The following is a 72089-nucleotide window of genomic DNA, read 5'->3' as shown; positions in this document are numbered from 1 at the left end:
ATATACAAATAAACTGTGGCTTTTTTCTCTTCCCTAAAAGACAGCTGGATTCACAATGTACCAGAGATACGCTAAAGGCAAGAAATGTATCAAATCTCTGAGATTCTGCCCACCTCTCTATTCTTTGTTTATTCGTCATCTTGGCTTCAGTAATGATTTTATTGTTGTAAGGAAGAAGGTAATGTTGACGGGGGAGCTTATAAATGGAAGGCTGCAACATCCACAGTGGCCAGTAAACCCTGGGGTCCTGCTGCCGACTGGGGACATGGAGGTTTCTCCCTTCCCACGCCAGGTATTGCAGCTACGTGCTTACCCTGCAGCTGAGGGAGGGGGACATGAACCCACCCACTCTTTGCTTTCATTGTGCACAGCCAGGCACATGTGCAAACTCCACACCTTGTTCCTCTCCATGCACTTGGCAGGAGTAAGGGTATGTTACTTAGATGAAGAAGCACACAAGAAGCATTAACTCCTTTTATACTTGCATTATGCAATATTTAGGAAATTTTGCTTCTTAGTTCAGGAATTCAGCTAAACAGATTACTGTGTGGAAAATGCACAACACAACACTCATCTAGACCAGTAGGAGGGCGCAGATTGCATGAATCATAGATGTAGCTTCCCCCCCCCTTCCAAAACAAGACGACATTTTTGTACAACTTTGTGTTATCACAGATGTGAGCTACCAGTTGAAACCTGGGTCCCTAATTAAAGCACATTCTTGCAAACTTGATTTGCTACTGTTACATACTGAACTAAGAGCCTGCATACCTTAAGAAAGGATCTATGATTTTTGTAATGATTCCAGCTCTTGAATAGCTGAAACCCTGTGACTGTATTGGTCATACACACTCCTAACAGCTGATGGTCACTTGACTCACGCTAATTAATAAAGTACTCCATAAATTAAGTTTTGGATTGAACTAAATGTAGCCAGGGAAATTCCTGTCCTAGGCACTTTTAATCACTCTGCCAGATAATACTAGTATGAGCAGGCCTGAAGAGGTGGGTGGCTGGCACAACGCTCTAGAGCGAGTTCCCAAAGGCAAAACCACTGGCATGCCCATAAAGACAGACTCAAACTAGTTTTAATTGCTGATAAATGTAATTAAGTAGCTACCTTTATCCTTGGTTATCAATAGGAGGTTCCCCGGAGGTTTGTAAATGATACTTACAAGCAAGCTTGACAAAATATTTCAGATTCCTTAGGCACCAACATAAAATTTTTAGGAATTAACTTTCCAGAGAACTCAACATGGCATCAAATTCCTGGGCATCAGGTATCTGGGCTTCTTCCAGCTCCACTACAGATCACAAATACGTCAAGACCGTGCAGCATGCTACTTTTTTCTGTTGATGAAAACTCATTTTGTCTGGCAGTAGTGGACAAACAGCAGCAGCCTTAACCAATATGACCTATTACATCAGTTGAACACTGTAAATACAATATATAATATATAGATGTGGTACAACATGCTGTGGCTCACCACTTCCCAACCCCAATATATCCAATATCCTGAAAATCCATGGGCCACAGTCTAGGGAAAGACAAAACTTTCTGTCTCAATGTATTTCCATTTTCTATTCATATATGTGTGACATTGCTGCTTTAATGCTAGATATCAGCACTACATTTATAAGGCTCTCTAAGAGCCAGGTATGTTGCTGTGAGAGCTGCAGAAAAGATGAAGGCGGCAAATTTGGATACTTATTTTTCCAACGCATCCTTGCAGCTCATTGGCTATGGGTGGCTGAAAATATATAAAGCATGTACCAGAAGCAGCTGCTTGCCTAGTTTGGAAAGTATGCATTAGACTGTAAGAGCTCGAGGCACTGAGCATTTCTGAAAGATGACCAATTTCATAAAAATCACCCTACATCTTATGAGTCCATTCCATAGACAAGATTCTCAAGACTTCAGTACCACAGCCTATCAGGTAAGATATAATTTCATAATATTTATATACTGCTTGATTGTAGAACAAAAAAAGCACAAAGCTGTTTACAAAAAAATGGCTTACATCCCATGTCTCTCCATAGTTCTTCTGCACATTGTATTTCCGCTGAAAATGCAAGAAACAGAAGGTGCTCATATGCCCTGTTCCTCCATTCTCCTCCAGGCTGTAATGTATGCAGCCAACCTTAATCAGAATGGACATTTGTGTGAACTGCCCCCACTATAGGTGCCAACTTCTAGGGACCAAGGTCCCTTCACCACCACCACCCCCAAGTTGAGGGGCATTGCCATTCCAATGGTATGCATGTGCTGTGTCTTGTGCTTATGCGGGATGGGGCTATCCAAGTTGGTACCCCTGCTCCCCACATCTGGGACACAGGTATCTTCTCTTGGAGTAGATGTGCAACTTTCTGTGTTATATGGTAAAGAAGCAGAGAGAGAGAGAGAGAGAGAGGGAGAGAGAGAGAGAGAGGGAGGGAGAGAGAGAGAGAGAGAGAGAAGCAAGTCATTCATCATTTTACTACTGCTCCTCCATCCAGAGTACATTGCTAACATGCAAAGATAAGCCAAGTAAGGGCATTATATGCTTGATCCTCTGAAACTATGGGTTCATTTAAAACTCTGTGAGCTGAATAGATAGGAATGTCACTGAGGAACTTAATCTAGTATTCTGCCAAAAAAAGAAAAAGAAAATCTTGCTTTTTAAACTGGTGAAAGCTTCTTGATAGACAAGAGAAAGGTGCTGACTCCAGAAAAGATTACAACAGTAAATAAAACATAGTAAATAAAACAGGAGTGATGACATAAAGGTGTGGTCCAGTGTGAGAACATGGTTGAGCAGCAGTAACTCCAAATCGCAATTGCCAATGACTTTATGAGCCCCAGGCAAACCTTTAACATCTCTGCCAAACTTACCAACCAGGGCAACGTTTCCTTCACAGGATCTTAGAGTCACATCAAGATTCCTTGTGGGAGAGGAGCTAACATTCCCACAGATTTATCCAATACTTGCAATTGATGGGTAGCTTGAAAAGGTTAAGCAACCAACCACAATCCTCCTAGAAGCCATCTCAGAGTCAGGATCATTCCAAGATGCACCCAGTTTAATAACATTAGCAAGCACAGTAATTTATCATTACAACAGATCAGGGAGTACTTTGAGAATTCCTAAAGCATCTTGTGAGTACAGTCCACTTCTCACTTCTAAAAACTTGAGAAATTTCCTTGCGATGCCCCTTAGCTTTCAGTTTACTGTAAGCTAAATTTTCCCCCTTGCAGAATTTAGCAGACATGGTATCATCAAAAACTCCACTTCCCTACCCTCCTCTTAAACCTCACCTGCCTTTTCCCCTTTAGCATTCTGCTTCCTGGGTTCAGAATAATAGTAATATAATAATTTATTACTTATACCCCACTCATCTGACTGGGTTGCCCCAGCCGCTCTGGGCAGTTTCCAACATAACACAGCAAAACATCATACATTAAAAAAACTTCCTGATACAGGACAGCCTTCAGATGTCTTTGGAAAGTTGTGTAATAGTTTATTTCTTAATAACCCCAATGCATAAAGGCAGTAAGCGACAGGTTCCAAAAATTTTGTAAGCTAGATAAATAAAGACTGTCAGTTTTTAAGAAGATTGTTGATAAATATTCTAATCTTGTTAAGGTTACCTAAATAAATATTTAGCTCTCAGCCTATCAATTTTCCAATGGCAACAGAATACGTATATTGACAAGGTAATCCTCATTTGCTGCAGGCATTTTAAAAGCTGACTTGAGTATACAGCAATATCGATATCTAAATGCCTCTCACTGCTAAAAGGAAATCTGTAAATTTGATGCAACTGTGGGAAAAGTGCAGGTTTGAGGTAGATAGTTTTATCTCAAAGCTTGCCTAGGAGACCTTCTTTGTGTATTACTAGAGACTGGTTTCCAGCTATGATTAATAAAACTAGATTCAAATAAATACAAGGATGAACCAGAGACCTGAGGGTTTTTAACTGTTTAGGTTTTCCAGCAGGAGGGGTCAATAAAAGCTGTTCATTAGTGTGATACAGGAGCCCTTTTCTAACAACAAGCTGGGGATATGATCATACACGGGTGGAAAGAGAATGCTGAGAGCAGCATAATGGTGGTAGGCTCCAACCATGACCTATGCACATTTGTTCAAGTTCTGATTAGATTCTGTTTTTCAGCATTCCCAATCATCTGGAGATCATACATGCATTCTGGTACATGCATAGGAGATACCTCACTGTGAGTCCTGCAAGACTGGCTCCTTGCTCCTCTGGCCCATCTCCACGTGGGGCTTTGACTGCCCCCAGTTACAAGGTCTGCTTCTGTTGCTCATGATATCTACAGACCATTGGGGTGGGCTACTGCTCTAGAATTCTTGCTAGGGCAAGTTTTCATTTTGGATTTCATTCTGGTTTTTCTAAATATTTTTTATTAATTTTCATAAACAGTAACCAATCAAAGCCGTAAGAGATAGCCACAGGAAATAAGAGTCAGCAAAAGATTGGTTTGTTTTTGCTGCTAATCTGGGTTACTCTTGAATTGTTTGATTTTATTGTATATTTGTTAATATGAAATGTTTTCATTAGTTCATTGCTTATGTGACTATTTGATTTTTATGTACTGTAAAAGCTACTGATTTATGCGAAACATTTTGATGCTGTGAGACACCTTGAGCATGGTTTACTGTGGAAAGACAGCATATAAATAAATGATGATGATCTTGAATGAACAGGGTCAGGGACAAAACTTGTGATCCCACTCCCTTCCATCTATGTGAATGGATACCCTCAATTTGTTATCTGAAAAGGGCTAACTTCATTTCTAAAGATGACCAGCAACTGCATCCTGCGCAGCACTGAGTCTGTATCAGTTTTGGTGGCTGCTACCATGAAACTATCAATAAAGTCTCCAGAGATATAGTAAAGAAGTAGTGTACAGTAGCAAGGCAATATTAATGCCAAGCCCCCAAATTAGCAGCCACTAAGCAAAGCAAACTCAAATGATGAAAAGTCATGCACATTTTGTATTTTATTGAAATATACAAAACACTCGCTGCCTATTGAATGTTTCCCTCTCAGGCGGATGGTAAAAAAGTTTAGACTTATTCCCATTAACTTCTCATTATTCTATGGCTAGGAAATTATTGATGAAAGGAAAAAATAATAATTCATGTAATTATATGGGGATGCAGAAACAGGAGAATAACATTTCCAATAGCCATTACAATCTGTATGCTTGCTCTCTATAGTCATAGAAAACAGAAGGAGCTCAAGCCAATGAGAAATCCTGAAGACAGGAACAATGGAGGACAGAAAGCTCAAATAGATTCACCACATAAGCAGAACACGGGGGGGGGGGGCATGTGGAAAGGTGTAGAGATATTGACAGAAGCAGAATGTATCACGGGATAAGTTCAATATGTGGGTTGAATTTAGAAGACAGTGTTGAGGCTTTTGGCACGAGCAGTGAAATTTTCCTAACACTGTTAAGAATAATTTTCAAAGATGGTAGAAACAGTATTTGCTGAAAGATGACCTGGTAGGTGTAAGAAATTTCAGCAAGCCCACACAGTATGGGGATGGAGGAGGGAAGAAGATGCCTAGAGATGGAGCATTGCAAGGACTGAAAAAACAGTGATTAAAAAAACAGCTACAAAGAAATTACTGGGAAAATGACATTTGAAGTGAATGAAGCAGAAGGAAGAAGACTAACCCAAGAATAGGAATAATAAAAGGTAGAAGGAGATAAAGGGGGGAAGCAAAAACATTGAGTTGACAGTTGGCTGCAGCATCAAAGAGGCTTGAGAACATGAATTCATAGCCAATGGTGATGTCCCAATTTCAACCTTTCCTCAAGCCAAGCTCAGCAGCACAGTTGCAGTAATAAAGAGGTTAGAATCAATGTGTGGAATTAGTATTTTCCCGAGCTCTCCACTAACAAACACACTGACCAATAGGAACGCAAGAGCAGTTCACACTCTGATAGAAGCCTGCAAGAGAGTGGACTATAGCAACCAGCATAGATTATATTGGAAATCAAAGCACTCTGGATTCCTCTTATGTAAAACTGTAGTAAAACTTAGCATGCTTTGTCTAAAGGGATATTATCAGTGTACTCAAAACTTTTCAAACTGGGCCTCCTTAACTTACTCTGCCTTCAAATTCACCAGTAGCCATCTTTTGGCAGGTGAGCGCACAGATTAGTGTTAGGATCTGGGACACCTCTCTAACCTTGGCATTAGAAGACAGCACTACATCTCAGCCTCCCTATAAAGATAGCTCACAAAAGGAAGAGACAAGGGAGAAAAGGAACTGCTGTGGTCAGAAGGACCCAAATGGCTTCTGCTTCTGCAATCTCCACAGTTAGTGTAAGTTTTGGTAGCTGCAGCACAAAACTGTTTCTGCTCAGTGTACAGTGGCTTTACCTGCTACAGGAACTTCTCTCTCTATGGAATCTGGTGGTTTTTGTTCAGGTGTCTTGTGCTCCCTTTTAAGGGAGACTACTTCACAGTATGCAGGAAATCTTCTACTTCTCCTGTGCTGCAATTAAATGGGCTCTTCAAATGTACTAGAGCTAGCCCAGAAAGGGCAAATAAGAACTTGTTTTGAGGGATCACATTTTGGTCATTGTTGCTGGCACCTCCACTTACATTTGAACATGTTTTCTTCAATGAATGAGTGCAGTAGTTTCCACTGGTGGATCTAAGCATTCACTTTACCAAGAAAGAACTTTGCCATCTTAACTACTTCCTGCCATCTGCTTAGGAAGTTTTACTTCTTCATGAGTAATGTACATCTGTTTACATTCTTACAGGAATGTACTTGTACATTTGCTGTATGCTTTGACATCTAATTCTTTGCTTTCACTTAGTAGACAGACTCCTTTCCAGGAACTAGAAAAAACTTCTTAGTTATGTGCAGGAAATGTACCTTCTGCAGGTGTAAATACAATCCAACCCCTACTGTGAAAGGGTCTGGGCAGGTGGCTGTGGTTTGGCAAGAATGGGATGGTGAGCCAAACTTGGAGGCCTGGCAGCCCTGATTAGGGGATTTGAAGCCTTGTCTCCCTGCTCCTAGTCCAACATTTTAACCACTACACCACATTGGCTTTTATCTTATTCTTATCTGTTTTTGCTGACAACTTTGAAATGATTAGGACTGAGAAGCAACCTGTTTCATACTATGGAAGGCTTAGCCCAGGCAAGACAGACTTGCAGTGCACCTTGTGATTGAGAAGGCATTCTAGAGTATACCAGTACCGTTACAAAGTTCACTTTTCACAGTTGATGTTGGTTTCCTTTAAGATGCTTTGAAAGTGACTCGGCTGACCACATCCACATTCTGAAATACCATTTTTGAGAACTCCCAACGAAGCTCCAGCCAAAAGAACAGGAACTGACTCATTTTACAATGCCTGTTCAACATGTAATCAGTTTAGAGATTTTTGGCCAAAGTTACAGACAGGAATCGTGAGGAGTCAAAGTAGGAGACCCACTTACCACTTAAAACTGGCACACGTACCACTGAAATTTAAGTGCAAGAAAGATGGCCGAAAGCGGTGCAAAACCAAACTGCACACAAGCCACCCCAGATTTATCATTACACAGTTAACTGCACGTGTACCTTCTAATACACAACACACAAACACCGATAAACCACTCCTGAATCACCTAATAATAAATAAACAGAAAAGGATGTAGAAGGAAAAACACGTCACTATTTGACGGCACAAGTGGTAGAAATTACAAGCAGATGGCCTATAGACTCAAAAAATGGAAGGTGTAAAGAGTCAATTAAAACACGGAAAACAGGTATGTGTAGTCCTCTTCAATGTGGTAGCTTTGCACACATAGACAGATCATCATGTGGGGATGCTTTCAAACTACCAATCCTCACATTCACCATGTTCAAAGGAAGGAGAGAGAGAGAGAGAGAGAGAGAGAGAGAGAGAGAGAGAAATGAGGAGAAAGAGCACATCCTACATTCGGGATAGAGCCTACATTACAGCCCATGTGAGAAAGAAGACAGAAGTCTGCTCCACCTTTCTATGGTAGAGACCACCAAGAACCTCCAGGCAAGCAGATCTGAGCATTCCAAAGAAAGAAAGAACAGCAAGTACGGTATATTTGGAACTAGAATCTGAGGAGTCAAAGGCTTCCTATCTCTTGTTCCTTAAGAAGGATGTCTTGACAGGAATGCTACACAGAAAGGGAATCTCAAAAGCAGCAGAAAGTTCATTGCTTATGTACAAGTGGATGGGCAGATCTGAAAGGAAAATGGGAACAAATCTGAGGAAATATTGATAGAATCAACATTTTTTGGAGGATTCAGAAAATGAAAAAGCACTAAGCTGCTGGAGACACCTATACTGTAACCATTCCCAAGGTAAAGCATCTTGGATTCCAAATATAAGCAGCAATATTAGAAAGTAAGATGATAAATGTAGGACTATTAAAAATGAATTCATCCTTGATGCACCTCACACCTGCACTATCCTCCCAGAATACCCATGTTGTGCCATCTCTGTAAACCTTCCTTAAAAACTTTTTTCTTATGTGAAGCTTTTGACTTCACCCCTCCTGTCTTAATTGAGCATCAATTTACAACTGTCGTGTTTGGTATACTGAATAATTCCTCTGAAAAAATCACCACTATACAGCAAGTGTGCTGTTTGTCAAGCCCATTGAACCAATATTTTTTCGTGTTCACTAGAACATAATGTGTTTTCTGCATCCTTAAGAATTTTTTTTTTTTAAATTTTCCAGGCAGTGCAAGAGCTTCTGAAAAACTCAGCTATAAGTGATAGACAATGGTGACTGTCATAAACAGCCAGACTACTATAATATCTTTAAAACTCAAACAGTGTTCTAAAGTGGAGCTATACACACATCTATGCTAGAACTGAGATCCTGGCTGTGTTTGAAGCCAGCGGAAACACAGCTTTAAACTGTTTTTGTTTTAGAAACACAGTGACAACCAATGCCCATTGAATGTTCTTTACCCCTTCTTTAGTAGGCATCTTCAAAGTATGATAGCCCCATATCAAAGAGCTACATATCCTGGGATGAATTTGTCCTTATTACAGTTCAGGAAAAATGACACAAAAACCAGAGGAAATTAAAAGCAACACAACTTGCTTGTCAAACTTAATATGTGACTAGCACTTGCCTGGGGCTACTGAGACTGGCATTAGGAATACAGAATAATTGTCACTGTGCAAAATGTAATCTGGCAATAAAAGATCCCAGAAACACACTAAATTATTGTTGTAATTCCCACTGGATAAAAGATTATAAAATATACAGTATAGCAAATAACTGGCATTTAAAAAGGATCATCAGCATGGATTCCATTTCACTTGCAGCGAATACTAGTAATACAGTTATTTTAGCATGCCAACTGAATGTGTGCTTACTCAGAAGTAATTCTCACTAAGTCCAGTGTGTCTTAATTCTTAATAAACATATTTAGGATTGGATCCTATGGGCTATTAGAGTAACTTTCTCATATATAATACATCTCTAATCAAAACAGCACAAACTACATCTGGGTTAGGGAAGGTCTAGCTCAGGTAAGTTTTGATAAATTATATTTACTGGATAGTTTATTTGTTTAGTCAGTTATTCCAAATATTTTTAATAGAATTGCTACTTAATACCTTTGTACAGTACCTAAAATTAAGGGGCACACACTACACTTTTTGCAGATACTTGTTACAGATGCATCATGAATTCTTTAAATAGAGATACATCTTATGCAAAAAGTTATTGCAGACAAGTATAGTTACTTTTACTGGACATAAAAAGAGAGAACCATACCAATGTAAGTAAAACGATTTTTCCATGCTGCCATACATCTTACCCCTGCTACCATACCTAAGAGCTAAATCTGCCACCACAGAACCAGAGCTTCTCAATTCCTAGCTGGATAAAATAAGGTGCTATGATCTGCATTTCCTGCAAGAGCTATAAATGAATTATTCGAGCCACAGCAGCATTACTGCTACACAACTCTGTGATCCCTAGAATCCACACATAACTGATATTTGCTGGGTCTACAAGTGTACCAGCACAGAGACATCTTGTGCAGCACAACAAAGCTATGGATCAGGACCTAAATATGTAACATGTGAACTCATCCTAAGTAAGATATAGGATACTTAATGGTCAAAACCAATACACAATTATCAACATTCAAGCCCAGTAAAATCAATGAGCTTGGGCACTCCTAACTTCAACAGAAAGCACATAGGTAGTCCCTGGTGTTTTTCCACCCACCCACAGACAAACAGCAGCACCAATGCCTCTCTCAAAATTCCCCTCCTTTTAATGTGGAACTTTGGCATTATCACTTCTGTCATGCCAGGTCACTAACCTAACTTTGGAAAGGCCGAGGGCATGAATGCCCTTGCTACCACTCAGACTATAGCAGGGAAGGGGAATCTTGTAGTAGGGATGCATTTCCTCACATCACTTAGCCTCTGTCCTCTGTCTTTAAACTTGTAAAAAGCAAAAGGCAAGATAATGCATATGGTGTTCCATTCATCGTGGGGAAATGCAATGCCATAATGGAAAGTGGTTAAGCATTTCAGACTATAAGGGAATTGGGGGGGGGGGTCACTATGAGATGCTTCACAGGAAGTGATTCATAAATGAAATAATTTTAAGAAGCAAATAGAAACATTAATCTAGTTGACGTACGGTAACTTGATTTAATTGGGGCACAAGATATTTAGCCTTGCACATGTTGTTGGGTCTAAATCTTAGCGAATGCTTTTGAGAGAGAGAGGACAAAGTTAGTGCAGAAAGTGCTTAAAGGAACGTTATTTTGCCGGCCGATTTCTAAAAAATGCATGTGGGCACAATGGTTCCTGCAGCTGTGCCAGGACTGTACATCTGAGGGTCTTGCCATATGGACAACTCCACCTTAACATATTTGAAGATTATCTGAATTACTTGGGAAATTGTAACACTAAGCCTTAAAAACCCTGTGCTTCTAACCAAAATAGAATAAGAGTATTCTGATAGAACTTACAGGGATGCATGTTTATGACTAATCTTAGGCTTGGATTTACTCAGAAGTAAGGCCCATTCTGTATAAGGTACAAGGCAGATAAGTGTAAATAGGACTGTAGTCTAGTTTACAGCTGATGGCATCTATTTTTATTTCAGTTCAATCAACCAACAGGATGAAAGTGAACGATCTTGGACTATGTCAGCACTTGAGAATAACTCATTCTTTAAAAAGGAACAACCAGCACCATATTAGAAATCCTTAACTACTGTGAAGTCTTTACCTATTAGAATTTAATCAGGAAGGACAATTGCTGAACTACTACAACCACAATACTTATATATTTATCACTTTTCAAAGAATTATCCCAGAAAGCTTAAGGAAGATGGATCCTGTCTGCTCAGGTAGTTAAGAAGAAGATAAATGTGTGATTAATGTGTGGCTTGTTTCAAAATTTGCAAATGTCACACAACTCAGAAGAGCAAAACCATTAGCCATTTTCCCCTACCGCAATATGCATTCTGTAATACTTTGTTTCAAAAAATTTATACACCACTAGGTTGTATAAAAATAAAATCTTTAAGGCAGCTTACAGAAAATGAAAACTATATTGCTAAACCAGTAACTTTACAACTTTAGGAATACATGACTTGCTTACAGAATCAGCAAGTCTGTAGCCACTTCTAACACCTTGCTCCACCTGCTTTGTATGCTACCGCCATACCATGTTAGATGAATGCATTCCCAAGGGTGCTTGGTGCTCCATTAATTTTGTACATCATAGTGCAGAGGTGAGGTCTACATTAAATAGGGTCTACATTTCTCCTGCAGTAGGAAGAAATGGAAACTTGCTCATAGCAGTCATGGCCAACAGTTGGGAGGAGGGACGTTTATGGGCAGAAAATAGATATGGTATATTAATTGGAATGGCACGTGGAATTATGGAAGATGACAGCCAGAAACATTTAATTTTTTTCATTGCATACAAAATTGCCCATTAAGGAATGGGTGAAAAGTAGGCACATTGCTGGTAGACCTCTGAGCTCTATATCTATTTACTGATTGTTATAAGACAGATTTTGCCTACTGATAAGACAACCATTGCCTTTCCTAGTACAGCTAAGGCCATGACTCACTTTGGCCTGCCCTGTTAATTTATTGACACTAAATTGGTTCTTGTGATCCTTTGGTGATTACAAATGAGCCACCAACTGTGTCTTACTATACAGTCCTACACAGTATAGTGTATTTTGTGTGCTGTAAAGCAGATATAAAAAGAATGTGATATTTTGAAGTGATATTCTAAAATCCTGATCCAAATATTATGAAAAATTGTTATGCTATTTCATTCATATAGGTGTAAATGCAGATCAGGTAATCTGAATTTCCAAGGAATCTTTCAAAATCAACTGGCAACCCAGTGGCCCCAAATCCACATGAAGGTACTCATGATAAGGACATTGGTAGAAGATGAGCACCATACACCAACTATATTCATTTTCTAAAGAGATCCTTTCAAGTTATATTGCAGTGGTTTCCCCAGAAGTGAAAAGATGCAAGAGAAGAATCTATATTGCTTGAAACATTCATATTATTATTAGGGAGGGAGGGGTGAGTTAATTGCTCTTGTGAATGAGGACAGGTTCAAACAACATTTGAGTTCAGAACTTCCACAGAGGTACTCAAATAATGTTATCTGACTTTGTTCACATAATAGATTCTCAGCTGTTCCCAGAACACACATATGTGGGTCAAATAAACTGGGCAATCTATTTATGACTACAATTACTGTAATTCTAGCGGCACTTTTTCTAGCAACCACCAACCAGTCAATTTTTAAAAGAATGGCTCTTTTATAAGTTCCTTTTCACTCATTCTCTCCAGCATCCAGATTTTCAGAGGGTCTTCCTGGCAAGCGGAATATGAAAGCACTGCTGTTCATTAATTAAAATCACATTTTAAGTCTTCCTCATTGTCAACTACATCAGAGGTCAAAGTGGGATTTGAAATTCTCTACAGAAATACAATGCTTCAAAGAAAAATTAGGGATCAGAGAAGGCCACTTTTGGAGAGCATTTAACTCTGTCTTCACTTTTAATACTTCAAAACAGGTACATCACACGGAGAGACTTTTCAAAGTGCAGTGATCAAACAAGATAAGGTAATTTTGAGTGACAACATGTCTTGCTTCCTTTAAGTGCAAGAATGTGGAAGGAGAATGGATAAAATTACCTGTTTCTTAGATTGCCAACATAGGAAGTTTTCACTTATAATGCTATCTTTTATGAGTGGCAAATACATTGTGAAGCCTTCCAAACAGTTTGCTTAAGACTAGCAAGCAGCCTTTTCCAGGTGTTCATTGGACACACCTTAACTAGAACAAGAATGATTGCCAAGGTGGGGTTCTCATTCTTCCTGATTTACTAGGGAACAAGGCTGTTAAAATGCATGCTTATCTGAAAGTCCTTTTTTTTATTGCTCCTCTTATTAAGAATTCCCTGCTTATTTTTTACCTTTTAGACAGCAATCTATATTTTCACTGAAAGGACTCTTTATCTGTGAGCATTTAGTAGGAAAAAAGAAGGAACTATTCTGAAAAGTGTTAGAAAAATACAGAACAAAAGCAGGTCCTTTCTACCTTTTGCCATGTGTCTCAAACAATGGAGTACTGAAAACATCACTAAAACAATTAACCCTGGCTATACAAACAAGGGGGGGGGGGAGAGAGAGAAAAGAACCGATTAAGACTAGAGACAGAACATTTTACACAGTCTTTACCTAGACCAGCCTCAATTAAGTCATTTCCTTCAAAAGTATAATTAAAATAAAGGTGAGACATTACTACACAGAAGTCTACTGGATTCTCCCACCCCGCAATTTAAGTAAACCTAATGTTATTGACTAAAAGGTAATTGTTTCCTCTATTTGTTTCAACACAACATGTTCTAAGAAAAATCTGAAAATGAGCTAATTGAAGGAAGTATGACTAACAGAGAAAAATATTTTTCTGTTAGCTCATGACATTTTTATTATACTGGAAACTTCATTCAAAACTTATGAACACTCTTTCAGGTTTGCTATGTCCTGTACTATGTACTTGCTTTTCTCTGCAGCATTAGTGTCAACATATTCAACAAGTTCCACTTTATAAAAAATAAAATAAAATAATTATTATTGAAATGGGGTGCCAATTTGTGCTAACTTTTTTGTATTAGAACATGACAGACTGATATTTCAGGATGTCTTCCTGTCAGTAAGTATGTTGCAAGTAGTCAGTGGAAAGAAAAACTAGCAGTTTAACTAGAGTCTCTTTCATTTCTAAAGACAGCTTATTATGAATTTAGACAGACGGTACAAAATAGTTCTGCATTGGAGGGAGAACATACTATTCAATTTCCAATTAACAATTTCCTGCCTCCCCACAAAAAATCCTGAAAACATTTACCTTTTCAATCAGTTGCATGCCTCTTCCCTAAAACATCACCACAGAAACATCTCAACGTTTTTTTTTAAACATGCTACACCAAAACAGATTAAACAAATCATTTCTATTCTCCATTTCAATTCAGTTATTAGTTAGAAACCTGAAAATCTGGACGTAATTTTAAACACAAAATAACAGACTATCTGTTGCAGAAGGTAGCACCACTTCTCACTTACCCATTCCGAGCAAATAATACTTCCTGGTGAAAAGATTTTACAGCTTCCGTTAACTAAAAAGCGTTCAGCACTACAGCTAGGCAAGACAGATTACAAAATGCTTTTGTCAGAAGGCAGCGTGAAAGTTTCTCCCCCTACAGTTATGTTCCAGAGTAAAGAGTCATCAGCACTCCATTCCTATGATAAAAACAAGGTAACGACAAAGGAAAAGAGGCTCAGACAAGTTCCTGTCAAAGATTCTTAACTGCAGTCTTCTGAAAATAGTAAGCAATCTTAAAGTGACAGTTACCAAACTCCAAGGTGACGCTCATTAATCCAAATTGGCTGCAGCTGGCTTTATTGTCTACCATTTGGCTTGGTCAAGCCCACATGAGTGTTAAACTTTATCACATGTTGCTGAATCACCGCCTAGTCTCATCATTACAAACTACATGTAACTAAGCAATGCGAGCGAGGAAAGCTTCTACTAACTCGAAGGCAGGGAGTTCTTATACACAGCCGCCAATTAGCTCTTGCCCAATCACAGGCTGCAACTAGTTGCCTCAGTCACATGACAGGGCAGTCCTCACTACAGCAGAGAGATTTCTGAATTAGTTGGGGTTACACAAAGGACACTCATTGGGAGGGGGAAGCAGTGAGTACAAAATGAAAACGCCCCGGCTGACTGCTGTTAAGTGCTTTAAAGCAGGAAACTCCCTCGCTTCATGCAGACACACAAATTCAGAACAATGTCTACTACACATGAAAATTAGTCAGAACCCCTAAAATCTTGTTTTATAAATACAAATATACCTATTTATGCTGCCCACTGCCCTGCCAATTTTCCTGCTTTCACTTAATTAGTGATCACTTAAAATTGATCCATTTCATAGAAACAAGCAATCAGGTACGATTAACAACATTATGATCTTAAGGAAAGAAACTTGCACCACCACAAACCACATTATTTACTCTTCATGAACGTAATTAGATGTGTGTGTGTATGTGTGTGTGTGTGTGTGTGTGTGTGTGTATTAGCCTGAATATCAACTTGAACAATTATTTTAAATGCAGATTGGTGACAGTCAAGTATATTCTCATGTTTAGAAAAACAGTTACCCTTAATTCATGCTACTCTGAATTTCATTCCATGCATTTAATTCTATTATTTACTAGCCTCAAACAGTAATAGAATGAAATCACTTTTTCAGTACTGCTACTCCAAATTTTCACAAAACATTGATGCTGTAAAATAGCTATTTCAGTATTGCTCTAATAAAGTCAAAATATATAAGATATGTAATTTAGTTCTGAACCTGAAGATTTGCATATGGTTAAATGCATCATATGGTTACTGCAGCTGCTGTAAAAACTGGAGTACCTTGTAATGTTTCGTCCTCCTGTTATAGTTGGCCAATCCCAATTTATGGGCATGAACCATATGCCAGGACAAACCATAAGAGATGACTCAAGTTGCCTCGCCCCACAGTTCAACAGCCCTCTTTAGCAGGGGAAAGAATAACCCCTTATAGGTATGACTCAAAAAGCCGTATGCTATATTCAGAAAATGCATTAAAATTACTCTAGAGTGCTTTCATATCCTGGGATAGCAATGCAGGAATTTGATATCCCAGACTAAATCAGAACAGCTTGTCCTGGAGTAACTTCTTTTTACATCAGAATTATCTCCAGAGCACAACATGCCACAGAGAAAAATATTCTGTTTGAATTAGCTATAATGTGTGCAAACATCGCATTACAATCTTGGATCACTCTAGACAGCCATGTTGGTACCTGCCTGACTAGAGCAGGAGCCAGACTTAGAAGGCAAATAAATTAATGCATACATATGAACCAGTCTAATAACCTAGTTGTAAATCCTATTAAAACTCAGCTTTATACAAATTACATGAAAAAAATTTAATGCCCCGAGAGAAACACCTATTTATATATTTCAGGATATATTTCCAATCAACCAACTCTGGACTGTCAAATTCCAAATATATTATCTATGATTTCACTTTGCTGCAACCTGCATCTGCATGTCACAGGTGCATTACTGCTTAGTTGTGTCACATGGTTGCAGGAGAATGAAATATACAAGGCATACTTTACAGCCAAGAAAATGTTTGTTTGTTTGTTAAAATATTTTAACACATCACCCTTTTATAGGCTACCCTTTCTAGTTTATATTTTATTGCTTTTGGGGAAAATAATTTCTGGAAATAAAGGCATTTAACTTTTAAGTTATTATGACAGAACACCCTTATAATAAACACTTTATAATAAATACATTTCATATTAGAACCAGCAAATGCCTTTCATAAATGATGATATGGAATTGATTTAAGGCATGTTAGTACTTGGTGGTTCTTGGTAATACCCACAGTATAGCATATAAATAAATATCAAGCTAAGTCTTTACATCAAACAAAAGCTTCGAAAGTTATTTTAAAGCTTCTTTTAAATCTTATCCATTACACTTAAGAAGAAATTCAAGGTAATTTAAATTTGAATAGTGTTTTCTTACAATTCTAAGGATAATCTGTATGAAACTGAACTCACATCAACTTTTAACAGAATCTGCTTACAAGTTCTGAGGACTGTGTATTTATTTAAAACATACGCACCATAAAAGAGCTATTGTCTTGTAAGACACATTGCTCTCACTTTCTTACTGAGATTCTACACACATACACAAATCCATCTACAATAACTACTCCAGGTAAATTCTTAACACATCAGAATGAAAAGGTAAAAACACAGTAAAACAAGAATTAAAGAAATACAAACAAATCCCCCTTAAATTAACCTCACTAGACTTTACATTAGTTTATACATTTTAATAAATATATAATGATGTAAACAACCATCTTTGTCTTGCACCCATATAACCTCTATCACAGGAAAGAGTACTTCATCCAGCAAATTGTAAACAGCAACAAACACAACAATTAGGCAGGTGCCCAAGGCACACAATAAATTTAGGGATTACAGTGCAATTTTGGTCTCAAGATTGCTAGAATCCAGTAAATAGGATGCCCCCCCCCTTTTACACTAAGTAGCATTTGCAAGAAGAATTTATTAAACATGCAAAGAAAGACCGAAGTTTCTCCTCATATATAAATTTAAATTCATAAATACATAAATAGGTGTGGACTATTCTGGTCTAATTTGAATGGGGGTGGGTGGGAGTAGATTAATGGTGAAATAATTCTCAAATGTGGACAATCCCAAAGAAAAAGGACATCGATTTTTTAATGGAGTGCTGTTTTTATAAAACGTGTCTCCTTTTTACAGAATTTCCAACCAAGTAAGATTCTTTGGGAACGCTAAACCAAATTAGAATTTTGCAACCTAAAGCCTTCTCTTGCTTCAAAAGAATGATACAAATTTTATGATGTTCTTAACTAATGTGTTAATAGAATTCTATAAATCATACTCCAGATGAGTATCTTGAAGCCCATCTATATTAACACCCTAGTGGCCCAAATACAGAAATATAAGGATCGTGCACCAAGCTATAACAAGGAACTGCATCTCACTGCAACTTCAGAGGTACTCAGCCAGCAGCTGTGATTCTATGTCACAGAGAGAACTGGCTGCAAAGCTAGGGGGATCAGCAATTTGCTGCATAACATAACACACTGTTATAAACGAAGATTTGGTTGTGATAAAAATCTGTCTCAACCCATCAATATTTCAGATCCAAGTACATTGGTATCTTACAACCAAGAAAGAACCATGTCTACATGTGCACCCTGCTCCAAGAAAACTCTGCATCTTGTTAGGAGCAGAAGACCAAGATCACATTGTGCAGTACACCATCCCATCCCATTTGACTTTCTCAGAATCAAGATTTGTCCATCCCTTTCCTAGCTCCTTTCTTCACAATATTTAGGTAGCTCTGGCTCCAACTCTGTGTACATCTACTTCAACAAAAACACTAGTAAGCAAAGTGTCTTCCCTCTGAATAGACATGCACAAGATAAGCTGTCAGAATCTTTTATCTCCAGTGCTTTGAGAAACTAGGTTTCTTTAACTTGCACACTTGCCCATTCTCAACCTCAACCATTTCCCTCATGATACATAATGTTTTGGTACACATATCAGGAAGAAAGAGGTTGGATGGGCATTTAGCTATTTATAAAAAAACATTTCTACACCACTAATTCATTAAAAATATTATCTATACAGCCATTCAGTAAAAACCATATAAAAATTTAAAATCAGAAATCAGTAACTACTGTGGGAAGATATATTCTTAATTGCCTGCATTAGCATGATCGAATAGAAAACTTTTCAACAGGCATTTAAAAGGTGAAACAGAAGTTTCTGCTGAATCTCTATCAGCAGAGTGTTCCAAAGTAACCCAACCTCAAGGTTACTAACCCATGGGCTACAATGATCAGGGTATCCCTGTCCAAGAATAGCTATAGCTGGCAAACCAGACAAAGCTGGTAAGAGGCACTTGTAGCCACAGAGGATACTTGGGTCTCTAGTGGCAAATGTAGCAAGGAGTACCCCCAAACTACAGACTTGTTCCTTCAGAAGGTGTGCAACGCCATCCAGAACAGGCAATCTACCTATCTCCTAGAAACAGGAATCCACCTGAAGCAGCTCAATTCTCCCAGGATTCATGTAGTTTATTGACCTTCATCCAGACCATCGCTGTGCTCAGACACCAATCCAGAACTTTCACAGCCTCTCCTGATTCGCCCCTGGTCAGGAGTAAGCGCCTTCAGACCATATGGAACAACTCTGCTGGACAGCTCCTCAAGCACTGAGCTCACCATCATGTGGTAAGACCAATTATGAGCCCAAACACATGACTGGTCTGCTTCTGAGCACGATTTACGCCACTTACACTCTAGCCCATGCCTGGTCCATGGTTGGCATGAAGGCCATGAACTATTGAGTAGAACCTTAGACATTTTCAGAATGAATGTTGAAGTCACCCAAAACCACAGTTATGTGCTCCTCCAACACCACACCCAAGACAACCTCAGCTAGTTTACTCAAGGATGAGAAGCAGGGTGGGTTGTGCACCAACAGCATCCCTAACCTGTCTCTTTGGCTCAACACCAGATGCAGGCCCTACAGCCCTGCTCAAAGAGAGATGGGTTTCCTGGTGATGGGAAGTGAACTCCTATGGACTACATTCACACTTTCCTCCACCACTCCCGTCTGGGCTGATGTCATATGGAGTACCAGGGTAGGCAGAGCTGAGTCAGATCTGGTCCACCCAGCTCCCCCACCCAGGTCTTGGTGATACAGATCAGATCTGCATGCTCATCAACAATCACATCATGCATCAGCATGGTTTTATTACAGACTGAACTGGCATTTAGCAATAGAACCACCAGACAGTTGGGAACAGTGGCAGAGCATCCATTAGTACCACGCATAGGAGCAACCTCAATGGGAAGAAGTATCAGGCGGAAGCACCTATCACCACCCCTCCATGAAGTGTTTCCCAATTAATCAAGGAAATTGCTCAAAACATTAACAATGTAATCCCAACCATGTTAACTCAGAATTCTTACTGAATTCAATAGGGCTTTCTCCCAGTAAGTGGCATTAAGATTATAGACTAAATTACTAATCAAGTAGCGACAAGGTAGAGCAGACAATTTTGTTTGTTCGTTTGTTCTTCCCCCCTCCTTTTATTTACTCCTATAGTGCAATCCTATAAATGAAGTACTCCAGATGTTTTGGACCACAAATCCGGACTGGGCCGATGGGATTTTCAGCCCAAGACATTCGGAGGGTACCAGGATGGCAAAAACTGGTCTATTCAAAGTTGAGCCCCACTGAATTCAGCTAAGTGAGCACAGGGTTACAGACTGTCTTTTTATGTAAATATATAAACCAAATATTTACACACTACAAACACACATTGTGTTTTATATACCTTTTTGCTGCTGAATAATTTGTAAATATTTTATATGATTCATGCTCTGGTTATTAGTCACCAGTAATTTTTTATTAACATATTTTAAACTTTCAAAAACATTTCAAGGCTTATATTATGCAATTACATTGATTTTAAATACTTCCATTTTTTCTTGTTATGCTTGTGGGTGCTTTGTTCAAATTGAGTTAGTGAGTACTTTTAGATTAAGTATCCTGAAATATAATTTGTTATCTTGAGGCGCCTCTGAAGAAGGCGTCTTGCTAAAACATGTTGCACTAAATGCTTTCCATTTCTATTATCATGTCAAGGCTTTGCCAAATTTTGGTCAGAAAGACTTAACATATTTACTGTGACATTAGCTTTCATGGAGTAAAAATGCATTTGTCGGGCTACTTGATGCATCTGACCCATGGAAGCTTATGCCACAACAGACTTACACTCTATGCAAGCAAAGAAGTATAACTTGAGTAACCAGGAAACATATTAGCAACATTCAAAACCTAAGTCCCCTCCTAGGTGAATTACATTTTCAATAACATTCTGGGGCTGGGGCTCTGCAAGTAGAGACCAGCATCCAACGAATATATGGAAGATAGAAGAGAAGTTTATATTTGCCTAAATTTGTATACAAAATGCCTGCATGCAACCCCAAGGGGTTTTGCTTTCCTCACTCCTTGCAGGTGTTTGGCTCCTTCCTTGTTCTCTTAAAAGTACTAAGAGAGATGTTTCTTAATATGTATCACATTCCTGTCTCTTGTAGTGATTATGAATTCTTAGCCCTACCCAATTAAGAACCATTAAAAAAAACAACCTGGTACCTGTCTTTCATCTTTGGAGAACCCAACACCTGCAAGGTGAGGAGGGTGGGAGAAGAAAAAGCAAGTGCCCTCTTTACTTCTTCCCGCAGTCTCTTCTTCCTTCATATCTTTGTAAAGGAGCTGCAAAGGGAAGCTACCTCCACTATTTTCTGCACCTTGCATCCAGTAAATTTCAAGTTGTGTGGCTGATGGGACCCCTCTGGGAGGGCTTGTCCATTGTGGCTTTACTGTGAATACTGTGGCTTTACTTTTTTTTTTTTTTTAAAAAGGCGATCCAAATTCTAATAACCTGCATTTGGCAAATCAATAGGTATTATATACCTATAACTCCTCACATGAACCGAATCGGATTTAAAAGGTCAGAAATCTAAAATGATAAACTGATATATTCTTCGTGTAGCAAAAAGTTATTTAAGATTCATTATTAGGGTGACTATAGTAGGAGCTATGCATATCTGTATCATCACATATTTATTTACTGTATGTTTACAAAAAATACAAGAACACCACATTTAGCCTTGTGAACAGAATATCATCATCATCCTTCCTCCCAAATGAGCCATAGGCAGCAGGGAACAAGGCAATAAAAAAAATCCAAAATTTTGAAAAATGTTTCAGACAAACCAAATATCTACACAACTAAAAATTCCAAAGTTGCTAGAAGCAATGTCTTTTGACAATGCTTGGGTAAACAGGAACATTTTAACCTTTTGCCTCAATGCTAATAGTAAGGGGGACAGATGCAGTTCACCAGAGAGGAGTGGACTCCATAAGCTGGGCACTGCTGTGAAGAAGCCCCCATCACAGGGCAGCGCCAGCTGGGCTGCACCAAGCAAAGAATCTCAACATTCATCCTAAAACCAAACAGGTTTCTGTGAAAATGCACCTTAAAAAGACAATGCTGACAACAGACAACTTTTCCAAAAGCCAAGTAGGATTTCCAATAGTAATAGGCAGCTTTTGAACAACATGTCAGGCAGCTGTAGTTATAGAGTTATCTAGTCTTTTATATTATGTTACAGTCATATCTCGGGTTACGAACGTTGCAGGTTATGCGTTTTCGGGTTGTGGACCGTGCCGAACCTGGAAGTGCCAGAATGGGTTACTTCCGGGTTTCAGCGCTCGCGCCTGCGCAGAAACACAAAATAACATCACAAGCATGCGCAGAAGCGGCGCTTCAGGCTACGAATGCTGCGGGCTGCGAACGTGCCTCCCGCATGGATCACGTTTGCAACCGAAGGTATGACTGTATATACATTTAAGTTTATTTTTATGCCACCTTTCAGCCAGAGGAGGCCCCCCCCCCCAAAGTGGCTCAGAAAGGATAGTATAAACAAAACACAACTTTCAAAACTTTAAAACAAAATTTTAACACTTTAAATATTATTTTATGTTATTTCATTTTTAATATTTGTATTCCACCCTTCAGCCATAGATCTCAGGGCAGTTCACAGCATAAAAATACAAGATAAAAACACAAAATACATAAGAAAAACAAGAACAAACCAAACCAATAACACCACCACCCACAGGAAACCCAATGAAAGCAGTAAGAATTGAATTTGTTTTCTCTTCCCCACCCACCCTGATTTGCACAAGCAAGTCCACAGCTGACTTGCATCCTTTTTATCTATGTGATTTACTTACTGTAACAAATAGATTCTTGTTTATTGTTTTTTATGCTATTTTACTGAGATTTCTATTTTCATGCATGTTGTTAGGAACCTTGAAATTTCCATTATGGGATGTAAAATTTTTCTTCCTCCACAAAATGTTTTTACACACACACACACGGATTTTCATTATGAAAGAATCATTGGCAGATTATTCACTGAAAAATTGCATTACTTGAGAAATACAAAGATTCCTTCTTTCATCTCACTGAAATAATTTTTTTGTTTGTATCATTATACTGCGTGTTTAACACTTTTTAACGTCTGTAGACTTAAGTAACATAACTCCTTGGAAACACTGTTGTTTTTTAATCCTCCATTTTAAAAAGCTACTCAATGAGAGTTCTGAAATGAAGTTGTGTAAATATTCAATGACTGAGACAGAGGAGTCATCAGGGTATGAGAAGGAGGAGCTGAAGGGGGCAAGGTTCTGTGCCAATAACTTAATCATAACCACGTGAGTAATTCAGGTTTGGGGATGGTTACCCCCCCCCCTTTTAAAGGGTATGAATCAAGTTAAGTTTGTTTTGCTGTGGGTGAAGGAAAGGAGAACATAATACTATGAATCAGAAAGATGATCAAATATGTGGCAAAGACAGCTCAATTATAGTTGCTGCCTTTCGTCTCAAACTGCCTATCCTAAGAAGTCAGAATTTTGCTTATCAACAGAAATGATAGTTTTCAGTTTCCAAGATTCCCTATAACAGGAATGGACAGAAGGTAGAATATACTGGTCTCTGGTTGATTTGTAGCAGATTGACAAGGTTCTCTGGCTTCCAGCTGTTCAACCAAAACAACAACAATATGACTTTTCCCACCTAAATCAGACTGCTGAAATGAATTGACTTTTCAGGAATTGACTTTTGTGTGAAGAACTGTGAGCTAAGTTTAGGCCCCCTACTGAAAACAGAACATGCTCAGAGGCACTCTTGTTTTTTAATTCTAACTGTATACCTTTTGCACCTGACTCTCATTGGTAGATCTATCAAGACTGAAGTTTTCCCACCCCTTTTATATTCTCCTCCTCCTCTTATTGAATGTTATCACTAATGCATTTTAGCTTCCAGAATATCTTACTGTACTGGGATGCCCTTCTGCCTGGTCGCTGTGGTAATGAAGAGTAAATTATAGGGCTGAATGTCATTCTGCCTACAGCAGTTTGAAATTTGTCCAGCTCTGAAATGGATTTTAAAGTCAAACTACGGCAAGTACAGATTTGGCAATGCTTAGAGGAATAAAATTATCATTCTATCAATGATCTTTTAAAATGACGTACACAAAAATAAAACATTCACTTTGACTTTGACTTGTTTTCCCCCCTCTCTAGTTGATTCTTGGGACTTTTGCGGTTTGTTTTAAAACAGCTTTTAATAGTCTGAAAGGATAACAACTTGTTTTTCATTTGTAATGCAATTAAAATTGTATGCTTCAAAAGGAGAAATAATTATTTCTTTAGTAGCAGTGGGGAACTCATTCTCATAAAACTCACCGAAACTGAAAGACCTGTGAAAGCACAGGGTCACCTCACATCTGTACCTCACAGACAAACTTCCAGAATCCAAATCACAGTAAATTACACTGAATAGAACCGATACAACAAATAATGCAGCAATCTTGCCAAAACATACTTGGCACAATCCAACCCAAGTTCAGTATATTGATGTCTCCTTGATTTTACTGGGATGGCTGAGCACATGCTTAAAATCTCTCCCACTGGGGTGAAAAAGTCCTGAAATACCGGTTGGAATGTGCTCAGACCAAATGAGACACTGCAATAGCAAACATACACACACACACAGAGCGAGAGAGAGAGAGAGAGAGAGAGAAGAAATGGCAGCAATGCCCAAATCCATTCCACCCTCAAATGCGAAGCTCCACTTGGGCTGGTCCTAATCTGTCAATCTAACTGACCTCATAGGTTTGTTATGAGGGGAAACCATATGAGGAAGGGCAGGATAAAAACACACATGCGATAAAACAGAAATTTAGACACCAGTAATGAACAACATGGTACTCTGCAAGCATCAGAAACAAACCCAAAGAGTTCACACAGAAGCAAATAAACACAGGAACAGCTGAAGCTGCCTTATATGGAGTAAGATCTAGCTCAGTACTGTCTACACGGACTGGCAGAAACTCTCCAGGATTTCAGACAAGCTTTTCCCCTGCCCAATTTGAGATGCCAGGGATTTGCAGGTGAAGTAGATACTTTACCACTGACCTTACAGACTGGCAGTGCTATGCCAGCAACAGCCACCATCACTGGATGTAGAATTGCAGCGCAGGGGCATCTCTTAGCACTATAAACTACTTATTCACAATGTGTGCTAAGTCCCCCCCCCCAACATAGAATAAATTATTAGGTACCTAACTAAGAACTGGCAGACACACTTTTCATAATGGAATTGTACCTGGTAGACAGGTCATGGACATAGTGGTGCCATGGTGTCTGTGAGGGCTTGCTTTCCCCCCGCCCTCCCCACCTAGCTCTCCTTGATAGAGAGAAAGAGACATAGAGGCAAAAAAAAAAGCAGCCAGCAATCCTTTCTGTATTTACTTAGGTGGGTGAATGAAGTAGGGTTTAATGAACTCAAATTCTGTCCTCCACCCCCAACCCATCCACTCTCCCCTGCCCCCACCCCACCTCCAGCTAGAAAGAAAAGGAGAGCGAATGCAATCAGACAGCCTTTCAGTATCCCAGTGAGGGACAATATATAGGATTTTCCAGATTCATCTCTCTCTTGAGGTGGGGGAGAAGGAACAGAGTGAGTATATGACTTCTTACATTGAGTGGTCTTTTGCAAACGTAAGTTAAGGAAGGGTAGAGAATATGTTTTCACCCTTCAAAAACATGTTTATAGGTGGAGAGCCTAATCCAGTTAGTGATGAAAGAAAGAAAGAAAGAAAGAGAACTCTTTTCCTTGCCTGTCTTCCCGTCTCTAGTAATATGGGCGAGTTCAATACTCACATGACTTTTTCTGCATGCTGATGTGATGCACTTTATAGTCTTGAGTGGTTACAGAGGACATTTACTTACAGAAAGGCATACACCTCACACAACAGCTCTACTTAAAAGTAATGCCCTCAGTTTATAAAACAAGTCAACACAGAAACAGAAAACCCTTATTTTTGTTTATGCCACCCAGTCTGAATCTGTGGCTTTGCATGGAGGCATTGGGCAAAAGTCAGACCACAAGTATGCAGTACCACTGTGAGTAGAGAGAAAAAAGATAATGTTTGTATTTTGTTTATGTAGTGTGCTAACCATCACAAAGCTTTTAGCAAGGATATCAAAACTAAAACTAAAAAAAGTCTATATTTCTTGAACTAGTTAATCAGTTTAATCAGTTATCACTTTAAAAGAATATCTCTTAGAAAAATAAACACAGTTTACAGCTGTTAATCCTATGTACATGTGTGTGTGTTTGTGTGTGTGTGCTTCATTCAAGGAAAGCTCTGTGGGACACACATGAACACCACAAGCCCTATTTGGGTGTTCAGTTCCTCGATGTGATTAAAATCATGTGAGGGAGAGCAGCAACCTTGGCTAGCCCTGCCACCTCTGCAGTGCCCCTGTCCCATCTCTGCTGCTTCTGACATCTTAACAGGGCTCATGCCTGCAATAGGGTACTTGTGAAAGCTTCTCACTCAACATAAAGCTATACGTAATCAGGGATCTGAATCATCTGTGCAGCCTCTATAGGCAGGTTCTAAAAAGAATTGTACAGAACTGTCTTGTACAGCAATGAGACGATTCTTTTTCAAAGAAGTGAAAATATTCAGACGACAGTATTGATGACAGTGCTCTAGATGCCACTAGATGAAACTGTAGGACTGCCAGCTTTCTATTGTACTGCAGGAACTTATTTTCCTTGCATATTTTGGAGAGCAACTCAGACCTAAACTATATGTGGCATGCAGTCATGTGTATCTTTCTGTTTATGGGGAAAAACCATGACTCAGTGGTAGAGCATGTACTTTGCATTCAAAAAGGGCCCAGATTCAATCCTTCCAGGGAGGACTAGGAAGGACCCCTTTCTGAAACCCTGGAGAGGTGCTGACAGTGACAACACTGAGCAAAGCTGATGGACTCATGGTCTGGCTTGGTCTACACCAGTAATTGGTGGTTCTCCTGACACCCTTTAAAACTGAAGTCGCACGCTACCTCTTACGCTTTCCCACCTGTATGAAAATAGAACTTATTTTCATCTACAATGAAAAAACAGCAGCTGGGGGAGGCAATTTTGAGGAGGAAGACTGATGAAGTTACTCTACCATTCCCCTCTATCCCTCTTCTTAAGCACTTTGTATTCTGCCTTTGTTTGTTTGTTTTTTAATGAACACAGAATAAAAATTTACATAACTGTGGTCATGTCTAGTTTGGGCCCCCACATTGAACTATGACAGACACATGTTTCATTACACTACATCAGGCTGATGGGCTAGCATTTCCATGTATTTTGTGCAGCAGATATACCTAAGATCGCCACCTTTTCCCCAAGCGGGGCCTGACAACAGAAATGACACAGGTGATGCTTTTTTATGGCATGGCGATAATATTACAAAGAAGTCTTCACCTGCTTAATTTCTGCTTTTAAATGTTATTAAAAGGTGCGGGAACTGATCCCAGCACTGCCGCACAGTGAGTCATGGGGCAAGATTCACTTCCTCTCCCCTTCTTTCCTCAGAGGATGCTCTGCACAGGTAAGTTACCTTGCCTCCAGTTGCCAGTGATGTTGCTCAGACGCAGGGAAACGCACCACATGATGGTGTCATAATGCAACTGGGGATGGATGGGAAAGTTATGACTTCATGCAATGCTGAAGTAGCAGATGGGCCATAGAGAAAGAGAAAGAAGATGGCACTGCAAGAGTTACTGAGGCTAAAAAGACTACAAACTGTCTGAGATGCCAGTTACAGGAATTTAAGTGCACTGTACACTGCTGCCTTATGCTACACAAGTGTGCTCACACCGTTTAATAGTACATTTATTTTATATGCGAGAAAAACAGAAATGTTGTAGAATGTGTGTAACATGGCACTAAACTTTCATTTGGTATCTAAAACATTCACAAAAACAATATATTGGCATGTCGAATGTGCAGATTTTCTGTAACCAATAGTAACCAATAGTAACAGTGTGAATTATGACATACTTTCATTTCTTTCAGACTTGAAAAAGAATCCCACCTGGCTTAGAATTTTAACATTTGTTATAATCAAGAATATGAGATTGTATCATTCAGGACCCAAGAAAAAATAATTTATGCAACAACAACAAAATCACACAGGTATTTAAGTCCTGTGACAACTGTTACATTACAGAAAAATGCAAAAATAGAAGGAAAGGTTAGAGAATATAACAGCTTTCCTGCCTTTCCCACACAAGTCTTCATGTATATACTTACATTAAATTCAGATACCAGATCCACACTAGGCTCTTCTCTAACCATTATTTAGATTAGCACCTAAACCATGATCTGAAGCTTACAAATTTAAAAGAGTCAAGCTAATGCATACTTTGAACAAAGATGAAAGAGCATGACTTTATCTACTACTGCATATTGCTGCATATAGTTATGATCAGTTAATATGTGAGGGGAGAGGCATTCACATGGTCTGATTAGTACCTAGGTCATCAACATTTGCCATCCGTTTCCTCCTCCTTTCCTGAACCTTTTAGATATTTCTTTCTAACACAAGAATGCCTAAATTTGGGTTCCATTACTTCCAATTAGTATGAATAGAATATTAAACTGCTTGAATTTTCAACAGGAACTTTGACATATAAATTTAGAGCCCCAAACCCCCACAAAAACCCACAACTCATTGTGTGGTAACCATATAGCTTAAGGGAAATTATTTTCCTATGAAGCTCAAAAGTGAGATCTAATATCCTAATATTGAGTGGCAAGCTGATAAGAAATACTGGATGTGACTGAGCAGAGCCAAATGTAAAAGAGTGAACAATTATGGTAGGGCATATTCGAAGAATAGGGACGATATAATTGTAAGGAACTTGGAAAGAAGTGTATGAGAAAGACTTAATTATATAAATTGAGTTAAAAGGAATGTTGGGACACCCATAGACCTGAAAAGGTTCATACAACACAGAAAAGTTTAGAGAGTTAGCAAAGATCCGTCTACAAACTGAAACATATAAGAAAATCAAACTCTTGAAAGTCTTATTATGCCTTTAAATGGAGAAATGTTATGTGCTTGGGAGGGGGAGAAGCACTAGTACAGACAAGCTGTTCACTATTTTAGAGCCAAAAATTTGGGAATTATATATGACACAGATTACCCATTCAAAACTACACCAGACTTAAGAGTTACAACAACAAAATACATTTTGAAAAGCCTTTTTTAAAGAGATAAATTAATGTCATACCATCCAAAGGGGGAAAAATGCATTTGAAATACTGGTTTGCAAAAAGTATTCATGTGAAAATATGAAGAGCTTGGAGCAAAATGGATGATTGCTTTTGTATTTCTGGAGACGAAACCTAAAACACACAACACCAATCATTTATTTCTGTGTTGTGTGCACGCACATGTGTGTACTGTTGCAACGTCTGGCTTGCTATAGGTTTAAACTTACTACAATCACTCTAAAACTCTCTCTAATTTAAAACCTGCCATCTTCACAACTACTGTGTGAGGAATGCTTTTTCTAACTGGTATTTAATACTGGGGCTTTAAATATAACCTCAAACTCTCTATACTAGAGCAGGGGAAGGGAGGGGTGGGAAACAGAAGCTAACCGGCCCTAATAAAATGCAGCCTGTTTCTTTAAGGAAAAGTGTCACAGGAAAAGCACAAGAAATGCTACAATCTCCACCCACTGTCATATAAGAACGGCTGCCTACACACACCACACACCCTGCATCCTGAAACCCACCCTCCTTTATAAACCCAGTGCATTAGGTGATGGAAATTCAGGATATGCAACCGCAGTACCTCCTAAGTCATCTCTAGAAAGGCTAACACACGGCATTTTTGTGACCTCTGCCCACTTGATCATGCTTCCCTCTTATATCCTGTGAGTGGGCTGTCTAATCGAGTCAGTGCTTCCCACAGCTCTTGCAGACTGCAGCAGCCGCCCTTCTCCTGGAAATAACAAGCCCTGGTCTTTTAAACATTCCATTCTTCTATAACACCAACAATGTTTCCTGCTCCCCTTCCCTTCCAAACACCAGGTCTTTCAATACCACGCTCCCAACTCCTGACACCTTTCTTTAGCTATTTAGTGCTTTTAAAACTGTATGCTTGGGGTCTCGAGTAGTTCTTTACACCTTCTCAGTTCTGAACTGCAGCTATAGAAAACGTATTTTACTTATACCCCTGAAGTTCTCTGTTAAAGAATTAATACACTTATCAGTAATAATGATTAGGTAAGTGTGCAATGGTGGCTGATTAGACTACTGTTAGCCCCTTGCTATATTTATCATTACCCCCCTTGCTTCTTCCCCTCATTTTCAACCCCCTTGTTAATGTATTATTCCTTGTGTTATTTACATTGTATGTAAAACAATAAAAATAATGGTTTTGTAACATTTTTACAGGAAAAAAAATCAGCAAGGCTTTCCCTGCACTACTGTTTTCAGACTAATACCAGCAGTGTTTCATGGCATCAAACGACTATTGGGATATTCCCAAAGGAGTACCAATAAGAAAGAAAACAAATGACACTTCAGCAGGAGGTAACAGCTAGTTTCTCATATGTTAATGGCAGATCCACAAAATACAGTTAAAGCACATTCAATGCACATGAGCACCTCAAAGAATCCTTGGAACTGCACTTTCTCCCTCACAGGGCTATATATCCCAGCACTCTCAACAAACAACACTTCCCAAGATTCTTTGGGGGAATTAATGTGCTTTAAATATGTATTTAATGTGCTTCAAATGTATTGTGTGGATCTGCCCTCATTCATGCTGGTAAACAGCTGCCCATTTTGCGAAGGTTTCAAGTTATAGGTTTTTGTTTTCAAGTTTTCCCATTTGTAAGAGAGATCAGGGATATGAGTACGAATCAGTAAACAAAGCCACCAATATGTCATGTGGCAAAGTCCATTTGATCTATTATGGTTTACCAGTTCTACAATGTAGATGACACACCACTATATTATAATTACAGTATTAAAATTACAGTGCCTAAAACAGCCTGGGCAACAACTCCAGCCACAATGAAAAATAAAACTCAGAAGTAAAGTTTTCCCTCCTTCATATTTATATTCCCTCTTCATATTTATATTCCATCCAACAACTTGTATTACTCTGTAAACTCAGTGGCTTATCATTCTCTTGTGTTGATGTACCAGGCAGTGAGATATCTATCTATCTACCTATCTATCTATCCATCTATCCATCTATCCATCTGTTAGAATGAAAACTTCTTACCCTGATAACTACAAAAAGCCAAGCTGACTGTAAGATGTCAATAGCATCTCTGTGTGGTCTTCAAGTGCTGAATGAGATGCTTACCCCTTAAGTTAACACAGTGAGGCGAAGCATTGTGGCATCTCTTTTGGAGAATAGGAACTGAGGCTGAAAGCTAGCAACACACCCAAGGCCAATCAGGTTCAAATTTCAGTTCTGCTATAAACTCACCAACCCCAGCATTCTGTCTTCCTAGAGTCTATTAAAATTCACTTTGAGCAGGTCGGCATAGGCAGCAGAATGTGGTAGTGAAGTCCTTAGTACATTGAATCACTTCAGATTCCCACTACAGGTTGGGAAAGCACATTTTTGAAAGCTTTGTTCAAATAAAATACTTCATGGAGGTAGAAAACTAGCTCAGCAGGGAACACACTGGGCAGGAACCTGTGTCTCTCTGATGTACTAGGCTTTTTGTTTTTGTTTGAAAGGAATGTTTATCCTTGGGATCATTTTTAAAAAGTAATATATTACCTATAAGTCTGAAACAGTATGGTCCATGCTTAAAAACACAGGATTCTACCTCCTAATTTAGTTGCTTGAGTAGACCAGGCATCTGTTTATAATTCAGGTAATATGACCATATATCAGGTCCGTTAAGAATTACTCCAGCTTTTACTCTAAGCACACACTATCATTTACTGATTTTTTTTTATCGTAAATGCACGTTTCTTCTTTGCAATATGAATTCTTGGACATATTTGTTATTGGAGATTGAAATGGGAACAGGGGACCTGTGGCCTGTTGGACAACAACTGCTGTCATCCCTGACCATTGGCCTGGCTGGCTAGAGTTGATGGGTGTAGTGTGGTATAGTTGTTAAGAGCGGTAGACTCGTAATCTGGTGAACCGGGTTCACATCTCTGTTCCTCCACATGCAGCTACTGGGTGACCTTGGGCCAGTCACACTTCTTTGAAGTCTCTCAGCCCCACACACCTCAACAGAGTGTTTGTTGTAGGGGAGGAAGGGAAATGAGAATGTTAGCCGCTTTGAGACTCCTTCGGGTAGTGATAAAGCGGGATATCAAATCTAAACTCTTCTTCTTCAACATCTGGAGGGGAGCGGGTTCCCAATTCCTGGGCTAAAATATAGGCTCAGTGAAATCATTGAGACTAGATGCTTAGGCGCCAGTCAAAAATATTCCTCTTCTCCCAAGGCCTTTGGCTAGTTACTTTGCTACATATTTTTGTGTTTCTATATTGTGAACCGCCCTTTATTCCTCAGATGGAGGGTGTTTAGAAATTTAATAAATAAATAAGTATCTGTGTGCTTATGCTCCCAATTGGTGCACAGAACCTGCTTTCCAGGTCATGTGGCCAGCATGACTAAACCGCTTCTGGCGCAATGAGACACTGTGACAGAAGCCAGAGCACACTGTTACCAGCAACTCAACACATTATATATATAATCTTACATGCATCATACACACACACACACACACACAGTATATATATGATGCATGTACGATTAGGCCTTATTGCACTTTAAGGAATGCTGTTATGTAGCACTGTTTTAAAGCATTTTAACCACTGTAACCGGTGCCAAATAGCAGACTGCTTCAGTTTGTGTTATAAATAAGGACACTATATAGAAAACCTTTCTTGTCTGGAGTAATCCAGTGGCAACAATCCAGAGGAAGGAACAGTAAATTAAGCCTCTCTCCACATTCCTATACACATACATTTAGATTATGTAACTGATGGGCAGATTGTGTGTTACAATATGATGCCTGTTGTGGCAGGAACCAGACTTTTGATTCTGAATACCTGGTTGTCACAGGCAATGATTTAATGCAATAAACGTCACTAGTTCACTAGCTTGTCTGAGAGTCTAGTATAATATATGGCAGGCTCTGTCCTGTGGTTTTCTTAGGGTTCTTTTGTTTGTTTGGCTATTCTTTGGCTATTAATTGCACAAACATTTTGCATCTTAGGTAACCATATTTCCTTTCTTCATATGGAGCTTGGAATCATTCCTGAAAAGGTGGTAATAAACATCAGCTTGCAAGTATTCAGGATGTTATGCATGCATACTATTCCTGTACATTCCCCAAGAGCTTTTTAAACAGAAGGAAGAACTCTCCAACATCAGTAAGTAAAGACACACATTAGTTGTTCCCTTGGCTCATGATTTGCTACCAAAGAATGTATAAGCACTTCCCACATTAACTCCAGAAGGCACAGAAACACACAATCAAATCCTAAGGAGATCCTGGAAAGATTAGCATTTCTGAGAGATGTAGAAACTTCTAAGCAATGTATGAAATTTTATTCTGCTGTAAGTGAATGCCTTAAAATATCCCATGAAGTCAGGATAGCACGAGAGTCTCACACTTATAACATCTACATCTTAATACACATGTGTGTACATTTGTTTTCCAAAAAGAATATGGTAAGAATCCCTGAGCAGTTCCTTTCCAACAATCTCTTTCATATTCTACCTTCCAGTTTGCATAGAACTATGTGCCACTTTTCAAGCACCACAGCAGCATTAATGGAATCTTAAATGTTTTGTTTATGCTCTTCCTCCCCATATTCTTCCCCTTTTCTACTGTTTACCCTCTTCTCACTAAAGCTGACTTAAATGCCTGTTTTAAATTCTGTCTTTTTTCACAGTTAAAAGCACACTATTCATGCTTTAAAAATGAACACTTTCACACTTTCAATTAGCATGTATAAATTATGTTATGTATAAATTATGTTATGCTTTCGGTTGAAAAAATGTTTAAAGTGTTTTAAAAGCTTCCCATATAAACAGTAAAACGGCAAATCTTAATCAATGTTTATTAAATACCAAAACCTTACAAAGTTAGTTCTTGGTATAAGCTTTCGTGTGCATGCACACTTCTTCAGATACACACTTCAGAAGTGTGCATGCACACGAAAGCTTATACCAAGAACTAACTTAGTTGGTCTTTAAGGTGCTACAGGAAAGAATTTTTTACTTCGACTATGGCAGACCAACACGGCTACCCATCTGTAACCAAAACCTTACAGTACACTAAGTACACCACTAGGTGGCACTACATATAATGCAGCCACATCAAATTATCACTAAATGCATAAATTGATTTTCTTTTGTATCAAGCAACTCTTACGACATCTGTTTAAAACAGGACATTGCATAGCAGCATGAAAGAGGCAGAACTATTTGGATTTATATAAATATACCAATGTTGAATTCACATGAGTTTATACAGGTTCTTTGGTTAACACAATTTAATTATTTAAATCAATTATTTATATCCACCTGCTTGAAGATACACTGTGCTTTCAAATAACTTGATAAGGTGTCAAACTCAGGTGTTTACTCAATTTATCAACACCACAACATAGTTAACTACAGTGGTACCTCGGGTTACATACGCTTCAGGTTACAGACGCTTCAGGTTACAGACTCTGCTAACCCAGAAATAGTACCTTGGGTTAAGAACTTTGCTTCAGGATGAGAACAGAAATCATGCTCTGGCGGCGCAGCGGCAGCGGGAGGCCCCATTACCTAAAGTGGTGCCTCACGTTAAGAACAGTTTCAGGTTACGAATTAAGTACTTAACCCGAGGTACCACTGTACTGCAATCTCCTTTTAAATGACATTTGTCTAACTTTCACTCTCATGCTTGAATATTCACCACTAGTATTTAAAAAAAAAATCGCCTACCAGGCTTTGCTGGAACTGCAAAGCAGCTTAACCTAAACAGCATATATTTAATTTTACTAATCACTACACCATTACTTTCTAACCTTTGGTACAAAATTGTGAATATAAGCAATATATTTAGTGTAACTATAAATTACTCCCCAAACCTCCTTATATATTGTATCATTCTTATAGAAACAGAACCTCAGAGATTAAAGTGTGTGCACACATTTGTATAGATTCTGAAGGTAAAACATTGTTGCTGCAACAAGTTTGTTAGCCAAGTAGAAAAGGCTTAATCATCCCCTATTTTCATTGTTAGATTTCTGTCCCCCTCTCACCTATTACTAGCACAGCTCAAGTACATAAACATGAAATTTCCTGTTTATACTTGTGCTATAACTGAATGAATCCTGCAGATATCCCTGATATGCCCCAACCTGCCAGGAATTTTCCCTAAAAAGGCATAAAGTGAGGTGGGGAGGGGGCAAACAGAGAGAAACTTACTGTGTTTGACAGAAGACCAATTTTTGCTCTCTTACATAAAATCAACCACCTGAACTTTACTTGCTCCCAAACATGTGTTATGGTTTCAAAATTTACAACATTTCCCCCCAAATCCTCAAAAACTTTTTCAAAAGGCCTTAATCACTGCTTTGAGGTAGCAGAACCTCTTAATTAGGGAAGTAATCGTGGTTTACACGGATGCACACATAGACACACACACATGCTTTTCATTCCCTTCCTTGGTATTTAATATAGATAAAACAAGGCACAATACATTGGGAAGCTCCAAATGAACTGTGAATCTATTTTTAAATTATACCTTTAGCATGCACTTACCCAATGTCCATCTTTGTGGGTGCTAGCCTTTGTCATTGCCACCAGCAGATGGTGACCTAAAAGATAGTATGGGCAATATATTCCCAAAGGTAGCAACATGTTCTATATATTGCATATGGCGGGAGGGGGAATCAAACATGCTTCCAGTCCCAGAGCCCTATAAACAGCAGCTTGTTTCCTCTTCCTTCTCTTCAACTACAGAAGGAGACGATAACCCTGTCCCTCAAAGCTGAGCTACACTTTCCGATTTCTCTGATGAACTATTCCTTAGGCAAAACACCCAACATAATCAATGGGTCCATGGAGATAACTTGATAAATTGAACCACCACTTGAAAATGACATGTACCATACAAAATACTTGGGTATCCTAACTAGTTTGCATCTAGTTTTCCAGTGCAGAATATCCACACCTTACAATTCAACATACTTTGAAGGTTGATTATTAAAACAAGAATCATGTAGACATACCTTAGAATAGGTCAGGCTCAGATGAACGTCTAAAATACATAACCTCCAGTAGCAAAACCTGTAACCTCAAGTTGCAAATCCCTTTTTTCACTTCCTATGCCACACTAGACTACATGACAGTAGCTCCCCAAGCTTTTACTGTGGAAATCCACAAGCAGAATGTAATCTTTGTTGAGGGCCAATCCTCTGTCCTGTCCCACCCTCTGACTCAGATGGTGTTCTTTGTCTCTAGCATCCAGTGCTGGAAGTCTGGTGATTGACTCATGAGAGGATGTTGACTTACCATTTGGGAAATCACCACCACATCATTAAAACAGCTACAACCATTTCTTGATAGAGTCAGGCAACTTCCCTGAAACATACCTCACTTTCCCCTTCAAACAGCTTTCTTCCTATGATGGGTGACTACATGGAACATGACCTTGGGAAAACGGGGAGGGGGCTTGGGCCCCTGCACTGATCTCTGCAACCACCATAACAATCAATTTTAAAAGGCATGAAGTATCATGTGACTACAGTGTGCAGTAGAATCAATAATCTATACCAAATGCCTCAACAGTCCTTACACAGATTAGGCTACGAAACCTAGTTTCTAGGCACTAAATGTGGCCCTCCAAGCCTCTACCTCTGCCCTTGTTCAGCATCCTCCTTAAGTGTGGCTGGAATGTGTATTTCCACTCTGATAATGATGATGCTTGCTTGTCTGGAGAGGATAGAGAGGGGGGATGTACAAACTAGCCTACTGTATGAAGGCAAAATTTCTCTTTGTTGCTCCATCCACTTTTTCATTTCACTCCACACACTGTCACATAACCCCTCCAAGGTTGCTCAGAAGGGAATGTGGCCACTAGGATGGAAATTTAGTTTACAGACTGAAAAACAGGCAATCAGAGAACTCCTAATGTTGTCTCTTGTTTTTTAGGAACACCTTTCAAAATAGGCCAAAATGCATAACACTTTTAAGAAAATAGATTAAATGCCTCTTTATGATTAGAAATTTCTTGTAGAACATCTGTGTGGAATCTTGCCTTCAGATTGTTCCTCAAAACCCATCTTCTACATTAAGCCTTTGGCGCAATCTTCTAGTACTCAACCCCTACCGAATATAAACGTAATTACACATGGCTGAACTAACTGCACATTCCCATTTACCCTCTTTATTTCTCCCCTCCTTACACTGCCCATGGCAACCATTTTGTGCTGACACTCATGACACTTTTATCAAAATATGGGTACTGGCACCTCATTTGTTTTTGAGGCAGACTCTACAGCAAAAGCTTATTTCATTTTTTTTCTACCTAAATAATAGTCCTCTGAGGTTCACAAACATAGGGCAAGCTTCATCAACTTGCACTTAGTGTCTCCACACAGTGGAGTTGCAGAAGGGTGAGGAAGAGCTCTGCTGAGTAAAATCAGGGAGTATTCCCTGAAAAATATCCAGCACTGTGCTGCAGCAAGGAAAGTCACTTTGTATGTTCATCTTTTGATGTGACAAAAGCAAAGTACAGTGGGCACCTGCATTTATTACTTTATTCTCAAACTTAAAATAAACATAGTAATAAGTGACAAGATAACCTACTTCACCACCCAACTTCTCTTTTAAAAAGGGGTAAGAAAAATTAGAATAAATAAATAGCATTGTTACAAGTTTTTAATTTTCCAGTTTGGAATATTTTCATCCTCAGCATAGGCAACTGGCCCTGAAAACACAATTGATAAAAGCATCTTGCTAAAATGAGTCACAGCTCTGGCTTGGGATTTTTTTTTTAAGGTGTCCTATTTCTTTGACTCATGCTTTCATTCCTGGGAATTCCCCTTCAAACATTAATTTTTGAAACAGTTGCAGTACGACAAATAATTTTATGACAAACGAAAGAAGCATTCAACACCACCCATGAAAACCTCAAACCTATATTTATAAACAGAACTCTTCCAATAAATCATTTACAAACACGACAGACAAAAACAGATTTAGAAAAATACAAGGTGTTTTCTAGTCTACCAAAACAAGGAACAAGTGGAACATGCAACAGTGTTTGAAGAAGATGCTTCATACAGTTGTCACATGGCAACGACTACAGATTAATAATAATAATAATAATAATATTTTCTTAAATCACTGATGAAAGTCTTTTATGCAACATACTGTAAAGGAAGGCAATTTTACTTACCTGTGATCTAAGGTATTTTCCTCCCATGAGCTGGATGATATCAGTTGATCACCTGACTGTAGTTTGAGCGAAGGAAGTCAGCTGACCATCTTTTCAGGCTGTCTTAAGCTTTAATACTTCATAGTACTTTGTCATGTGAGTCAGGACAGAACCAGCTGTCACTGCTTGGGGGGGGGAAGGGGGGGAAATGGGCCCCTCTGTTCCCACCCTCTTCCTCCTCCTTCTCTCTTTCTCCTACCCCGCCCCCATCCTCATTCCCTGATCCATTCTTCCAACTTTTCGCTCGTTCACAGCTTGCATGGCTGGGGTCTCTCTCTCTCTCTTTCTCAGCCGAATTCCACAACATACAAGCATTTCTCTGCATCTTCAGGTTTCTACACACACACACCACCACCACCACCACCACCACCGCCACCAAGAAATCAGAGAAAAGGAGAAAAGGCACCACATTCCACAACTCTCAGTCAGCCCTGGCAAGCTATGAGGCATTTTCAGTCACACAGTACAAAATGCATTAGTCAGAGCTGAAAGACCACACACTTTGTACCACTACCATGCGCTCAGAGAGTGGTCTGAGCTAAGCTATGGGGGGGAGGGGGGAGCAGCTTCCTGTGCCCTTGTCATTTTACCTACATTTCCCTGTTTAGGAAAAAGACATTCAGCAGAAAAAGGCAACAGCTGGAGTCCACTGTAAACGCATCTGCTTAATGTTGAGACGTCTCAGCCGCCCTATTCAGATGTCACGTCCTTTACGTAAACACCTCCCCCCAACAAGCAGAATGTATTGTTCCGAAGACTGCAAGACATTATCTAAATCAGAACTCCTATCTCCCCGATGTTTCGTACTTTAGGAAGCCGAGGAAACAAAAGTGGAAGTAATGCTACGTGGTTCAGATTTTCCGAAACCACATATATTTTCAGTCCTATTCTTTGCCTTGTTAACTTGTATCCATAACACTATATATATATATATATATATATATGCGCACATCTAAAAACATTTATGACGTTTTCTGGGATTTCTGAGACAAGTTCTCTCCCCACCCCTTCAGAAACTCTGACCCTGACCAGAAGAGAGACTTCAGTATAAAGCAGAAAAATGAAAAGAAAATGCAACATTCCTGATCCAAATGATCTAATCGTTCATCCATCTGCTCTCTGCTTTGCCCCCCTCCTCTTGCTTCCCCTTATCTGTTGCCTGAAGGCAAGTTAGCGCTATGCATACCAGTTCAGAAGGAAATCAAATGCCACTTTGAAAATCACACTCTTGGGGAGAAAACCAAGCACATGCAGTTGTCTGTTAGAGAAATACTTGCACACAGCCCAGACTTGGCATCCCCGTTCTGCCCAGGGACTGTCCCTAGTGGACTCAGTTACTGTCACTGGCTTTTTAAAAATGAGGAGGAGGAGGAAAGTACCATTTGCACTAGGATTTTTCTTTTCTTTTCTTAAGAAAGCACAGGTTTTTAGGACTGAAAACCTGATACCAAGCATAAGAAAGAAACTTTTTTTCTCATTTCTGCATGCTTACAACAGGTAAGGTTTCTGCAAGCAAATTTTTTAAAAATGAAAAAAGCAAATGAGATATGAATATAAATATTTCCCACATTTCTATATCACATTGTCTCATACTCCAGTGCCTTGATAATGTAAGCACTCACAACTGGCAAAAGACAGAAACTAGTTTTCTTAAATGTACCCTGGAGAAGTAAAGCGATGACAGGGTGATATCCTGTACATGTCTACTTTGAAGTAAGATCTACTAAGTTCAATGGGATTTAGTGCCAGGTAAATGGATAGAGGATTGCAGTCTAAAGCTACTCATTCGGCTGATCATAGCAATAACTCTTTGTTTTGCTAATTTATTTTCCTAACAAAGAATCAAGGACAGGGGGTTAGAATAGTGAGATTCTCCAGCAATCAGGAAAAACTAGCATCTTTATTTACTTCCAAAACCAGTAGTAGCTGCTGCTATGTAGCTTTTTAGCAAAGGAAAGCTATTGCAGAAGCAGCTCTGGTACTGAATAATGTCAGCATTATAATAAAAGCAGCCTGATGAATAATTCATGGAGCAAGGAAGTACCCTAGCATTAAATGGCAATAGATAAAACAGATCTTTCACTCCCCAATTCCGCTAAATATTTAAGTGGAACACTGAAGTCATGCAGACTGAGTACGATGGAAAAACATTTTGGATCATTTTGTATGATACTAGCATTCTTTGAGCAATATTTGAAAGAATGGGAAGTAGAAGAAGAAGAAGAGTTTGGATTTGATATCCCGCCTTTCACTCCCTTTAAGGAGTCTCAAAGCGGCCAACATTCTCCTTTCCCTTCTAAAAGTAGAAGACAGGAACTGCAGTTGCCATGGCCAAGGCTCCATACATGGAATCCCTAACCAGTACAATGCTTTGCTCATCTAAACTTTGCAACTGAAATAGGAGGAATGCACACAATATAAAACAGATATTAGGCTACATAATAGATATACAGACATAGGACTCAATCTGTGACAGACTCAGATGCCAACTGTGTTCCATTTCTACTCCGGAAGCACCATTATAGGAGCTAAAAAATATCATTCACAACATCAGGGATCAACTCATTCATCTCTTCACCTTTCAATGTTATAAATGCCTACGGTTATCTTCCCAGATCTATGGCCTAAGGTTAGTCTTCAATCTTAAATTTGAGAGCTTTAGTAGCTGTGTTGACCAACACTACCTGAACAGGAATGTGAAACCCATTCAGCTTCCAAGTATCTGCTGCTGGGCTAGAGACAATTGAGAGTAAACTGTAAAAACCACCCAAGCTCTACAGATCAAATAAATTCTTAAGAGCAGATGGCAGAGAAGCAAAGTACTACTACTTCTCTTTAATACAGAAAATGCAGGGTATTTGCCTCCCCTAGACAAATGTTTCTTGTCAAAGTGTGCATGGTCTAATGTGACCTAAATACTAAATAGCAATATGTCAGATAATAATAAAAACTCCAGACATTTTTTGGGGAGTGGGGAGTCAACTTCCACATGAGAGATTCCCAACTTCCTATAATTTCTTTGGAATGATAATTTTTCAGCACCTTCTCTAAGAGCAAACCATATTGGCTCAGTTGAGCTCTGTCCACGTTCTTGATTTAAAAGCAGTGTGAACTTTCACACTACTAACTAACTACCTGTCAGGATTTCATCTGATTGTGACACCAGTGTAAATCAGACTTGCACTATTTTATCCCATCTACCTTTCAGCTTTTAGAACTGCATTTTTCAAGTTGTTCAGGTTCAGGTGACACCATTTCTATTTGTTTTGCCCACCAGAGGGTAACACCGGATGAACTGAAACCCTCCTTCCACTAAAATGTTACTGGGCTTTTTAAACATTTGCTTTTGTTTTCTTAGAATACCTTGATTGATTACAGTAACTCCCTGTTCTGAATTTCATCTAAACAAAAATTCTAGGTGAGTCACTTCTGCCCAAAGTATGACATGAGCCTAACAACACTCTCCCTACCTTTGCTCCCCAGTACAGTGGTACCTCGGGTTACAGACACTTCAGGTTACAGACACTTCAGGTTACAGACTCCGCTAACGCAGAAATAGTGCTTCAGGTTAAGAACTTTGCTTCAGGATGAGAACAGAAATCGCACAGCGGCAGCACGGCAGCAGCGGGAGGCCCCATTAGCTAAAGTGGTACCTCAGGGGAAGAACAGTTTCAGGTTAAGAACGGACCTCCAGAACAAATTAAGTTCTTAACCCAAGTTACCACTGTATTTGGTATTCATAGGCATCCTGCCTCTGGTCCGGGAGATAATATAGCCATCCTAGATAGTAACCATTCACTGTTAAATAACAGTGTCCGCATAAATTTGTCTAACCGCCTTATAAAGCCATCCTAGTGGATGGCTATCACTACATCTTTTTTGTAATAATAATAAATATAAATAAAAATGTGCACCCCACCCCCGAGACCAGTCCATTGTAACTATCCAACCTCCCAAAATTTCCATGCCTCTTGCGATGGTTTGACCCCTTTCTGTTTTGACAGTACTGTACAAATTCTACAAACACCTTCCATATCTTCTCAAAATCATTTCTCCTGCATATTCCCCACCTTATTATAATAGTACATGTTAATTTATCATTAATAGCTATATCCCACACCTCTTTATACCACTCTTCCATTTTATATTCACCTTGCCCCTCCCACTTCCTAGCTATAATAACTCGTGCAGCTGTCAATAAATTTGTGATCAAGTCCTTCATAGCCTTACATCATTACATCTCAAGGACAATGTTACCTCAATATCAGAAAACAAATGTAAGTACCCAACATGTAGGCAAGGGCAAAAGTTGGCAGCCTCCTAGATGTGTGAGAAGCACAGAATTAGTTACTCTGAAAGCCACTGCCCTCCTCTCGTATCCTGAGAGGGATAGCCCCTGAGCAGTCCCCCATAGCCAAAACTCATCTTACAAGTAATGTTTGTAGTTTTTAATGACAATAATTTTAATTATAACAACAAAGAAATTTAGATAGGATCGTGGTTCTTGGAAACAGAATGAACTCCTATTTCTCAGTTAAAATTAGAAAACCTTTTGACATTGTTTTTCTGTAATAAGTAAAAGCAAACATGCTGCTGCCGAGAGTTATGCTCTAACTGTCAGGTTCCCCAGATGCATATTTAACTTTCACACTTTATACCAGTGATTTCCACAGCAATCATGCAACATTTCCTACAGTACTCATAATGTATACTACTGCCCTTAGTCATCATTGGTTTCTGCAAAATCCACCACTAGGTATTTTTCAATGATCCTTGCTGTGTTATCACTCTCTCCTTCAAAAGAAAGTATTTTGTAACCATAGCAATATTTCCCCACCCTAATATTATTTCCCACTGCTTGTGCTAGATTTTTGCACTTAGCAACCACAGCAGCCCTTGTTCTAAACTGCTAATATCTCCAACATTTAGAAGCTCTTTAACAAAATAATTCTTATATCTAAACACCGCATTCCCAGCTTTATGCTTTCAAACAAATCTAATAATCAACCTATATCGAGAATGAATTCAGCATTTATATTATAAAATGTGATGTTTCAAAAAATATGTTACACCTGTTTTTATCTTTTTCATATCCATGTGGCTTCCTACAAGACTCTATCCCATATTTTGTTAAAGGTGATGGATTACGAATACTGAAATTTGTAGATCAATACATTATCATTACACTTACTTTAGAGGGTCCAAAAGTTTACAGTGCATTTAATGTTATTTCCTCTCTCACTCTTGCCTTGTTCAGGATTCCAAGAACTTAGAATTTCAAGTTCAGTCTAACCCAGCAGCACAAATGGAATAAATATTTTTAGTAGCCCAAATTTTCCAGCACCATCATGCCCTGAGAACTATCAACACTTTTCACCACCAGATAGTTCGCTGTTTTCAGCTGCAAAACAACCCACATTCCACAAACCACCTGCTCCTCTGAATTTATCTAAAGGCCCCCAAGTCTGTAATGCAAAGTTTCCCTTCTCAAGCAGCATTTCAGCCACAAGGATAAGAAGAGCTCCATATATTTTCCTCTATAAATGGAGAAGAAGGTGGGATAATGCAATATTGACTGCGGAAATGTCCCATGGGGGAAAGGCTTAAGCACCTTCTTTCCCTTTCTGGCTGGATTTGCAGTTTTTACTGCTGTTATTCTGGTTTTTTTAAAAAAGTTGGGAGGCAGACAACTTCACCCTTAGACAAGTGATCTGAGAAACTGAAGGTCACTTTATCTAACATACAGAGGAGAAAGTAGGAGATTGCTAGTCCCACTGTGCTATAACACAAAGCATTCTAGAAATCATTGAGGGGGCACCCCAAAGGCAAATATTCTTGCCTATCTCTCTCCCTGTTCTACAGAGTTTAGTCAAAAATCAGAATCACTCACCTCTCGTCTAAAATACGACAGTTCAAGCTATTTGTACTACTTAAATCTGCTGTATAAATCCAGCTGCAACCAAGCTTTCTGGGATTGTGCACACATTTTAATAGTTTCCTATAAAATCCATATATAACAGTAACTGTATTATATTATACACTTTAGTCTGTTAGATATCATACACATTATTGAACAAATGCACCCTTGTTAAGTATGCTAATACGAAATGAAAGGAATTTATTTAAAAACAGTTTTAGAAGGAAACATTCCACTCCAGCAAACGCTTTTCTGACAAGTCAACATTCATTGTTTATAATGTGAGGATAAAGGTAAGATGCATTAGAGAGGAGAGGAGAGGAGAGGAGAGGAGAGGAGAGGAGAGGAGAGGAGAAAAGAAAAGAAAAGAAAAGAAAAGAAAAGGGAAGGTTAGATGCCATATAATCTCAAAAACAACTTTAGGGAACATTTTCCTTCAGCTACCAGCAACAGCATTCATAAATTCAGCTGAATGCAACGCAGGGAAAAAAATTCACAAACTCTATCCCCCAATGCTCTTAACTAATGTAGAATTTTCCTCAAAAGCTACTCATTTTTTCTTTCATTTTATTAAAGATTTGCAGAAATTGAACTTTACAAACATGTAAGAGCTTTTTATTTGCCTGAGAATGCTAGTGAAATACTTCTTTATTTCCTTTATAAATGTCTCATAATTATCTACAGTTGAACCTCTAAAGTCTCTATTCTGGGGTGCGGAGAAGAGAAATTAGCTGACCCACGAACGCAAATTGAAACCTTAGCATGGATGCTAATGAAACAGCATTCATGCTCTGTTACAGGAGGGTCTACAAGTTCAAATCACTTTGATTTTTATACTTTCTATTTACATTAGAAGCACATGCTGCTTTATAGAAGTGAGTCATGGGCAACTTACACTCACCAGGAGCGATGCCTCAATGCCTTCCATATGAGCTGCATCAGGAAGATTTTGGGCATCACATTTTGAGACTTTGTTTGGAGTCTCAAACAAAGGTGTGCTCTCCAAAGCCCACATTCCCAGCATGTTCGCACTCCCGTCTCAGCAACATCTACGCTGGCTTGGTCATGTACACAGAATGGAAGACGGCAGAATCCCCAAGGACATCCCCTACAGGGAGCTGGCTTCAGACACTAGGTCTATTTGGCAGACCACCTCTGTGTTACAAAGATGTCTGCAAATGTGGCATGAAGGCTGGCAACATTAACCCAACAGTCTGGGAACCCCTTGCAGATGATCACAGTGCCTGGAGACAGTCAGGTTGTGTACCCACAGCAGTGACCAGAGGAGGAATGACCGCTGGGAGGAGCACAGAGAGAAGGAACGCCATGATGCACCTGTAGCAGCAAAACTGGATGCCTTCAAATGCCCCAGGGGCAACAAAACATGTCTGTCCCACATCGGTCACTACAGCCACAGCAGTTGCTGTAATTCTCCAATGGCTGACATTACCCCCCAAAGGCACACTCTTCCATTAACTCCTGAGACAAACAGATGCCAACATGCAACTACATTAGTCAGAACTATGAATGGTTTGATTCAGTATAAGGCTGTTCTCATACGCTCGATATATCATTTCATAAATTATGTTTTTGCTATCGTCAATTTACTATTATTTTTACACAACAATCAAGCTTACTTTGTGAGTTTTATTGCCAGTTTCAGTATTACATTTGTCTGTTTCCCATTTTCATTAATTTGTTAATTTCCCAGTTCTATAGTGCTTAATTTAATAAACATTTTAGTCCAGGTATCCATACCAATGTGATATGATCTATCGATTATTATTTTCCAAATTTTCCAAATGCAAAATACTTACAACATTCTGCCTGCATATCCTGAGGAATTGCTTAGGTGGGGAATGAGTTGATCAACAGCTGCCACTTAGGAACCTGATTTCCATATGCTTTGTCCTGCTCATGAGCATAACCAAGCAAGATTTTCCATTCCTCTCTGGGGAATTTCAACTGAAGGGCTGACATATGCTTATTTCACTTTGTCCTACATGACTTTAATATGACTATTTTTTCTTTTCTTTGCAGCTCACTTATTCTTTACTGAAAGGCCTGTACAGAGAAATTCCCTTTTCTCCACCGATGGAATTCATGCAATCGCTTTTTCTTCTAGTTTTTAACAGGCTGTAGTAATTTACATCTGACCTATAGATATCCAGAACAGATTTCCGCAAACAGCAGTCGAGTTCCTGGAAAGTTCTTTGTAGTCAGAACTGCAGCAGTTTCCTCTGCAGCAGCCATGATCGGCTTTGTGTGATGATAGTATTGCACATGACCTTACAGCTGAAGTCTAGGACTGCTGTCGAAGCCAGACTTTCCTTGTGGGAGGAGAAAAACTAGCTCAAAAAGACAACTAGGCAGAAAAAGCAGGATTTTAAAAATAGAAATATGGGCCAAAATGCCTAAAATTCTGCCATTATATCCTATCATATAGCCACTTCTCCTAGTGACTTCTTAATTCTTTCATATTATTTACTCCGGACTTTTAAAAAAAAGCAGTAAATGAAAACCACAGGTTAAGAGCATTTTAAGCCAAGCTCTTTCCCCTTTTCTTTTTCTATGCTAGCCTTTATGTATGAAGTAGTATTAATATTAGGAAAATCCACCATGAACCTTAGAATCACAGAGTTGGAAGAAGTCCTGTCTAACTCCTTGTTCAATGCAAGATATCCAGAGCTAGAACATATAACAGTTGGTTACCCATTTTGCATATCCAATTCTATATCAGTGTTGAACTGCAATCCTGATCCTTTGCTAGTTATGCCACTTATGTGAGGTGAATCAAAATAGGAGGCAAAATAGGAAGTGAATAGCTCTTCCTTACCACCCTTGCCAGGCAGTGTGGCTATCATTTCCTCTTCCTTTGAACATACCTGAGTAATTCCCTTTTCTTGCTCATAACTTCCCTGAACTTGTTCCAGGCTTTAACTTTCCTATGGCTAAAGCTTTCTCCTAAAGCTTTTTTCTTGACACTATCCCTACAAATCTGGGCTATTAGACCTTGGCAACCTGTCCATCATTCCATTTCTTGTAGATGTCCTTTTTATTTTCAGTTCCAAATTTTAAAAACCCAAATCAGCTAATGCCTAAATATTTAGTATGCCTACTAGTGAGTAACCTCAATTGGGCTCAATAGGGCTTACTTCTGAGTAAACATGCTTTGGCTTGCACATAATATATATTTGCATCCATAAGATAGTTTCTGGGAAATATTCAAAGTTGCAGAAAATACATTTTATTATAACAGAACTGGTAAGATTGCAACTAGGTTTCAAAAATTATTTGCCATGCTGCAAATATAGTGCTGAGAAACTTCATCAACTGATTAGCTTATGTGTAATGTGTAGAAAGCTTGCAGGATTTGATTATTTAAAAATGTAGAAAGAAGACTATAGTTCTAATTATTCAGACATTCAAATGCACTATACATGTTTGATATAAAATTTTAATATAAACAACACACCAGCCTGATTTTTCCATCTTTTTATGCTCATAAAATCATTTATACAAGTCAAAAGGTTGCAGAGAACTTCAGTTTCATTGCTCACTTAACAAAAGTGGGGAAATTAAAAGGTGTTTTTTAGAACTGAGCAAAGGAAAAACACAGAATCATAAGCTAAACATATCCCCCTCCTTCATATTACATGAAATCATTTGCATTGATTCTATATTTAGAGAATCTTATGTAAAATGTTAATATGATCATATATACATGATCATATATACAAAAAATCCCTTCACATTCCCATCAAGAAACAAGTTCTCATTTCAGATTGCAAAGATTACCAGTAGCCTGTGGTTGGGTAGGTAAAATCCCCATGGTAAATTACTTCATGTAATCATTACTATGTGAGCCAAAATCTGTAAAAATTTAAAAAAGAAAGAAAGAAAGAAAGAAAGAAAGAAAGAAAGAAAGAAAGAAAGAAAGAAAGAAAGTCATTTCAGGAAGATGCAGAAATCCCCACACATGCGACAATAGAATTTATTACACGTATTTTAGTTTAGTGAAATTCCACACACCAGTCTAGAGGTTCCAAACACTTGGTTTTGGAGGAGCAGGGGAAAACAAATCACTTTATTAAAATGGGCCTTTACCACTGATGAAAATGTAATGTGGATGTTTTAAAATGTTGCAGATACAGTTATGGAGAATAATTAACTTACAACTTGAAAGTTACAAGTTAAAACACAACCTGTAAAATGTAATTCCTGGAACAGACAGAGTGGTGGTGGGTGGAACTGTTTAAAGAACATCAGAAATTGTTTTGCATTTAGGACTTTTTTACACAAGGTTAAAATTCCCTTTGAACCTCTCTTGTGCTATTTATGCATCTGATCGTGATTCACACAGATGAAGAAGTGGAGGGGAAGCATTTGTAGTGTGCATGAGCATTCTGGTCAACTTACATATTTGCAACAAATATGGGAACTCCCCCCCCAAAAGGGCACTGGAAGTAGGAGCAAAAAAACAACGGCCAAAAGAGATGCTTTTATTGCAATGCGTTTTGGACCCAACTGGTCCTTCTTCAGAGAAACTGAGAGTAATGATTAGGGAGTTGCAATAGTTCAAATCCCCACTCAGGCAAGAAGCTCACTGCACCCGGTGAGCCACCTTGGGCCAGCCATGCTCTCTCAGGCTAATCTACCTTACAGGGTTGTTGTGGGGATTAAAAGAGGAGCAAAGAACCACACGCATCACATTGAGCTCCATGAAGGAAAATGTGGTACATAATTGTACTTTTTTCAAAAAAGTAAGCATGTAGATGTGCTGTTGCTTCTTTTCTTATGATTGGCCCTGATAATTCTCATTGGTCACGAGGCTGTTGAGGCAACAAAGGAGGCAATAACGGAACCCAGAATTCCTCCATTCCTCTCCTGCCCAAACTTAAAAGGGGATGTTAAAGCAGTTGTGCTGCTCTCTTGCTTCACAGCAGGCCCCTTTGCAGAAAAAAACATATCTAGGCTAAGAATGGTTAGCTGGGGAATTAGCTGTTCACAGATCAAGAATCCTTTTACGGATACACGAGCTAACTTTTTTCTTCTTACAAATACACAGCCTTCAAAACCTATTAACTACTGTATTTTATTCTACAAATTCCAGGTTACCAGTTTTCAAACAGAGCCCCATTTCAACTGGTAAGTCTCCCACTAACTATCCTTACTGCTTATCTACACACTGGATTTCCCCTTTGATACTATTAGTCAATTGTGAGGTGTTAAAATATGAATTACTGGAAACAAGAGTGTTGGTGTAGCTGGGTCTCGAACTCACTTAATATGTTTTTTGGTAAATAAAATTTGAAGGATGTAAGATTCATTGTTGTTGTCTAGTCGTGTCCAACTCTTCATGACCCTATGGACCAGAGCACGCCAGGCACTCCTGTCTTCCACTGCCTCCCGCAGTTTGGTTCAAACTCATGTTAGTAAGATTATCATAAGGAATATTAAAATCTAGAAATGTGACAAGTAGTAAGAGATACTAGTTCTTTTCCCAAAGACAATTGCCAGTGTTTTTAACCATAAAGTGCTGCATTGTGAGGAAATAATGAGGAAAGCATGTCTTTCTAGTTTTTTCCGCTCCCCTTGTACAAACGGAATTACCAATGTATATGCCTCCCAAGGTGCAAAGCTCATCCACCTTCCATTCCTGTTGTGATGAACGTAGCTGACTAGTGTCTCATTCAGCAGTCAGCTGGTTTCCAAGGGGGTTCAGCATGCCCTGGAAGGGCTTAACCAGGCAGAGCAATGGGCCATAGCAAAGTGGATTATGCTTTGGATGCAATTCTGCAGTTTAGAAGTTACATAGCTGCGCACTTCAAAAATGAAGCACAATATTTGTAAGATTTCAGTACTTTTTTGTATTCTAAAACAAGTTACATTGTCCATGGGGGTCTGTAGTAATAATAAATTATAATAATAAATACAAAATCAGAAGTACCAGCTAACAGAGTGGGACACAGATTCAGTTAGTTTTGGAATAAAAAGGTAAGCTACGCGTTCTGTGTTCTTTACAACCCAAAGGAATTAGTGAAGTTTAATAACTGATGAGAGTGAAAAATTATATTCTGACAGTTTCTTTTCCAGAATGCCTTTAATAGGAGAGGGTACACCAAATGTAACATTCACTAAGGAGGAGAACACATATGTGCTGACATACTGTTCTTTATTAGCAAGCTTCCATTTCAGTCAAATGGAGCCAGTGATCAAGAGTGAAATTTGGGACTTTAGAAGAATGTAAACACAAGTTTTTAATCTGATGTTTACTTTGCTATGCTTCTACACAGAATGTCGTTTTATCTAAGCCTTGGGTCATGTTGGTGGAACCCTGGTAAACCCTTTCATGGCTTCCCACAGTGTAACGCGCCATTAGTCCCTTGAAGCTAAGGGTCTCATAAGAAAAATAATTTTGAATAATTTTGGTTCTGCTGTCTTTTTGCCCCTCTCCCACTGACTCTAATTATCTTCATGTCTTCTCTGCAGTGTGGACAGAAAACAGTCTTCCAAGTCTTGAATCTTAAACAAAGGCTATTATGATAGAGCAATGATCACAAGAAAAAGTAAATTACAGTTCAAAACATATTTGCTGCTTATCCCGTACACAGTTTAGCCTGTAGTTTTAAATCCGCAGGAATAACACTTTGCCAATTACTGAGCATTTATGTTAATCTGATTACTCCCCTCATGAACAACCTTATGCTTCTGTTTAAGGAATTTCTTACTCTTGAATTTAGAGAATTTGTACAAAGTATCATAATCATATTGTAATTTCTAGCTTCCCTAATGTTTAACATCCCTCCTGGCTCTTTACCTGGCACATTTTTTCACAATCTGCTAAGATGCTAATTAAATTAACAAAGAGAAATGAACCAAAGGGAGAAGTTTCTGAGAGATCCAAGTCATTAAAGTTTCACTCTGAAGCTTGATTCCGTCCCCTCCTTTTCTTTCAATGGTTGTTTTGATTTAAGACAATGTGGTCAAAGAAGTGTGAATGTGTGATGTGTATAATGGCAATGAAGCCAGTGGAAGTTTCCATTGGCTTTGCAGCATTTGCATAAACTTGGTACATAAGCACACACAGCAGAATTTAGGATTCTTGGAATCTACTGGGGGAAAACAGGGATCCAGAAGTGCAAGAACAGGAATCCAGCCATGAGCTCCAACAACTTAGATAGTCTTGCTGGCAAACACTTTAATGTGAGGGAAGCTCAGGGAAGGAACAGCTGTTCTTACCATAAACATCATGTGAAGTGGTCTCTGGGCAGGTTGTGTAGCTGCCCCTACACCTTGGAGACAGAAAACGCCAAAACCTCAACATACTTTGTTCTTCCCCTCCTGTTGAGGTTCAGTCCCACTTCATGGAACAGCATAAAGCAGTGATTCCCAACCTGTGGGCAATGGCATCTCTTATCTTCTAGGGCCCTCATAAAATGCTATGAATATTTGTCTGAATCCTTTTTCAAGGCTAACCTTCTACTTGTCCCCTTTTAAAAGATCCCACCAAGTGCACGTCATTTGACTGGTCTTTCCCTTATCTGAAGCAGCATCTTAACTACAAGAGCAGTGTCTTTTGATGAGTGCTTAATCTTTAGATGGGGACGTGGGTGGCGCTGTGGTCTAAACCACTGAGCCTAGGGCTTGCTGATCAGAAGGTCGGTGGTTCGAATCTGGGTGAGCTCCCATTGCTCAGTCCCAGCTCCTGCCAACCTAGCAGTTCGAAAGCACGTCAAAGTGCAAGTAGATAAATAGGTACCGCTCAAGCGGGAAGGTAAATGGCGTTTCCATGCACTGCTCTGGTTTCACGAGAAGCGGCTTAGTCATGCTGGCCACATGACTCGGAAAAACTGTCTGCGGACAAACGTCGCTCCCTCGGCCAGTAAAGCGAGATAAGCACTGCAACCCCAGAGTCGTTTGCGACTGGACCTAACAGTCAGGGGTCCTTTACCTTTACCATTAATCTTTAGATATAAACTTGTCTTAGTTCCATATATAATTGGCAGAAGGAACGTCACTGCTCTGAGGCTGCTCAGTGGAGTCCTTCGTATGTTACATTAGAAAGATACCTATATTATTCACCTGAAATTATTCATGAGTATGCCCCATTCACTTCAATGAGTCTTATGCAAGAGTAAAAAAAAATACTAGCCCGAGTAAGCATCTTACAGTGCAATTCTGGACATGTTTCCTTCAGAGTTGAATTGCTAAACATTTTATTCTAAAAGGGGGGGAGTGTTCTAGTTGCTTGGCACTTCACTAAATATTGAGTTCTACAAGCCAAGAGACATCAAGGCTGTTTATTTTGAGGTGTTACTCCCAAACTACCTCACAAGATATGCAACTGAAGATTGTGAAAGCATATATATTGCCCACCTTCTCTTTATTTTGGATACTGCCAAAGTAAGTGAGGAAGGGTACCTGGTTAGCGTGGGACTTTTGCCACATTTTAATTACACTTCAGACTTTTGATGTATAAACAAATACAAAGATTAAAGCTGAATACAAAGATGGAAGTGGAAAGGAATCATTAAAGGATCAGATAATAAGAGTCTTTAAAAGATATAGACATGGTTTTCTTTAATCCATTGGGTAAAATACAACTTTCAAAGTAACAAGCTGTTTATCTACTGTTACACATCCAATAGCCTAATTTTGCTGCAACATGCCATACATGTATGTGTCACACATTCCACTTCATACTCGGCAATCACATCTTTCAAAATCCATGTGCACAAGAACACTATAAACAGCTTATATGTATATAAACTGACGTTTTTTATCTAAGACTACAGATAAATGGAAACCAGGGGAAGAGAAAGATCTCATTCACATCTATAGATGCATGCATTTTGCATAAACAAAAACTGCAAATTTAAACACATGGAGATAAAATTGCCTCAGGGGACAGATCCCATTCGTAGAATGCCAGTTGCCGCATTTTAAGAAATATTCCATATGCCATCATACACCTCACAACCTTGATTGTCACAGTTTAAGAAAGTTCTTACAAGTTTCATAAAAAGGCACTCCTTCACTCACAGCAGGATAAGCACCTGCATACGTATTTGTCTTCACTGCTTGACAACATTCTGAAACTCTCATTAATTACTGCATGTAGTTCTAGGTTGACATTTGATTATCAAATCACCTTGGCCAATCATTCAATTAAATATCAACTGTTTGATAGACAAATGGACACACACACACAAATCAGCTAGTGTCTTTGTTACCCATTGTTTTTCTTACATGCCACCCCCCCCTTTATGTATTTTTATAGTTTGTATATACAGTATTTATATGATCATATTCTAGATCTGGGATTTCTGCTGAAATTTATGGATTTTATGCAACCTGCGTAATGTCACAACTTCTCCTTAACTGAAAAGGCAATTCTCTTTAAAAACAAAAACAAAAAAACCTCTGTGACAGTTCATTAGTAAGCTTCCCAAGTACCCCCCCCCCCCAATCCTTAAGAGAACATAGCATTTCCTTTATTTCTGTATGGGGGAAAATCACACCACAATGTATTTCTCTAATTTATTAACAGTTGTATGCTGTCCAATAACCTAAAATTCTCTGGAAGGCTTAGAATAATAAACACAAAAACAACACAAATGCAAAATAGAACATATAAACATAAAAACAAAAGCAAGATAAATGCAGCTAGAAGACGCATAATAACCTCCAAGGTTAAAACACAAATTTTAAAACTGAGAGGACCAGACTAATACATGTTATTAGAAAGGTCTAGTTGAACAGAAAATACTTTATTTTGAATATATAAGCAAGTTATATTATACTGTTCCCTGTATTTAAAAAATATTATACCCAGTGACCCACTGGAATTTCCCCAATATTGTAAAATAAAAGTATGCTATTATATTGGTAATATTGTCCAGGAAAACATATGAAAAGATGCACCCTTAAGGTTAAAAAGGAACATTTTTGCCTGGTGCCTAAAGGTGTATAACGAAGGCGCCAGGCAATCTTCCCTGGGGAGAGCGTTCCACAGATGGGGAGCCACTGCAGAGAAGGCCCGTTCTTGTGTTGCCACCCTCCGAACCTCTCGAGGAAGAGGCACACGAAGAAAGGCCTCAGAAGATGATCTCAGGGTCCAGGTAGGTTCATATGGAAAGAGGCGGTCCTTGAGGTATTGCGGTCCTGAGCCGTGTTGCTGAGCCATATTGAACCAAATTTGCTCTTTTGAAAGTAAACCTATTCAGATGCAGAGGCAGACTTTTGTAATCTTTTGTAATATGGTGCCCTGTGCTAGAGCAAAATTTGGCATGCCCAAATGGATCTTGTCAATTATGGATCTTCTCAGTTTTGCACCCGCTCAGCTAGGCGCCCTGCGGGGGATGGAGTGCCCACTCCACCCTAAATCCAGCGCAGTCAGGTGTTCTCTGTCTGCACATGTTTACAACTTCATGAGGGAGAGCAGGGGAAGGGGTGCTGGTAAGTCCTGCTCCCTTGAACCCTTCCCCTTGTTTGCAGGTTGCCAGACATGCCACTAATGCTGCTTCTATTTTCCTTGACACACTCAACTCCCCATTCATAATTCATAAGTTACCAGCCAAAACACTACCAAGTATACTGGGTATGGCTACTTAACTAGGTTAACCAAGTACAAACCATCATGTGAATGAGATAAAGGCATGATCAAAACTCTTCTTCTGTATCCAGTGCCTTACTTAAGTGCCTTATATGCTACCAACAGCCAATTTCAGTATATACACTATATCTCTATATATCAACAACCTACTCCCAATGCTCTGTGACCAGAGAAAAATGAAGCAGAAGGGTCTATGATTCTCTTATCTAATATTCCTTCTGGCTTCTAGCCCTTTCACTAAATTTTAAAAGGCAACATTTTCTTGCCAAATTCCTTTTCTGCCCAACATGACTTCCAGCAACAGCATTTTACTAGCTAGCCACTAGCTGTGGGAACATTGCGTGAATGCCACAACTCACCACAAACAATGCCAAAGACGGAGACAGAGTACTGTTTCCTGGAATGATGCCAAGTAGAAAACTTTCATAGGCATGTACAGGCCTGATCTAATGCAGGAAACCAAAGAAAAAGATACTGGAATCAAATGGGACTGATTTTAGATCAAAGCAAGCAGGGATCACCTGTTTAAGGAGACACCAGTTTGGGATTTAACTAGGCCACACATTTACCAGCGTTCTTAAACACAGGAAACGTTTAACTCAAGACCATCCTAGAAGAAAAAAAGCTGTATGATGCAAAGTCCACTCACCCAATCTCCTGGCACAACCAAGTTCCCAACAGATACAAAAACGAACACAAGGGAATCCTTGTAAGCTCCTTAACAAAAATCATTTAACAGCCATCAGCAGCAAGGTGCTGCTGAGAGCTGCCTACTTCACCAGCTAGCAAGTTCCTTCAACCCTGTAAATGACCTGCTCAGCTGCTTTGCAGGGATAAAACTTTGCATTCAGCTGCTCCAATGCTCTTCAGACTAGGGGACCCTTTCTCCATGGTCTGCTGCCATGAGAAGCAGCCACCTGTGTCGACACCCTTCACTGCCCCACAAGCTTATTCACAAACACTCCAATACCATTCCTCAAATTGCCAAGAAAAGCATTTGAGAGGTGCATGGAATCTTCCATATACATATCATCACCTGATAGGTGCCTAGCTGATATACAACTATTCCCCTCTGCAGACTGAAAACCTTACCAAGCTCCAGAACAACTTTTCTCCATGCTTCTTCTATGGCCACTGGGCAGAATTTCTACCCAAGCACAATGGACTCCTGGAAACACATGCCTGGTGATACTGATGCACCAGGCCTCAGTGACTGCTTCCGCCCAAGATCACATGCTCCCTTATCACTCTCCTTCTCTAGTACTGCTGCAAAGAGATAGGAAGCTTTCACTGTAGATTAGCCATAGCGTAGCATTAAGTAGCACTGTGTTTATATATGGAATTGCTTTATATGTATGTATTTCTGAAATTGTAAAATCACTTTGAGATGTTTCATAGGAAGCAATTCAATAATAATAATTTTTATTAAAGAAAACCCAAACCCTTTACTGTCGTAAAACATAAACATGGTTTGTTAAACCGTGTGCAAGACTTTGGGGACGTGGGGATACAGGGCATAGCCCGTAACTGGTTGTGCTCTTTTATCTCTGGTCGGGAACAGAGGGTGGCACTAGGGAGGGAAATGCTGTCGCACCACTCCTTGGTGTGTGGAGTGCCGCAGGGCGCAATTCTCTCCCCGATGCTTTTTAACATCTTTATGCGCCCCCTTGCCCAGATTATCCGGAGCTTTGGGCTGGGCTGTCACCAATATGCTGATGACACTCAGCTCTATCTGCTGATGGATGGCCACACCGACTCGGCCCCGAACACACTGACCAGATGCTTGGAAGCTGTAGCTGGATGGTTTCGTGGGAGCCGATTGAAACTAAATCCTTCAAAGACAGAGGTCCTATGGCTAGGTCAGGATGGCATGGGGATGAGGGACCAACTCTCTTCTCTTGCCCAATTAGTGCCATTGCCTTCCATTAAGAGTTTGGGTGTAATCCTTGACGCCTCCCTTTCCATGGAGGCGCAAGTTACAGCAACAGCCAAGGCGACATTTTTCCACCTTCGCCGCATCAAGCAGTTGGTCCCTTACCTTTCCCGCCCCGACCTGGCCACAGTGATCCATGCGACGGTCACCTCCAGGCTTGACTACTGTAATTCGCTCTACGCGGGGCTGCCCTTGAAGCTGTCCCAGAAACTCCAGTGGGTACAGAATGCTGCAGCGAGGCTCCTCACGGGGTCTCTGCCATGGGAGCATATTCACCCAGTGCTTTTCAAGCTATACTGGCTCCCGGTGGAGTACAGGGTCAGATTTAAGGTGCTGCTTTTGACCTTTAAAGCCCTTCACGGCCTAGGACCCTCGTACCTACGGGACCGCCTCTCCTGGTATGCCCCACGGAGAGCCTCAAGGTCCATAAATAACAACACCCTAGTGGTCCCAGGCCCTAAGGAAGTTAGATTGGCTTCAACCAGAGCCAGGGCCTTTTCAACTCTGGCTCCGGCCTGGTGGAACGCTCTGCCTCATGAGACCAGGGCCCTACAGGATCTGATTTCTTTCCGCAGGGCCTGTAAGACAGAGTTGTTCCGCCTGGCCTTTGGCTTGGAGCCAATTTGATTCCCTCCCTCCCTCTCTTTCTTTTTTCTTTTCCTTCTCCTCCTGCGATGAGGCTACATTTTAATATTTTAATGTTCCATTATTTTAATGTTGTATTTTATTTTTGTTTTTAAGTTGTAATCATTCATCTTGTTTTTATTATTGCTTGTAAGCCGCTCTGAGCCCGACCTTGGCTGGGGAGGGTGGGGTATAAATAAAAAATTATTATTATTGTTGTTGTTGTTCCCACCATGAGCAATCATGAATGTTGCTATTGTCGTCCCTGCACTATGTGCCTATACCCCAAGACATAAGACATGTCATATATAGGACTCTTCTCACCACTCAGCTCCTGTGAGATTTCACATTCTCAGTCCACATCCCAACCTTCTTGCCCTGCACTCATGCTTTTTACAAGGTCAAAGCTGTCCTTCAACCCTGTAACCACCTCCTTCCTTACAAGCTGTGCTGCAAGGATACATAGGTATCAATGTTTCCCTTTTTTTAAGGGAAATTCCCTTATTCCGAATAGGATTCCTTGCAAGAAAAGGGAACCATTGACAGCTATGCAAGGATAGGAGAGCCCCATCTGCAAACCTCAGATTCCCCACGTGGTTGTTTCAAAGAACAACTATTTGCCCTGCTCCCCAAGTAATAAAATATAGCTTGGATCTGGAGCTAGCCTAGAATGAAAAAGACACCAAAGTTTCTACCACCTGATTAAGCCTTTAGGAATATTTCTGTTTGCTGCACAGCAAAGGAAGCAAATGTTACCCCATCCCCATACTAGCTACAACTATTCTTACAATGGACACAAGGATTTCAAGTAAATCAGGGGTGTTATTTATATTTCAGCTTACCTCCCTATTATTTACTGAGCTTTGCATTGAAACTAGTACCCTGCTATAAACAAACAATTCCTCAACTCTTTGCACCTGCATAAAGGTTCCAGGACTTGAGCCCCACCATAGCAAATCCATTTAGACAAAAATATCCATTGCCTTTCCTCTCATAACAGGACTTTTTCTGGTTTACAAATGGGGAGTAAACTCTGTCCTATGCTTTCCACTTTCCTAGAAACATGGGAAGCTGCCTTATATTGAGTCAGTCCATTGGCCACCCAGTTCAGTACTGCCTCCACTGACTGGCAGTTGCTCTCCAAGGTTTCAATCAGGAAACCTTTTTCCATTTCTACTTGGAAATGGCCCAAGGACTGAACCTGGGACCTTCTGCAAGGCAAGTGCTCTTGCATTGGGCTACAGAGGCTTCCTAACTTTCGGAGTCAGCCGATTGAGCCTGACCCATGCTCTGTTAATACTGTCCTCAGGAGACCAGCTGGAGCTTGAAAGCATTTGCTGTTACAATGAATTCTTCCAACGCAGGTAAGTGCTTCAGGATGCTATCTGTGCTCACAGGCTCTCCATCCTTGGAGTTTGTCTGGAAGAAGAACCATCAGCATCTGCCTTTTGGCTGGAATCCAGTGTCTGATCATTATCTGCGTGGTTTGACTCACACAAAAAAGAATGCAAGGATCCATGTTGTGTAGCACTCAAAAGAGCAGGAATGCAAGCTGCCGAGATGGCTGAACTGCGGAAAGTGGAGCCCCAAAGAGAACCGGGGAAAAGAAGAAACCTGTCTGCAACAGAAACTTTTCCCCGAGATTTTTGATAATGAATACACGCAATTTGACGCTCGTATAGTATACCCTCATCAACTTACACAAAGCAGCTGTGGAATCTCTCTGAATGGAAGAGTTTTTCTCCCAATTACTTTGTGAACACGCCAAAAAAACAGATCAGGCACTCTGAACGCGATGACAGTTTATTTCAATTATTTATGGCAATTCATCACAATGTACAGTAATGGTACTTGTAGACTACTGAAGTCTCTGTAATAAGAACCCTCAGTAGAGCACTCTGCCTACTGCTTCGCTTACATTAGACATTACTGTTAATATTTTATGACTGCTTACTGTAATACGACGACATACTACCACATTTTTATATGTATGGCTATGAATTTATGCTTCCATTCTGATGTACATCTGCCAGTAATACAATTAATCCAATGAGCTTTCAAATTCATATGTTCATAATCCCAAATGCTGCATAGCAGGCAAGTTCTGTTTACCTTTATATATCAATTATGCCACATGTTATAAATCCTATCGATCTCAGATCTCCCAATGAGTACTTTAAGGATAGAGGTACAAGTATGCATGTGTTTGAATACTGCAAGGTATTTAAAGAAACAGGGCAAAAATGTTTATTTTTACTTTACTTAGTTCAGTTCTCTCTCTAAGTAGAGATTGGTTTAAAAACTCCTTTTGACACATGGAAAAGGAATAAAGCAAAACAGATCTATATTGGCATTAGCATGATATACTGTAAAGGTACTTATATTGAAGTAACATTCAAAGTCCTGGTTTTTGCAACTTATTTGCTGTAAATGCCTCGGAATTATATTTTTTGAAAGCTCTTGGAAATGTCTATATTCATTTTTAAAGACATCTCTATATAGCTAATTGAAATTTTATCAGCTAATGAAAATACATTGTTAATTACTTTAATTCTGCATCCACATTTTCACTATTCTCTCATACTGTGTGCGTATATAACCACATTAAACAGTGTTTGCTGTTTATATATTTATTTAAAAACACTGTAAATTACCAGAGTTTTATAAAGAATAATCAGTACATTCGCACTGTAAAAATCCATTTCAGTGCATGCGGTTGCCATGGTTAAACACACTGGTACCATACAACAAGCAAATCAGTTTATGATCAGCAGACATAAGAATATCAAATGTGAGATTTAACCAAACACAGCCTCTCTCCTATGACAGTGTAATCTGCAGACTACAATCAGCAGCTGAAAACTTTTGCTAGCCTTGGCAGCCAGCCAAAATTTATGGGAACTACCAACCCTGCCCCTGCCCTGGATCAGGAGAGTAGTGAGTTCTCAGCCATTGCATCAAACTGAGCAATGGAAGCATTCAAACGTACTGCTTCCAAATCCCACCGAAACATCAGTGTGTGTGCGCACCCTTCGCCTGAGCTTAGAGTAGGTTGAGACCTTTCCTCTGATGCCATGCTGAGCTTCAGAGGCATTTCAAAGCAGCAACAGCCTCAAATAAGGGTTTGGGCTCCACCATACCTCATGCTGAGATTCAGAGGATCCTCTTTTCTTCTGAGCCAGCAGAAGGGTGGCAGCTCATTCCTGATGCCATTATGGCTTTTATAAGCACTCATTTTTCCAAAAGCCTATGACTCCGATCTCCAGAAACCAGAGATCAGAGACACCACCTGTTTCTTGCTAGTCTAAAAGACATGCTCATCACTGTTCAGTGCATTGCGGATCCCCAGAAAATATATTTCTTGTCCACATATTTTCAGTAAAACATCTTGACTTTCCTTATCTCTACAGAGATTTGATTCCACAGTAATTCTGAAACCGCCATTGGCTGCCACCCCTATTCTAAACACTTTTATATAAATTAAAATCACATTGGTTTTAATTTAACTTGCTTTTGAATGTATTGAGGCTCAGGAAATAAGTAAATTAGGCAGCTTTAAAAGGGAAATGCCAGCCTTAATTTGCTTATTTGTGCCAGAAATCATTGTTTTGCGGAACTGAAACATATGATTTTAGCAGTAGTAGAAGACGACATTGGACTTATTGAGCATGATATTGAAGAAAAACCTTAGAGCATAGCTTTCAAAGGATCTCGTCCATGCATACCAACCCTCCTTGATTCTTTCAAACTAGTATTCTACTTTCAAGCTACTATGTTTTTTCTGTACCTTTTGGCTTTTGAAACGAGCTCAAATGCTTCTGATATTTTAAGTTAAATTCTGTTTAAAAATGGCCAACTGTCAAAATTTGGTAAATACTGGGAGCACTATAGGCAGTTAGATTAATCAATTTACATACCTGTGGTTTCTCAAGTTCCCAAGCCTAGTCATGTGTACACTCTCTTCATTTTCTCAGAGAGAGAGAAAATAACTTCTGCCAATGTTTGTATTTGGCTTCCACACTGCCATCTATAGTCAATAGAAGAAATTAGACATCTATTAAATCTCTTGGTAGTCTAATGTCACATCCAAACTCTAGCCTAGATTGTGTTAAAGAGACTCAATCATTCCCAGTAATACTATAGGCATAAAGATAGCTACAGTTTCTTTTGCAGCACAATTCTATGCACGTCTACTCAAAAGAAAGTCCCAGTGCATTCAGTAGGGCTTAATCCCAGGCAATTTAAGTACAGGATTGCATCCTTGAAGTATTTCTTCTATATTAACTCAAGACCATGTAAAGGTTAGGAAAAGTAAGATGCATTTGTTGTCTTAATATTTAATACTTTACATTTTTCGGGGGGGGGTACAATAACATATACAGCAACATTAAAACGTCCCTGATTAGCTTTGTATGAAATACACAAACACACAAAAATGTGCAATAAGTAACTATTTAAATGATATGGTTTTTCTATAAAGACAACCCATATACATATCAGAAGCTAGTACACAAACCACCTATGCTAAAAATGTAAACAGAGGTTTCCACCGCAACCCTATCAGTGTCTACTCAAAAGTAAGCCACATTAATTCCAAGGGCATACAAGATTGCAGCAGAAGCCTAGCGTACTTCTGTGATAGAAGTTTTCTCCATTCTATTTATGTTGCAACGTACATGTTGTCGCGTTGTCCATTTTCTAAAGGGTACTTCTGTGTTAGAATCAAGAGTGTTTTATGCAACCAATTTAACACATTGCCCTCCAACAAATACCCTCAGCCCTGATTCCCCTGCCAGGGTAATATTATTCTCATACTCTGCTAGTCAGAAAAGCGAGACAAGCTGTCTCCTATAAGAGGTTTTGTTTTTCCCACATGCACTACTTTCCTGCCAATCATCAGAATTGTTGTGTTAGATGCGTTTAACCCAAATTCTGAACACGCATGGACAGCAGCAATTTTATCTAACACCAGACTGTACTGCTTCACTGTATATCTTGCACAGCACATACAGCAGCGGACTCGTCTCCGTCTCCCTGGAAATTACTACTCTAGAACTGCTGTGTTCTGCACATGGCCAGGCTCCCTGCCCGCTCGACGACGCCGAGCCACTTGTCAAGAGGTACACACGCTGCTCTTACTCTCTTGCCCCTCGCTTCGGTACTTCTTCGGTCCAAAACCCCAAGTAAAAAAACAAAGCAAAACATAAGCAAGCCACGCCAAAGGGGGGGAAAAACCCCTCTCCGTTGCCATTAGCCACACAACACGCACACAGAGCTATAGGTACGGTTACATGCATATGTATTTTTAGACAGCCAATGGAGGGGGGGGGTGAGAAGCAAAACAACCGATTGCCACCCCCCCCCCAGCACCGCGAATAACCACTCACTCTTGCAGCCCTGCACCTCCATCCAGCAAAAGCAAGGCAGCAAGTTGTGCGCTACATCTCTCCCTCAGACACACAAACAGATCCCACCGAGGCAGCAGCCGGTCTCCCGATTGGCTCGTCGCCCTACTCGCCCCCCTTCTCCGCCGCCGCCCGCATGGCTGCAGCCACCCGGGGCTGACAATGCGGTGGAAACGGGTGTTGCCCACCTGCGCACATGGGCTGCTTCTCCTCTCGCGCTCGCTGCCTCCTGGTGCCGCAGGATGAAGTGGCGGCGGCGGCGGCGGCGGCGGCGGCTCCTTGCAGCTCCCTGGGCTTCCCCCTTCGCCCGCCCCTGCTCGCTCAGCCCGCTCCAAACAGCCAGGGGGAGCCTCGCACTGCGGGTGCCGCTCCTTCGCCGCTTGGGATTCCTAGGGAGGGAGGGAGGGAGAGAGCGAGCTCCCCGCCTCGCCTCGTAGGTCCACGAGCCGCTACTCCCGCCCCGGGAGGGAGCGCGTGAGGGAAGGAGGAGCGCGCGAGCGAGAGAGCGCGTGCTCTCTCCCAGGCACGTTTCTCCCGCCGGCTGCCCTCGCTTGCGAAGACCCGGCGCATCTATAGCCGGCGCCCTCCCCTCTTTCCTCGCCCTCCTCCCCCTCCCCCCACCCTCTTTGCTTTTTATCACATGCCCGAGTCTCCAGGCGCCTCTGGCGCCGCTCGGTGCGCGCAGCTCTCTCGCCAGCCTGCCTGCTGCCTACACACAGCCAGGCCGCCCCCTCCGCCCGCCTGCACCACAACCTGACTGAGGCGCACAGCGCGCGCACACACACACACGCGGGGAGAGAGTCCGTCCGTCAGTCAAGTCACCTGACTCCGCTGCTCTCCCGGCCGCCCCCTTCCTTTTCCTCCCGTCGCCGACCACGCTCGCCTGAAACACTGGGCCAGCCCACCTGTCTGCGCCCCCTCCCAAGCAGCCGCGCAGCCACCCACCCCGCTCTCCCTGCCAGCTAACCACCCACCCACACGGCCTCTCGGAGAGAGGAAGCGGGGGAGGCGGGCGGACCGGGGTGAGGGGGAGAAACACACACACACAGAGAGAGGCCACGCGGAGCCCCCTCGCCTTCCACGGCGCGCGCGCACTGCGGACGCGCACACGCGCCTGCACACTTTCCCGCCGCCCCCGAAAGGGCCGCCGGCGGGTAAACTTCAAGCTGCCCCCACCGTGGAAGAAAGGAGAGAGGAGGCGACGGGAAGTCGAGCCGCGCGCTAGGAGATAAGAGCGCGCTCTCCTTTGCTGCGGTCACAAATCCGTTGCACAGCCGAGGCAGGCGCATCTAGGTCTACAAGGAGGAGTGCAATGAGCGGAAGTGCTTGGATTTTAAATAGTTTTGTCTGCCTACGTCAGAATCGAAACTTGCTTACCTTGAAAGGTGTCCCTTTTGTCTCACGTAGCACAGGATCAGGGTGCGGATAAAATGACCATCATTCCCCCTCACCTGGTGGTAGTAAATCTCAACACCTGGCCGCCCACGACAAGAGGGGTTTGTTTTTTTTTTTTTAAAGCAATTTATTAAATTTTACAATAAAAATAGACATAATAAACAATGTAACATCGGTCTTAACATATTTTCACATTTTCTTTGGACTTCCTCACACCTCCCGCTCCCATTTTCATCGTTAAAACATTTTGTCAGCAATTTATCATCTTGTTTAAATTCTTATATCCCTTCTATATTTCATAATCATATAATTCTCAAAAGGAGCTAATTTTTCACAGTCTTACTTATTTTCTTAAAAAAGCTTCTAAATTTAGTGGTGCTCAGTTGTTTTAGTCTAGCATCTTATTTAGCATTCACTCAAATTACAATACTTTTGTAAATAGTTCTTAAATTTCTTCCAGTCCTCCTCAATCCTCTCTTCTCCCAGGTCACGGATTCTGCCGGTCATTTCAGCCAGTTCCATGTAATCTATCAGTTGTATCTGCCATTCTTCCAGTGTGGGTAGATCTTGGGTTTTCCAATGTTTTGCGAGAAGTATCCTTGCTGCTGTTGTTGCATACATAAAGAATGTCTGGTCCTTCTTTGCCACCCCTTGGCCGACAATACCCAAAAGGAAAGCCTCTGGTTTCTTAGTGAAGGTATATTTAAATACCTTTTTCAGTTCATTATAGATCATTTCCCAGAACGCCTTCACTTTAGGGCAAGTCCACCAGAGGTGGAAGAACGTTCCCTCGCACTCTTTGCATTTCCAACACTTATTATCAGACAGGTGGTAAATTTTAGCAAGTTTGACTGGGGTCATGTACCATCTATAAATCATTTTCATTACATTTTCTTTCAGGGCATTACATGCAGTAAATTTCAGTCCATTATTCCACAACCTCTCCCAGTCCTCAAACATGATATTATGCCCAATGTCCTGTGCCCACCTTATCATAGCCGATTTAACCGTTTCGTCTTGTGTATTCCATTTCAACAGCAAGTTATACATCCTTGAAAGTACCTTAATCTTTGGTTCTAACAGTTCTGTTTCTAGTTTCGATTTCTCCACCTGGAACCCTAATTTCTTATCATTTTTAAAAACTTCTTTGATCTGAGCGTAATGTAACCAGTCTCGCACTTTGTCTTTCATTTTCTCTAAACTCTGCAATTTCCATTTGTCTCCATCCTTTTCTAGTATTTCCCAATATTTTGGCCATTTAGCCTCCATATTGGGTCTTTTTCGGGCCTTGGCTTCCAAAGGTGAAAGCCACCTTGGTGTTTTATTTTCCAGCAAGTCTTTATATTTTGACCAGACATTAAACAATGATTTTCTGACAATGTGGTTCTTAAAGGCCTTATTTGCTTTAACCTTGTCATACCATAAATATGCATGCCATCCAAAGGTATTGTTAAACCCCTCCAAATCCAACACATCAGTGTCTTCAAGAAGTAGCCAATCTTTTAGCCAGCAGAACGCTGCGGCTTCGTAATACAACTTTAAGTCTGGCAGGGCAAAGCCCCCTCTTTGTTTTGCATCTGTTAATATCTTAAACTTAATTCTGGGCTTTTTGCCCTGCCAGACAAACTTGGAAATATCTCTCTGCCACTTCTGAAAGCACTCCGTTTTGTCCAAAACCTGAAGTGTTTGAAATAAAAACAACATCCTTGGCAATACATTCATCTTAATAGCAGCAATTCGGCCTAACAAAGAAAGTTTCAATTTTGTCCAACTATCTAGGTCTCTCTTAATTTCTGTCCAACATTTTTCATAATTGTCCTTAAATAGACCTAGATTTTTTGCTGTTATGTTTACCCCTAGGTATAAGAGGGGTTTGTGTTTGGAACTGGGGTCTTAAGTGTTTTAGTCCCCTGAAGGCACTGGGACCGGCGTTCTGCTCAGAGCATGTGTACACCGGAGTGAATTCCAGTGATTTCAGTGGATTTGCAGCACAATCCGATGCATATCTACTGAGAGAAGAAATGTCTGCGCTGTGCCCAGTGGGGTCTTCTCCACACACACCCCCACCCCCAGTAAGTGTGCACAGAATTGCTGCCTTGAGTCCTGACAAGTGTGGTTAGCAATACAGTGGTACCTTGGGTTACATACGCTTCAGGTTATATACGCTTCAGGTTACAGACTCCGCTAACCCAGAAATAGTATCTCACGTTAAGAACTTTGCTTCAGGATGAGAACAGAAATCGTGCTCCAGCGGCACGGCAGCAGCAGGAGGCCCCATTAGCTAAAGTGGTGCTTCAGGTTAAGAACAGTTTCAGGTTAAGAACGGACCTCCAGAACGAATTAAGTACTTAACCCAAGGTACCACTGTATAGCCTTGAATAGGGCTAACTCTAAAAAAAAGTGCATAGTTTCTCCATTGCAGTCCTATACATCGTGGTTACTGATGCAGCAGGCAAAAGGGCTTTTTTAAGCAAGTTCCTCTAATTGTTCATCTAATCTTTCTAGTCTTGGAGATATACAAAACTTAGTCCACAGTGAAATTAATTGTGCTTATAGAGGATGCTTGATTTGAGAATGCATATTTGAATTTTAGGAACATCAAATGAATTAAATCCAGGCTGGCATAAAAACAACAACAACTGGTCATTTGGGCTATTAATTTTGGTGAAACCAAAGTTTTCTGTTGAGGCTACAAACTATTCTACAGCACATCACTGAGGCTACACAGTTTGGGGACAGTAGCTTTTACACAGTGGAGGAGGGGAGGAAATCAGATCTAGCTAACTTGTATTTTTTTAAAAAACTCAAAAGTATGAAGCTTCTCACAGCATAAAAATAGGCGAGGTATTCCTGCTTGCCTTGAGTAGGTAAAAACTATAAACACACACATATAGAGAAAAAATACTGTATTGTTGGGACTCTGGTGTTTTCCTCTAGTATTTTGCACTAAAGTGTGCAATCCATATCTGGTAAAGTGAATTTCAATTGACAAAATGAAATTCTGTTTATAACCTTTTTTTAAGAAACAAACAAGTGGGCCCTGCAATAGAATGTCTCTTTACGAAGCAAGTCCTGCTGCTGTTGAGAATTTCAGCCACTCCATTCCATTTTCCTTCACTGTTTTTTCTACCTTGCCCCCAATGTTCAGTGAGCATTTTTTGGTCATCGAATATGCTCAGACCTCCTTGGTTTGCTTTGGCAGTCCCCCTCTGCACACATACTTTGGAGAATTTCCCCTAGTTTCTGTACTTCTGCACCTTGCAGTTTCCTTAAGCTTGCTGATACATCCCTCCTTTGTGTAGATGGCATCATTCATGCTACATTAAGCAGTAACTCTGTGGCTGCATACATACCATACATTTAAAGCACAATCAAGTACATGATTTTCCTGGAAAACTCCTGAGAACTGTAGTTTACCCTTCACAGAACTATAGTTCCCAACACACTTTAAAAATTACATTTCCCAAGATTCTTGGGTGAGGGCACTTTAAATGTACCGTAAGTACACAGCCTCACAACCTGAACATAGGAAATAAAAGGGACTGGTCTTTGTTTCTCCAGGTTAAATTTCATCTGTGTAAAACATGTAAAATAATAGCACACAATGGCATCCTGTAACTTCATTTTCATTGCATCTTTGCTTTCAGCATATCTGAATAACTCCCAACTCTGCTGTGCAAACTCAGTTTCTTGTGAGCATTATGGTTATCCTTCAGCTAATTTTATCACATCACTTTGTGTAGCCAGAAAGTCTTGCAGTCAAGGCTTCACAGTCTACACTAGAAAATAAGCTACACAATTCACTAGCAGCCCATTGGGTACATTTCCCCCATATTCTTGTACATATAACATACATCACCAACATAAATGACAATAATTGTGTAAACATGCTTTAGATTCCAATATTAAAATGTTACTTATTTGAGGGGGACTTTAGCTGCAAATTATTAAAAACTAGTAGCTCCTGTTAGAATATTTCAGACATGAATTAATATAGACAATTTACTGGCATTCCTAAATATATATTTTTCTTTAACCTTTTTTTAAAAAAATAAAACTCGAAGTATGAAAATATTACTAATGTTCTAGAAATGCTACCCTTCCTTTTTTTCAAGAAGTCTGAAGCAACCTTGGTTTTTGCAAATATTACCAAAGATGTATGTGCAGATAGATGATGATAGATAGATAGATAGATAGATAGATAGATAGATAGATAGATAGATGTTGTTGTGTTTGGAGGAATTATATCCAGTGCCAAAGATTACACCTTTTTTCCAAGCAATTTCAGTTTGTTTCATTTTAATTGTGGCTGTCAAAATAAAAGAATATCAATACAAAAGCTGTTGTATATGTCTGGGGAGAAATTACCTCTGAACACACAATGAGCCATTTCTTTTTACCCTATTTAAACAAATGAAGCCTGTTGGCGATTCATAACAAAGTTTCAGAAAGATGTCCCCAAACCCCATTAAGTCTAGGGGAAAGTGGGTAAGAAACGCTCAAAAGGAGACAAACACTTTGTGTATGTCTGGTGCCTCTATCTGTGTCATCAGAACTTGTACTGATACTGTTCAGTTTCTCTGCCATTGAGAATTTTCATATTTCCAGATAATGAATTGGCGAACTCTTCAAGTGCTTGTTTGGTCTTCCACATAATTCAGCTTTTTGGAAAAACAACAGCCCTTTTTCAGAATTATCTATGCTATAGATTCACCACGGGAACAGGTACTTTGGGAGTTTATTCATGCCACAGTTGATGTGCAGCAGCTGAACAGAAAAACACCTGAGAGTCCATATCCAGCCCTCAGGGCACTTCTCCAGGCCATGCCCCTCACTGGCCCCAGTCTGTGCCATCCTTGAGTGCTTCTGCCTGGCGGAAATGTTTCCTTGAGCTGAGGAAATGCTTCTTGCTTGCCTTGAAGGAGAGACGTGCGTGTGTAAACCTTTGGGTTTTGTGTAAGCTGGTATGTAGCGTACTGGACAAAGAAAAGACTGACACTCATTACTTCACACAACTTTGCCTCTGGCTGCACCTGCAGACCCATAAGGAAAGCAGCTCTATCCACCCCTGCACTAAAATGTGGTGTGATACAAGATTATGTGGGGATGAAGGCAAATTGTCATCCAGCTACTGTGGTTGCCATTGTACAGCCCAGGCTGTTTTTGCTTCCTTCTTGGCTTCGTCCATTCCATTTGACACAATGGTTGATCGGGTATCCATTTAACTTGTTTATCTCTGAAGTTACCGGTACCTTGCTTGGTGCATGTTCTTGGCACAATTGTGCATATTACCTGCAACAAAACCTCTGTGCATTTGTGACAGTTCAGACCTCTATGACATTAAAAATTATCCTACATTTTCTTAAATCCAAGAAAGCTGTACCAGCAGCAAAGGTACTGTAAAGAGCATGGAGGAAGTAAGGCCAGCCATTTAGGTAGGTGATAAATCTACAGCTGTGGGAAAATGGGGTTCACTTCTCATTTGACCAAAGTGAACATCAGATGCCAAATTGGGGAAAGCTCTACAAGTTAACATTAAACAGGTCAGCTCTGGCAAGCTGCAGTGTAGACAACACATAATGTGTGATTTTCCAAGAAATCTAGGAAGGAGATCAGTCTGGTACAAGGAGCGCTGTTTACTCATCTTGATGAATAACCCTTTCCCACACACTGTCCAAGACCAGACTTATGTAGCTGGACTCTCTTTCCTAATATTTATTTAGACTGGCTTCATAGTTCATGCTCCTAGAAGTGTTCCACCTTCCTCAAACTGGTGTAGAACTTAATGTCTTAATTTTGTTTAAAGATCCAGTCCATATAGAAATGAACATCTCTTCCTTATATGCTTTTCCATCTTGGCTGCACAGCCCTCTCATTAGCAAGGCTACTGGTCTTCAGCTGGTAGGCTGACACCTACTTGGTAGTTGGACTTGCACTGGCCTAATGTGGATTGCACCAGCATTGCCATTACTTTTTGTCTGAATGTTTGGGCTTGTTCTTAATGGGCTCTCCCAGTTGTGTTATTTCACATTCATGCTAATTTGTGCTCATGATGCTTTCAATACTGTTTGCACCTCCAGAACATTTGGGGTGATTACACTGCTTTATTTCCATTCAGTGCATATCCTGTAACTTCCTGCTGAAACCCCATAACTTTTCATAACATTAATGTTGTGATTTGTTTTCTTTTGAATTTGTTGCACTATAAGCCCTCCACACAGCAATAATGTGGTATCATTAGGGAAACATAGCTGAACAAAGCAAAGCAGATACGCCATTGATAAGTGTGGTTTTTCACCCCCGCAACTGCATAAACAAAAACCCAACCCAGTGCCTTCCTTTTCACCCTAATTTGGGTCACCCTAAAGAGAAAACAGAAGAAACTAGCATATAAAAAGCTTTTGATTAAAGGTAGGTCCTAGCTTTGTAGATTGTGAAAACTGAGCTACTATGTCAGTTTCTCAGATGTCAGTTTCTCAGATAATTTCTCAATTATTGATCCCCTTAGATGAGGTTCAGATTTATTATCTACTTCTCTCTTTATTACCAACACCCTGATGCACTGTGGCCTCCAAGACACTTGCAAGCTGCAATATTTCCAGAAATACTAACACAGGTGGGAAACAGTTAAAACCTCAGAGTACAATCTTGCTTCTCAGAAAGCCCATGGAAATTGCTCTCACTGCTTTAATTGTGATGTATACCATTAATATCAAGACTGTGACAAGAAATTCCAAATTGCACAAAGTATTTTCTGGGGACTTAATGGCCTAGTTGAAGTTAATGCCCCTCAGTTTTACTTTCAGCCATTAACATCTCTTAGGTCATTAATTAATTCCCAGGAAATGTTCTAGAAGTTTGTATCTTCATTGCTATCACTAAAATATTGTACATTATAATTAAACAGTAATCTTCATCCCTTTGTCTCCAGAATAGTCACACTTACTTCAGTCCACTAGAATAAATAGTTTGCAGTCTTAGGCACTAAAAACATAAACAAACATAACCAGTATTTGTCCCCAAGGCACCTATTCACTGTCAGAAGCATTTTTATTTACATTATTTTCCATTGTGAGTTTAAGTGAAGAGTTGTGTAAACACCCATTTACTGATTAGTTTTATTTTACTGCTTAATAATAGATCACACTAGACATAATGAAGTTCTGCTGCATAGCTTTATGGCACACTTCAATTACAGCATCATCTTTAAAGACAAACACTCATTAATATATGGATAAATAAGTACTCATAGAAAACTAAACAAAACAGACTATAAACAGCATGCAAAAAAGCGCCCAGTTGATTTGATGTTCATTTCCTTGTGTTGAGTACAGACATTACTCTTTTTTCTTTCTTTCTTTCTTTTTTTTTGTAGAAGTCAGGAGATGTGGGAACCTCATGACTAGTGATCAGAGGAAGTAAACAACCCAAAATTAAACACAACTAATTTATCTGCTCTGAACAGAATCAGATGGTGCAGCAGGGCTCTGCCTGTCACCTGAACTACCTCTAGCTGAGTCCCTGGTGAAGGGAGGCAGGGGGCAAGAAGGTAGTGAGATAGGTGC

At 39.9% G+C, this 72089-nt stretch overlaps 3 long non-coding RNA genes across 3 annotated transcripts; all 3 read left to right on the top strand.

Moving 5' to 3' along the window:
* The first annotated feature begins 7921 nt into the window (after positions 1-7921).
* Positions 7922-14633, top strand: LOC308476256. Its single transcript, XR_013985813.1, has 3 exons — positions 7922-8358; positions 11145-11390; positions 12344-14633. It is a non-coding gene; the product is annotated as an uncharacterized lncRNA (long non-coding RNA).
* Positions 14634-25696: 11063 nt separating this feature from the next.
* On the top strand, positions 25697-56604 carry LOC308476251. Its single transcript, XR_013985808.1, has 6 exons — positions 25697-25798; positions 27645-27737; positions 28205-28324; positions 49663-49697; positions 51042-53941; positions 54779-56604. It is a non-coding gene; the product is annotated as an uncharacterized lncRNA (long non-coding RNA).
* Positions 39593-44295, top strand: LOC308476048. The gene is made up of 2 exons (XR_013985654.1): positions 39593-40857; positions 40946-44295. It is a non-coding gene; the product is annotated as an uncharacterized lncRNA (long non-coding RNA).
* Positions 56605-72089: the final 15485 nt, after the last annotated feature.

Source organism: Podarcis pityusensis (assembly GCF_964106645.2).
Source record: "Podarcis pityusensis genome assembly, chromosome: 4".
Taxonomy (NCBI): Eukaryota; Metazoa; Chordata; class Lepidosauria; order Squamata; family Lacertidae; genus Podarcis; species Podarcis pityusensis.
The sequence above is the reverse complement of the archived record's forward strand: the minus strand, read 5'-3'. Positions and strand labels throughout refer to the sequence as shown.